This window comes from Arachis hypogaea, chromosome 11, assembly GCF_003086295.3.
Source record: "Arachis hypogaea cultivar Tifrunner chromosome 11, arahy.Tifrunner.gnm2.J5K5, whole genome shotgun sequence".
In the NCBI taxonomy this organism is placed as follows: Eukaryota; Viridiplantae; Streptophyta; class Magnoliopsida; order Fabales; family Fabaceae; genus Arachis; species Arachis hypogaea.
In genome coordinates this window covers 2,737,258-2,788,529 of record NC_092046.1, presented here as the reverse complement: position 1 = coordinate 2,788,529, position 51,272 = coordinate 2,737,258, and the positions used below count along the sequence as shown (strand labels likewise).

General features: G+C 29.8%; 2 protein-coding genes, 1 long non-coding RNA gene and 1 pseudogene across 4 annotated transcripts; 3 read left to right on the top strand and 1 right to left on the bottom strand.

Annotated features, from left to right (window-relative positions):
• Positions 1–2,517: 2,517 nt before the first annotated feature.
• On the top strand, positions 2,518–6,005 carry LOC112723733 (isoleucine N-monooxygenase 2-like; annotated as a pseudogene).
• A 6,505-nt stretch (positions 6,006–12,510) lies between these two features.
• On the top strand, positions 12,511–27,402 carry LOC112719876 (uncharacterized). 2 transcript variants are annotated; one of them, XR_011867162.1, is made up of 4 exons: positions 12,511–13,001; positions 13,310–14,254; positions 16,397–16,603; positions 27,006–27,402. It is a non-coding gene; the product is annotated as an uncharacterized lncRNA (long non-coding RNA). The 2 variants fall into 2 exon arrangements; XR_011867161.1 differs by lacking the exon at positions 27,006–27,402 and having other exon boundaries at positions 12,516–13,001; positions 16,397–21,492.
• Positions 27,403–37,484: 10,082 nt separating this feature from the next.
• LOC112723967 (isoleucine N-monooxygenase 2-like) lies at positions 37,485–40,554 on the top strand. Its single transcript, XM_025775299.1, has 2 exons — positions 37,485–38,420; positions 39,919–40,554. The coding sequence occupies exons 1-2, from the start codon at positions 37,485–37,487 to the stop codon at positions 40,552–40,554; spliced, it is 1,572 nt and encodes a 523-aa protein (XP_025631084.1).
• A 4,442-nt stretch (positions 40,555–44,996) lies between these two features.
• Positions 44,997–50,905, bottom strand: LOC112723966 (phenylalanine N-monooxygenase CYP79D16). The gene is made up of 2 exons (XM_025775298.1): positions 50,852–50,905; positions 44,997–45,647 (listed from the first exon to the last, which is right to left on the bottom strand). The coding sequence occupies exons 1-2, from the start codon at positions 50,903–50,905 to the stop codon at positions 44,997–44,999; spliced, it is 705 nt and encodes a 234-aa protein (XP_025631083.1).
• Between the last annotated feature and the right edge of the window lie 367 nt (positions 50,906–51,272).

The following is a 51,272-nucleotide window of genomic DNA, read 5'->3' as shown; positions in this document are numbered from 1 at the left end:
TTTCTCTCCTCTTTCCTCTCCTCTCCTTATATCCTCTCTCTCTCTTTCTTTCTCTTCTCTTCTTCTCTCTTTCTCCCTCTTCTCTTCTCTCTCCTTCTCTCTCTCTTATTTGGAGAAAAGAGGGGAGAGAGAGAAGAGGATATAGAGTGAGAGAAGGTTGAGAGAGAAAGAGAAAAGAGAGAAAGGAAGGGAAGGAAAGAAAGAGGAGAAAGAGAGGGAGAAATAAGGGAAGGGGGAGAGAGAAATAGGAGAGAGAAAGAGAGAAAAGAAAAAAAGGAGAGAGAGAGAGAGAGAGAAAGAGGAAGAGAGAGAGAGAGAGAAAAGAGGAAGAGAGAGAAACAAAATGGGAGAGAGAGAGAGAGAGAAGGGGGAAGGGAGGGAGAGCAAGGGAGAGGGGAGAAAAAGGAAAGACATGGAGAGAGAGCGAGAGAAAAAAGAGAGAGAGAGGAGGGTAAGAAAGAGGAAGAAAGAGGGGGAGAGAGAGAGGAGGGAGAGGAGAGAGAGAGAGAAAAAAGGGGAGAGCGAGGAAAAGGAGGGAGAGAGAGAGAGAGAGAGAGAAGAAGAAGAAGAAGAAGAAGAAGAAGAGAGAAGGGACAAGAGAGAGAGAGAGAGGAAGGAATTGGGAAAGAGTGGGAGAGGAGAGAGAGAGAGAGAGAGAGACGAAGAAAGATGGGAGGGAGAGAGAGGGGAGGGAGAGGAGAGAGAGAGAAAGAAAGGGAATAGAGAGGGAGAGAGATGAGAGGGAGAAAGAGGAGGAGAGAGAGAGGAAGAGAGACGGGAAGGGAGAGGGAGAGTGAGAGAGGGAAAGGAGAGAGAGAAGAGAGAGAGAGAGATAGGAAGAGAGAGAGAGAGGAGAGAGAAGAGAGAGAGGATGGAGAGAGAGGGGGAAAGAGAGAGAGAAGGGAGAGAGGGGGAAAAAGAGGAGAGAGAGGAAGCGAGACGGGAAGGGAAAGGGAGAGAGAGAGGCAAAGGAGAGAGAGAGAGAGATGGGAGGGAGAGAGAGAGAAGAGGGAGAGGAGAGAGAGAGGAGAGGAAAAAAGAGGAGAGAGGAGAGAGGAGAGAGAGGATGGAGAGAGAGAGAGAGGAGAGAGAGGAGGGAGACAATGAGGAGAGAGATAGAGAGGAGGGAGAGAAGAGAGAGAGAGGAGAGGAAAAAGAGGAGAGAGAGAGGGAGAGAGAGAGAGAGAGATGAGAGAGAGAGGATGGAGAGAGAGAGAGAGAGGAGAGAGAGGAGGGAGACAAAGAGGAGAGAGATAGAGAGGAAGGGGAAAGAGAGAGAGAAGGGAGAGAGGGGGGAGAAAGAGGAGAGAGAAGGGAAAGAGGGGGAGAAAGTGGAGAGAGAGAGGAAGGGGAGAGAGAAAGTGAAAGGAGAGAGAGAGAGAGGAAGGGGGAGAGAGAGAGGGGAGGGTAGGAGAGAGAGAGGGGAAGGGAGAGAAAAGGAGAGAGAGAGGAAGGAAGAGAGGGAGAGAGTGTGGGAAAGGGGGAGAGAGAGAGAGAGAGAGGAAGGGGAGAAAGAGGGGGAGAGAGAGAGGGGAGAGAGAGAGAGAGAAGGGTAGGAGAGAGAGAGAGAGAGGGGAAGGGAGAGAAAAGGGGAGAGAGAGAGAGAGAGAGGAAGGAGAGAGAGAGAGAGAAAGAGAGAGGAAAGGAAGAGAGGAAGAGAGAGGGTGTGAAAACTAGTTTTAGGCATAAACCAGTTTAAACTGGTTTTTTTAATTAAAACCAGTTTTATTTTTATGAACTGGTTTAAACTGGTGCACTGTATTATAAACTGGTTTAAAACCAGTTTCTTATATGACAAAGCAGTTTGGTTCAGTTTCTAAACCATTTAAAATGGTTTAGTGCAGTTTCAGTTCAGTTTATGGAAAAACTGAACCATGCACACCCCTAGGTAGATCGGCGGTGGTAGAAACCCAGCTTAGCCTCAGATCTCTCTCTCTCCTTCTCGCGCCGCCCTCCTCGCGTCGGACTCCGCTTCTCAGCGACGCAGCAGTCACAAAAACAGAAGTTGAAGCTCAAGCAGAAGCAAAAAGCTTCCCCTTTGCCGGCGCCGTCCCCCCTCTCCCCTTCCCATTTTTCTTCCCCTACTCCCTCGCGCCCTTTCCCTTTTCCCTTCTCCCCTGTCTCCTCGTGTGTTTTTTTTATTTTATAATTTTAAATTAATAAGAGTAATTTAGTAATAAAATAAAAAAATTTATTAAAAAAAAGATTTTAATACGGAAAAAACGTTAAGAATGATTTTAAATAAAAAATTACGTTAGAGACGGTTTCGATTCTAACCCGATCAAAACAATACTTATCCCTAATTATAATGAAAATAAAAATTTTGATTAATGTTAAGTAATGTTAACTAATTTAAAAGTTAATTCTTTCTACATTTCATAATTGATATTATGAATGAAAATATTCAAAGAATATGACAAGTCAGCACTCATAGTATCTTATCTCTCCAAACCCACATAAAACAGCTCTATATAATAGTTACATGCACGCAACCAACTCATCAACCAAAAAGACCAAAGTGCATTAGAGAATACACATCATTCAAATTCAACTACTTACTTAGACTGTCTTTAATTATCTCAGCCATGGAATATTCTGCTCCTACCTTCTTGCTCTTACTCTTTTTCATTATACCTCTCTTCATCAATCTCCTCAAACACAACGATTCAACCAAGAAATCAAAGAAGCCTAGGCTCCCACCAGGTCCCAAACCATGGCCTATAGTTGGTAACATCCCTGAAATGCTTGCAAACAAACCCACGTTCAGATGGATACAAAACATCATGAATGATCTCGAAACTGAAATCGCATGCATTCGACTAGGCAACATTCATGTCATCCTAGTGACTAGTCCTTCCATTGCACGTGAATTTTTCATGAAACAAGATGCGATTTTCGCATCACGGCCGTTGAATTGGTCGAGTAAATATGTCTCATCGGGATACTTAACCACAACAATAACACCCTTTGGAGAACAATGGAAGAAAATGAAGAGAGTCATGGTGGAAGAATTGATTTCACCAAAAAGGCATCAATGGCTGCATGACAAAAGGGTGGAAGAAGCCGACAACCTCGTCCGCCATGTGTATAACCAAACCAAACCAAGAATGGTGGTGGCCTAGTGGATTTGAGGATTGTAACGAAACAATATGGTGGAAACTTGATGAGGAGGCTACTCTTCAATAAGAGGTACTTTGGTAATGGTAGAGAAGATGGAGGAGCAGGTGCTGAGGAAGTGGAGTATGTTGAATCACTCTTCATTGCTATAAGGCACATTTATGCATTTTCTGTTTCCGATTATCTTCCATGGTTGTGGTGGCTTGATTTTGAAGGTCATAAAAAAATATTGAAGGAAGCAACTAATACCATAAGGAAGTACCATGATCCCATCATTGAAGAAAGGATTCATCAGTGGAGGAATGGGACAAGGGCACATCAAGAGGATTGGCTTGATGTTCTTATATCTTTGAAAGATGCTAACAGCAATCCATTTTTGACTCTCCAGGAAATCAAAAGTCAAATCATGGTAACATTTTTACTCATTCATTTTTTCATATTAATATTATTATTATTATTATTCGAATAAAAATACTATTGTAATACTAAAATTATTTACTAAAATAAGTCGCTAATATAATATATATATATATAATTTAATTTATTTTTAATACATATTTATATTTTATCTGATATTTTATATTAATAACCGATTTTGATGATTAATTTTAAGCGTAAACTATTTACATAAACCAATTGTATCAAAATATTACATGTATCGTCTAAAACTAAAACTTATATGGTATCACTCAAAGTCTATCTCTACGTAAATTGAATTAGGATAATTCAAATTACAAATTTCAATAATAATTTAAATTAGAATGATTAAATTTATTATGTATTATTGAGAATAAATTAGATAAATTCAATTTGTACATGATTAGACTTATGCATGCATCAAATCCTTGTTCTTAATTCGAGTTATTTAATGCATGCTTAATTCGATTTATATGCTCATTTCAACATCGCCTAATAAATCTAATCATCTTAATTTAAACTATTATTAAAAGTTATAATTCAAATTACCTTTACATAAAAATAAATTTTAAGTGATACACATATCAATTTTAATTTTAAATAATACAAATAATATTTTGATGTAATTAATTTATTTAAATAATTTATTCTAATTTTAATATAGTTGAATTTGGATATATAGTGACCAACGCATGAGGAAAAAGTGGGAAAGTACGAGGAGCCAATGGAATATTTATACAATGTGTACAATGGAAGTTTAGAGAGTATTAGAGATATAATTATTAGTGTTATCTTTTTCCATCAGCTGAAGCTTTTGGGATGAGTGGTATCATGCATGATATTAGAGTGCTAGATCTAAAAGGTCAAGAGTTCGAGCCTTGGTGAACCCCAAAATCAGTTCAATAGCCCATTGTGTCCCATTATACACATTGTACAAATAGTCCATTATCCGGAAAAAATTCCTTAACAAATCTATTAATCATCTAATTTGTCGGAACAATCATTCTTTTTGAAACATATAATTTTAAAACTGCATTTATCCTATTCTGCTAACATAAATTTATATAAATATGTAATATTATCATAACATAACTAAACAAATAAGATGCCAATAAGTTATAACTTAAATGGCATAATCTTCTCATACTCAATAAAGAGGTTGCGGGTTCGAGTCTCCTATCTTTGGTAAAAAAAACAAAAAACAAAAAACAAAAAACAAATAAGATAGATCTTGCTTTTGATACATGAAACATTAATCAGAATTAATAATATTCAAAAATTACAATATAAAATAAGTAAATTCTACTCAATCATTTTTAAATTAAAGAATAAATTATCTTTTGTGACATATTTTTTATTATTAAATAAAATAAAATAAATTAAGTTATCTCATGGTTATATATATTAACTTTAACTTTTAATCTAATTTAACCTTGTTAATCTAATCAATTAATCATGAGATAATTTTTTTGCAAATTATAAAAATAATTAAAAAGTTTTTTTTTAAATATACATTTATTAAACAATTTCAATACAAAATAAAGTAGAAGTCCGAAACCAATTAAAAGTTATGAATATTGTTGACTAAAATATTGTTATAAGATTTATTTTTTTGGTTGATAAAGATGAATATGAACATTTGTGTCTCTTGGCAGGAAATTGCAGTTGGAGCAATAGATAATCCATATAATAATGTTGAATGGGTACTTTCTGAAATGATAAATCAACCAGAGATGCTTCAAAAGGCTACTCAAGAATTGGACAGTGTGGTAGGAAAAGAGAGGTTAGTGCAAGAATCAGATATTCCAAAACTCAACTATGTGAAGGCATGTTTAAGAGAAGGTTTTCGCCTTCACCCAATTGCAGACTTCAATGTTCCTCATGTCTCAATGGAAGATACAATTGTTGCTAATTACTTTATCCCAAAGGGTAGTCATATTCTTATTAGGAGGCAAGGTATTGGCCAAAATCCAAGAGTTTGGGAAGAACCATTGAAATTTAAACCTGAAAGACATTTGAAGAACGATGCATGTCGTGTGACTTTGGCTGAACCAAATTTGGAGTTGTTCACATTCGGCATTGGAAGACGAAGCTGCCCTGCAATCACACTTGGGTCTACAATGACTATTATGCTCTTTGCAAGGTTGGTTCATGGATTCACTTGGATTGCACCTCTCAATGAACCAACCATTGATCTCTCTGAATATGAAAGGGACACCACAAAAGCTAAGCCACTAGTTGCACTGGGAAAGCCAAGATTACCCGTGAAAGTTTATCATCAGATAATGAATTGAAAGAAATTAAATATGTTTGAATGATTTGTTTGTGCTTCGTATATGTTAAGTTGGCTCACATATGTATCATCATTAATGGGGGTGTTATCTTCACTTTAAGTAGAATTATTCCAATTAATGATTATAAGATATGAGTCATTTAATAAAGTAAGTAAACCAATTATTAGTCAAAATAAACTTTTCGGATGTACTAATAAAATATTTTAATCCAATTCCATTATATTGTTGTGTCTATTTTTATAATGGATGAGTTTAGGTATAATTCCAGGTTTATGATGGCATGTGCCTCAGCAAACATAGTCAAAGAAACAATTATATGGGAAAGCAAATCTTTAGTGAATCTAATTATGTACATAGATAGCATTTAAATGTATGTGCGGTTCAGTTCAATGCATCAGACATTTTCTTTATGGAAAAATATAGGAGAACAATAATTTTAGTGAACAATATGAACAATGGGGTTACAAATGTAAATTACTTATAAATTTAATTAATGATATAATTAATTTAATTATACTAATAACTATTTTTCAAAATTTAAAAGGATAAGTCAAAATGGATTTAATTATACTAATAACTAATTAATTATACCAACTTGGGAACTAGCACACGTTTTTTATCCTCACCATATCCCCTATCTCTTGGTTCCCAGCCCACCCACGCAGCCCTCCCTCCCTATTCCAACGTCCGGCAGCCCTTCAAGTGGAGAAAATTTTTTTTCACTACACCCGTCAACCCGTGCACCGTGCAGCCCGGCGTAGGTCACCGTGATCACGCCCTGTGTAGCCCCTGCAGCCCAAGGTCTCCACCTATCACAACCATTTTAATGGAGCATAATTCCGTTGAACCAAGTTGTCTCATGCCAGTTTCTTTTACTGGTGATTCGTTCGAAGGAGAAAGTGAACAGTTGGACAAGATAAACAATATATCTTATTTCTTTTAGACGTATGTTTATTTTCATATAAATTAGATAGTTATTAAAAGCTCAACATTCTTAATCAATTATGATATTTTGTTATAAACGGAACAATTTGGATGGTGTTCTTGTTCATTCATGTGGTTATTAGTTAAAGTGTAATATATAAGTGGATGATCCGGTGAAAAGATTAGTTTGAATTTTTTCTACCTAAAAAGAGAAAACAATTACATTTTTAGAATGGTGGAATGTTATAATTCAATGTATTAGTTAGTTGTTACTACTTACTAGTTACAGATTGGGTTCTTGCTAAGTTTTTATAACTAGTTTCAATGAACCGTGTGAAAAGTTCTAAAGAAGATGAAGTTAGAAATTTATTTACTGGATATGATGAAGTGTTACAATACCTCTTTAATAGGTCATCCTGACATGTTTTGAATATATGTATAGTGTTAAATATGAAGATTTTGCACATGGTTACGACTAAAATTGTTACAATCCCCATCTGTATGCTATCAAACCATGCATGCACTAACAAGTTTGGATAAATATGAAAAAAAATTATAGGAGCTAATAACGAGACTGTTTACATGGTAGTAGAAGACTCTATTTTAGTTTGTGTAGTGATACTTGATATGTGGTGGATTTATGCATTCTGTATATAAATAGGGAATAGTTAACACAATACTAACTCATTAGGTGCCACTTTAAATTAATTCATGCATATTAATAAATTTTAATATCATATTTTTGGACATAGTATTAATAAATTCTATTTAGTTGATATTTTATTATAGCATCTACTTACGTTGTGTATGTTTGATTGTAGGTCATAGAATGTACGGAAATTACTGAGTTGGAATGTAATGACACGGAACTTGTTGATGAGGTTCGGATTCTATTTTATTGTTGTTTTTTCGTTAACCGCATGTTTGAATAGACCATTTATCGTCGTGTGGCTGAAATGATGTCTATTTTGAACTGATTTGCAGTTACCAGACCATAGTTGCCTTGCTGACGATGAAATACCAACAGTTGGGATGCGGTTTGAGCATTTGAAGTTGGCCCAGAATTTTTATGCGACCTATGCAAAAAAAGTTAGTTTCATAAGTAAGATAAGGGCCACAAATTTTGACAGGATGACAAAGCAACCGATCAACCAACTTGCAAACACCTGAGAAAAAATTTTAAACATGGGTTAATGAATAAAATGAGAATTTCAATGTAGTGAGAGTACATAGGCAGTAAGAGTACAAAGGAATAACACCCACAGTCGTGTGCAGTAAGAGTATATAGGCAGTTTTAAAAAAATTCAAGTTACAAAAGGTCCTTGCAAGCGTAGCTGCTTTAAAAAATTGAAATTCTAAGTATCTAAATCACCAAAACAAGTCCTAATATAATTAGATTTCGCAACATTTTTTCAATCCATCATTTCTTACAAAATTGAACACCTGTTATTTATAGAAATTAACGGTCCATTGTATGAACCAGAAACAGACAAAGAAAACAACACTAAAATTTCAAGCCAAACTCCAACAAATTTCAAACATCTTTGCCTTAATCCAAGGAAACATGAACCATTTGATATTATTATTCATGCTATAATTTAAAAAAAAACAAACATTTCAAAATCAACAACATAACACCCGGCAGTCAATTGAGTAAGAGTACATAACCAGTTAAAAAAAATTAAATGTTAAACAAGATCCTTGTAAGCATAGCAATTAAAAATTGAAGTTCTAATTAGGTAAGTCACCAAAACAAGTCCTAATATTGATTGGGATGGTTATCAAAAATGCTGATCAACATATAAATATAGTATTTGTACAGTTAGATTCAACGCTAAAAGTACTTTTACTTATATCCATTCCAATCAAATGGATCAAAATGCAAGTGGACATTTGAGGATGAATTAAAATACACTTTTAGCTAATACTAGAAAAAAGTAAATTTATCCCAAATTATACTTACAATTTTTATGTTAAATAAACCAACAGGATTCCAATTCAAGCCAATCTCTTCTTTATCAAATATTCATAATCAGAGTATTTAACAATTTCTAAATTTTGACAGCCTCTTAGGTGAGGTTTTGGAATGATAAAAAAAAATGTTAAACATCATCAACCAAGTTACAAACACCTGGGAAAAAATTTCAACCATATGTTAATGAATAAATTGACCATCCTATCTAGATTCATTAAACAACTCACAAAGCAACATATTCATAGCACGTGCCTCAGACGAATTGCTAACTTACTAATAACCGGAGGCAAAACAAAGACAAATACAGTAACTCGTTAAAATACAAGACGTGAAAACCCGGATGCTCATAAACATGTACGTATCATTATTTCTTCCCACTGCATTACATTCACAAACAAAAGGATAAGTCTAACAGACCCAGGAATCTCCAAAAGCAACAAAACCCTTCTAAGCAGCCAGAACATAAAAGTTACGGTAAACATCTAAACATTCAATATACGGTTATCGGTTCTCTGACCTTCAATCTTGGAAGAGAAACACACTCCACGGCTTCTCTTGTTGCATCCGGTAATGACTCCAACAAAGGCGAACATGCAAAGGCTACAACCCAGGGAGACTGCATTTAAAGGCCAACGCTGGGGTTTCTGGGTGACTTCTACTCGAGGGGGCCAGGGATTCTCCTTTGCTGCTTGTGGTCTTCGCAATGGAGGCGCTGGCGGATGCTCGGTACGGCGATTGGCAGGATGAACTACGGGTAGCAGCAAAAAAGGAGCGGCTAACGGAGAAGGTCCTCCTTCGTTAATGTCGTTCGAAATAGCGGGAAGGCTAACGTTTCCTTTCCTGAAGGGTGTTCGAAAGTTAGGAAAGGGGAAAGGTTTTGACTGTTTAGTCAAAGAAAGGGGGAGTGGATGTGATGATTACAACGGTATTAGTTAAGATAATTAAAATTAGAATTTAAGAAATGGAGTGTTTATCAGTATACCTATGTTATTAATCTAATTGGATTAACTATTAAGGTCCGTTGTTCATATTGTTTCCAAAATCATTGTCCCCCTAGCATCTCCCTCTCTTTATTGCACAAGATAATTTCTCGCTTCAGATTTATTGAAACACACGAAGAAAAAGAGTAGTACCACACTCATTAGTGGCAGTTACCTACTACTCCATTTATCCCATCAATTACTTTGGTGTATGCATTTATCAACTTTGTCACTAAACTTTCAATCAAGTTAAAGAACCATAATATATCTTGAATTAAATTTAATAGGAGGGGCCCTCCCTTGTTTTTTATCGCCTCGAATCAAACCTAATAATGCAATGGGAATCATGTTGAATTGACCTTGTTCTGTTTCAATTATTGTGGCATCTAATTTATGTATTTTTGTGTGATGGATGATGTAGATGTCATCGGAGGGTCCAAATCACAACGAGTTTGATTTTGAGTTCCTGGGGAACACCACAGGGGAACCTTACTCTGTTAAAACAAATGTGTATGTGAATGGAGTGGGAAATAGAGAACAAAGGCTAAACCTTTGGTTTGACCCTACTAAAGACTTTCATTCTTACTCTTTCTTTTGGAACCAACGTCAAGTTATGTAAGCACCCATTACGCTATCTTCTCTTAATTAATTAAAAGTAAACGGGTATTTTAATACATAATATTAAATATTAATGAATGAAAGTAAGAAGTTTTTTTTTATTAATTAATTAATTAGTAATCATGAAAGACAAATGGGAATCTGCTTCCATGGAGTGATGGGTCTGAAAAGTTGTAAAAAAAAATGCGAAAAATTATAGAAGGCAGGTTTATGATGTGTCGGTGTTTCCCTAATTGAGATATAGAAGGCAGGTTTATGATGGCATGTGCCTCAGCAAACATAGGCAAAGAAACAATTATATGGGAAAGCAAATCTTTAGTGAATCGAATTCTGAATCCCATCGGTACAAGGCTGGAGAAGAGTCCTTTTCCACCTCTACACTTAGTTTTAGTTTAATTTGTTTCTTGAAAAATAGGAGCAGAGGGTGTTATTGGTTTCTAATAATTACCACTTGCTTTGTAGCTACATCACATAAAGTATATCAATAAATTAGTGTTTCAGTAATTTTTATTGTTGATTTTAATTATATATATTTTTAATTATATATATTTTTATAATTAAGATCAATGATTAAAAATTACTGAAACATCAGTATATCGATATATTTAAAATTTTTTTTAAAGTATATTAAACTATTTTTTTATAAGGAGTTCGAGTGCTTCGTACTTGAATAATATTGTTTTTTTCCAAATAAATTCTAAAATATCTATATCGATTCGCAAGTAGTTTTATTTATGTTAAGTTAATTGTTAAAAATTGTTAAATGATAATTTAGTTAAATTTATTAAATTATTTAATTAACGATCCTCAAATATCAATTTTACATCAACAATTGCATGAGTTTTTCCTTTCAAATAATAATAATAATAATAACAATAATATTAATACAATGCATGCAATCGTTTGAATAATATTGATGACATGTTTCTTTCTTGCTTTGCACCTTAAAATTTTCATATTTAAAGTCTCCTTAACCATATCTTGTGTCTACGCCTCTATGGGGTCCACTTGGCAAAAATACCCAAATTATTGGCTTCCTACTCTGTCCTTTTAGAGGAAGAAGAAAAAAAAATTGTTATACAAAGTTTTCTCTTATTATTTATTTTTTGGGATTGAAAGAGATGTGAAACCTAAATAAATTGAATTATTGTACAACAATAAAAGAACATTTCTCAAGATGTATGGGAATGTCACGGGGCAATCATTCATGAGATAAGGGTTGATATAACATGTAGTCATGTACAATAAATACAATAGAACTTTGTCTAAAAATGTGCCTCTGTGCCTCTGTTCCTTTCTGGCCAATTTTTTAAATTTAAGATCCTTTTAATGGAAAATATCCTTCTTTGCATTATTTTATTCAAGTGGGAATCTTTACTATTGCCGACCGACGTAGCCTACAATTAGATTTTGCTAATTTAATCATTATAGCTGATTACTTGATTACATGTTACTTTTTTTTCGTCATCAATTTTCAAATTGGACCCATATAGCAGACAATATATACATGCTGCTTTCATCGATGATTCTAGAGTCTGCAGCCACGTGATATGGAACCTCATTTCCCATCAGTCATCACTATTCACTATACAAGTTGGACTAATAATCCAGAAGAGCGATGGATTATAGTTATCTTTGCATTAAACTTGCGAATAAATTTAGTTTCTTGATAAAATGAAATAAAAAAAAAATATTATGATCTTTTAAAAATTTATTTTTGACACTTTTTATAAGTGAAAAATAATTTATATATTTAATTCAACCTTTTCAAAAATGATAATCCATTTCCATACTCTTGGAATGGAATTGAAACCTTAAACTTGTGAGTGTAAAATTAAAATGTTAGGTAAATATTGAGGATTATTTATCATTTTTTTCTCAATTTTTTTATACGTCTCTTTAAAATAAAATACTTTAGTATTCATAAATAATTGGTAGAAAAGAATGAGTGATGATTTTAAATTTAATAAATATGAGTTAATTGTTTTTTTTCCTTACTTGTAAAATTTTGTTAGTAACTTGACCTAAAATACCTATATTAAGGAATTATAGAAAGATGTGTTAAATAAAAAAAATGACTTGATATATAACTCAAGTCTTAGGCTTGATTTGGTATTTAAAAAAAGAGTTACAAAACAAACCAAAAAAAAAAAAAAAGTCTGAAACACATTAACCCACGTCTCTCTCCGTTTGTTTAGTTGACTGTTGACTCCAAATTTTTATAAGAAGGGAGGGTTTACTGCACTCTACCACAGAGTTTACTCTCTTCATCTTCTTAGTCTTTGACTCTTGCTTCTTTCACACTCTTAGCAACCAAATATTAATGAATATACAAAAATTAATGAATTAGTGAATTCTTAGAATTTTTTTATATATATGTTCCAATAATTCCTCCATTTAATTCCACATATGCCCCTAATCTGATGCATATAAAATATAAATATCCCCCTCTCCGTGCCTAACTCCACCAAAATACCAAACACATAGCTAATAAGCTTTGCTATCCCAAAGAACATAGGGAAGCTTTGCTATAAAAAAAACACAGCTAAGAAAAGATGGTGTCTGTGAGTGAGATCCAAATAATATTACTGAATACTCCATGTCTTTGCTCTCACATCTCATCAACCTCAACCTCTCCGAATCCGGTACCCAGAAGATCATTGCTGAATACATATGGTTCGCTTTTTCATACATCTTACTCTCATATTTTAATTTATTGTTTGAAACAGGGGGCTCTGTTTTTTCCTCTTGAAAACAGGGGACTCTGGTTTTATGAAATCTTTGACCAAAAGTTTCTACCCAAAAAGATAAAAATAAAAATCAGAACCTCCTTTTTGGGATGAATTCATATCTTTTCTTATTCTTTTGAAATGTCTTCTTCTTACACATAAAAAGCAGAGATATTTTTGTAAACTTTCCCTTTTGGTTATTTTTGCTCTGTTCTTGGTATAAATATTTAATGCTTTTGATGTGGTGGAAAACAGGATTGGTGGATCTGGTTTGGACATCATACAAGCATAGCTTCTTGTTGGCCGTGTTGATGAAGAAGTTTCCCATGAATAATGCTCCTCAAAGCTATTGTTATTATGAGTAGTACTACTAGTGTTCTTGTTCTTCATATAATAGTTCTTCCTTTCCATGGTGATGCTGATGATGATGATGATGCTTTAGTTTCTCTTTTATGCCCTTTGTCTTGTCCTTTTCAGTCCAAAACCTGCTAGAGAGAGAGAGAAACAATAAATTATTTTAAGAAGAAAAAAGATAATGTAACAAGAAATTAAAGAGATTACCTTTTTAATAGGGCTTCAAATTAAAGGCAGAGATAACTAAAACTAATAATGAAAAAAAATGGGTAGCTAGCTTGAGTTTGATGATGATGTGTGATAAGGGGAAGAAAGAAAGAAAGAAAGAAAGAGAAGGTGATGAAGAGAATTGAAGAAGATCTGATCTAAGCTGGAGCATGCAGGTGTACTTCATGAACTAATACTGTATTTGGATATTGATGCTTGGAAAATGAAATAATGGAGCAAGGAACTAACTATCTCTGTGAAAAGTAGTTTTTCCCTTTTGTCTAATCTTGGAAACAAGCAGTGGCAGAGAGCACCTCTATACTATTACATTCCAGTGCTCATCCTTTCTAACACTATTTCTTTTATAAAAAATGCTCTATTTGATACCAAAATTAATTACATATATATTTTATTTAGTTTATTTTTTATGTGTATTTTATATTTTAATATAAATTTTATACTTCAGAAGTTAATTTTATTGTACAACTAGTATAGTTATTTTCTTATTTAATATAAATATTTAATGCTTTTGATGTGGTGGAAAACAGGATTGGTGGATCTGGTCCAGTGAGTAATCCTTCAAAACTTCCAAAATGGAACTATGATGGTTCGAGCACAGGATATTGAAGTCATCCTATAGTATGATCCATTACCCTTCTTTTTTTTTTTAAATTTAAATTTATTTAATTTTAGATTTTAGATTATCTTTGTTTGTTAGCTTGTGATGTGTTTGCAAGTCAGAATTTTGGAAGAATAAAAACTAAAAAATATATATATCTACTTTAGGAAACATTTCAAGTACATCTCTGCATCAAAAAGTACCGGTGCATCAGTTGTTTTAATCGTTGATTTCAATTAATATATATTATATATATTTTTTATAATTCAGATCAACAGTTAAAATAACTGAAGCACCGATACTTTCGGTGTACTTGAAATGTTCCTATACTTTAAAGAATTCAACATAAAATTGTACTTGTCATCAAGCTACGGAAAAGACTTGTGATAATACGATAATCATATTTGTCCTGTGTGGACATGTGTCAATCAATACTTGTATCCTTATAGGAAAATTATCACGTGTCACTTGAAAAAGTGGAATATGATATTCATGGTACCAAAAGTTAGTCAAGTTGTTAGTCACTATAATTATTTAGATTTTAATAAATAAAACTTTAAAAGGAGATTGACTTGACTTAGAACATATTTAATAATTGAAAATATTTGGGAGTAATAGTTTGAAAAGAAAGAGTCATATTTTTTAAATATATTTTATTTTATATTTTTAATTATTACTAAAATAAATGAATAATTTTAGATATAATAAAAATATAATTATAGATATTATATATATAAATTATAAATATTAAGAAAATGATATAACTTTACGTATTGTCTTCGTAGTATTACTCCATTGGTTATAAATATAAATTATTAAGTTTATTGGTTGATCAATGGATCTATGATTCTTTTATCACAAATTATTAAGTTTATTGGTGAATGAATTTTTAGTAAGGATTATAAAGCTATATGCTCTTTGTTTAAATTTCTTGCTTCTTTACTTCATTTTGAGTGAAGATTCTAAAGTTGTATTCTAAATTCATTTTTCTTTGTTATCTTCTACATAAATCTCTATATATGTTGCATAGCTGGCACATTATTTATATGTCAAGACTAAGAAATCACCCTCATTATTAAAGATATAAACATAAATATATGTTGGCTATTTGTAAATTTTAGGTATATATCCCTTTAGTTGTATAAATACAAAGAGTTTAAAGATGAAAAAAATTCTATTAGATGGACCAACAAGAATACAAAAGCTAGGATGAAGCACAAGACAAACCAATAACAATAGTAACAATTCATATATAAATTTTAAAATATAATTGTCAAAAAAATAAAATTTGATAGCCTAAATTAAAATCATTGAATTAGACTTACAAAATTAATTTTTATATTCATTTTAAATATAAATTTTCAATATAAATTGTTCATATGTTTGGTTTTAAAAAAAAATTCTTCCGCCCAATTGTCCATTTCTTCAAATTTTATTTATACGATTTTCAAAACCACCTCAATCAAATGTAGTTTCATATGAATATGTCAATTTAATAATTCATTAACTAAGGGACAATGGTATCTTTAAGTTACAAAGGATATATTTCTCATTAATATTAATAACAGCATATATATATATATCATCGATGATATTCTATCTAATAACTCAATATTATTTTAATTATTCATTTTATTTATAATTAAAAATATTTCAATTTTACCACTCAAAATAATACATACATAATAAATAGTAAACAAATTAATACAAATTTTATATTCATCGAACGATGGGCTCACCCAATTTTTCCTTTCCTAAAAAAAATTAATTTAACTGTATTTTATATAATTCAATTCTTATATTTTGTTTTTTGAAATATAGTATATTTTTTATATGTTTATAAAAAATTACTCTATTGCAAGTTCATTTGACCGTGGTCTTTCTCTTCAATTAGCATGATTTTTTATTTAAAAATATTAGAAGATTATCAAAATTTATTATTTTTTATTATTAGATAATCATTAATATTTAAAAGTATAGAATAAAATATATTGTTATATTATTAGACTAAAGAAATTAAATTGATAGCTAAATAATTAACAAAAATAATAAATTTTGATAATCTCTTAATATTTCTCTTTTTTATTCATTGATTGCTGAAAATTATTTTCTTCAATTATTTGAAAAAAAAATATAGCTAACAAGGGTTAACAAATTTTCAGCTCGGCTGAACATGAAAAATGACTTCACTAAAAGCTAAAAGATACACCTTCACAGACCAAGCTTTCATTACATATGGAGAGAGGAGACAATGTATGAATTTAAATACTTGCCAACAACTTATTGTGTTGAGTGGGGTTTGTTTTTTGTGTTGAACAAGCCCACAAGCCATCTTCAAGGACCCATTCAGGAGGGGAGAGAATATTCTTGTAAGTCTCTTTCTTTCCATTTCTAAATAATGCTGGTTTCAATTTAATTTACGAGCAAGTTTTTTTTCCAATTATTGGGTCAACTATTCATTAACCTTGTTGACTATGTTCTTTTTAATATTTCAAGTAAAATTACTGAATAAATCTTTTGTAAACTATTTTATTTTTCAGTATAGAAACACTTAGTTAATTGGTAAAAATGTTATGAACAACCACTTAGGGTGTGTTTGGTAACCACGTTTGAAGGAAAAAAGCACGTTAGAGCTTCTTAAAAGCTTCACTTTTTTGTTTGGCTAATATTTTTCTCTACAAACGCAGAAGTGATTTTGTTCATAAAATCACGTTTACAAGAAGCAATAATTTCTAGCTTCTCCGTTGCACTAACGTGCTTTTAGCCAATACCTTCAATATTTATTTTTCTTTTACCAACTTTATCCTTTATACATATTATTGCATTATTTATAAAATTCTTATTATTCCTTTCTATATGAACTCTTTTTTTATTATTTATTATTTATATTTTTTATTAATTTTTTTTATTTGATATTATATATTTTTATAGTTATAATTTTTGTATATTATATTTATTATCTTTTTATAATAGGATTTATTGATTCTATTAGGTAAAATAAATTAAATAAAAAAATTAATCATAAATAATAATAATAATAATAATAGTTAAAAATTATAATCTATTAAAAAAGAGTACTAAGAGTATTAAAAATATACTATATAAAAAACATATAAGAAAAAAGTATAAAAAAAATTAAACATGTATAAAAAAATAATATTATAATTTAATATCATGTCTTTTTAAGTAATTATCTATCTAAAAGTGATTTTAACTAATATTATCCAAACAATATTTATTTTATCAAAATCAATTTTGGTAAAGAGTTGCCAAACATAAATCATGTTGACACAAACTTACTTCTATCCAAAATCAATTCTATAAAATTACTTTTATTCAAATTCTAGTTTGACCAACCACAATCCAAACACACACTTAGTAGTGGACCGACCACTTTGGTGACTAGTTTCTACACTAGTTGAAAGGAAGATTGTGCAAGGCTTCTCTAAGTTTTAAGAGATAAATAATTTTTTTATCACTGATCCCATCATCATTATTAGTGGATAAGACACACGTACACATGATGAAGAAAAAGAATGTTGCAATATCAAATAGAATTTTAGGATGAGTCATTATAATCCGGACTTTTTGATGCATACAAAAAATTAGTCGGTATATATTTGTATAATTTTTTAAGTTTAACATAGTTTTAATTTTGTTTTGTTTTTTGTTTTTTGTAAATTTAACATTGCTCAATATAGAGATAATAATGAGCGTACCTAGAATGAAAGTCGAAGAGAACGAGATTTTAGATGAGTGAGACTGCTAGAGAAAAACATTGCCTGTAGTAATGACAATGATTTTAGTTGAGAATGGTTTTCTGATAAGTTGTTATTGGACACATCCAGAATCTTGAGTTATCGTAGACTTGTGAAGCTCTCTGGTATGAAACCGTTCAATTTATTCCCACCAAGATATAATCCATACAGATCCGTTAAATTTTTGAATGAAGGAGATATTGTCTCCGTCAAATTCATGTTGGTCAAATTTACGGTTCTGATGTTGTTCTTGTCTTTACATGTGATGAAATTCCAAGCTTTTGACAGAGATTGTTTCCTTGTCATGATTGTGCCAACAGAAATGGATAATAAAACACTTGGAGCAACTTGAAGCAAAGTGATGACTCTGTGATCATAAGGCCTAGGATATATATTATCACGGCTTGTGATCACAGAGTCACCACTTTGCTTAAAGGCTCAAGTATTTCATTATCCATTCTGTTGGCGCAATCATGGAGAGAAAACAATCTCTATCAAACTTGGAATTTTATCACCTATAATGACAAAGGCAACATCAGAACCGTGAATTTGACGAACATGAATTTGACGGAGACAATATCTCCTTCATTCAAGAGTTTAACAGATCTGTATAGATTGTATCTTGGTGGGAATAAATTGAATGGTTCTATACCAGAGAGCTTGACAAGTCTATGATAACTCAAGATTCTGGATATGTCCAATAACAATCTATCGAAAAATCTTCCACCATTCTCAATTAGAAATTTAGAATCATTGTCATTACTACAACTAATGTTTTTCTCTAGCAATCTCACTCACTTAAAACCTTGCTCTCTTCGCCTTTCATTCTAAGTACGTTCATTATTATTTCTATATTGAGCAATATTAAACTTATGGAAAACAAAAAACAAAACAAAATTAAGACTAAGTTAAACTTAAAATTTATACAAATATATACCGGCTAATTTTTGGTATGCAACAAGAAGTACAGATTGTAATGACTCGTCTCAAAATCCTACTCGATATTGCAACATTCTTCTTCTTCATAATCATGTGTGCATGTGTCTTGTCCAATAATAAGGAAGTCAAAGAAGGAAAACGCTACTACGAACAGTGAAGGAAAAAGCCTCTTCCTCAGTCACAGCAGCATGAAGTTCCACTAGCTGAAGGTGGCAATCCGTTAAATCTCCGCAACCCCCCTTATCGTAGTAAGTGTACCGGAGGACCGTGCAAGTTTTTAAACGTGGGGAGGTTATTCGACGGCATTTTTTAGGTGAAAAATTCTAATTCCAAAAACTTTCACATTTCATTTTTTCTATTATTACTATATCTTTTAGAATTTTAAGTTGCATTTTTTTTCCTGTTTGTATATATTTTAGAGTTTTAATTGTATTTTTTTTAGTTTATTACATTTTTTTTCGTATATACATATATATAATAAGCTTAGTCAAAATAATGAAATTTTTAAAAAAATTTATTTATAGGGCATCCCAATTGATTTGAGTTGAAAATTTTTCATTAAACTTGCTTGAACAATAATTATGGAACATAGTTTAGAGCTAGAACACACTACCTTGTGAGTTTTTGAGCTTTAATGAGTGGTTGTATCATATTAACCACTATTTTTTTTCCTTATGTCTTATTCTCTTTCTATGATTGTGATCTTTATTTTGTTTGATTCTTTATATCCATTATTCTGTGTATGAATGCATTTATATGATTGAGGCTTTTGTTCAAGTTAGTTCACTTATCTAAATAGCCTTACCTTTTCATCTACCATTGTTAACCAATTTTGAGCCTATTAAATCCCTTTTGTTCTTAATCTTAGCACATCATTAACCCTATGTGAAAAACAATAAATATCCTTAATTTGGATCTTTGATTAACTTAAGCTAGTGAGAGTATGTATCATCTAAATATGAGAAAATAGAAAATTGGGAACATTGGTTGATAGAAGTGTGTTTTTAATTCTTGTTGAAAATTTTAGAAATTAAGTACATATTTATGCATTAAATGTTTAAACCATATGCATTGATATTTTTATATGTATATGTAAATGAAAAAAAAAAGAAAAAAAAAGAGAATAAAAAGGGGACAAAGGCCCCAAAAAAAGCAATAATAATAATGCATATGGGATGTGAATTGAAAAAAATGCATGAGTGTGTGAAAAGTGAAATGATGGGCAGTTAGGTTGTATTAGAATTGTATAGGCTCTCATATGTTAGGTGAAAACTTAAGTTAATCAAAGATTTAAATTTTAGCTCACTTAGCCATATGCATCTTTACCTTTATCCTAGTTCCATTACAACCTTTGGAAAAGTCCTCATGATACTTGTATGCATACATTGAATATTTGTTGATTGTTAGATGAAAAACAAATTTTGGAAAGCAAGATTAGAAGAGTATTGAGTGAATCAACCCTATACACTTGAGCGAATAGAGCGTATACACATTCGGTGAGGGGTTCGATTGCTCAACTCTATGTTTCCAGCTGTGATTATCTCTTATCTTGCAAGTTTATAAATTCTTTTCTATGACTTAATTCGATTGTGAATTTGACTTGGTTATTAATGCTTTTGGCCCTCCTTGTTTATATATTCTCTTGGAAATTGATTTATTTTGACCGAGTAGATATATATAGATTTGGTAGATAGATAGAAATAGATAGAATACATATAGATAGTTTTTTTTCAATAAAAATATCTTTTGATCTTGTCTTTCTTGATGTTTAGCATGAGGACATGCTATTGTTTAATTGTGGAGAGGTTAATAAATCACTATTTTATAGTAAATTTTGAATTGAAATGAGTGGATTTTATCAACTTATCTTATATTTATTCATTGAAATAACATAGTTTTGTGAATTTCTCTTAATTGTGTTTAATGGTTAAAAACATACTTTTTAGGCCCTTAAATTGCTAAATTTATTTCGCTTTTATTCTATTCGATGCTTTGATGTATTTGTTGAGTGATTTTAGACTTAGAAGGTAAGGATGGCTTAAAAAAGTGAAAAGAAGAAAGCATGCAAAAGCGAGGAATCATGAACAATTTGAGTTTGGAAGTCTTGACAATCTCGCATACGCGGCATCCCCTGAATTTTGACAGTCTCACGTACGCATGCACCTGTCGCGTACACGAGATACGAAGATCGTGCCTCATTAAAGAAACACGTGAGGGGAGATTTCTAGAGCATTTGGAGTTCAATCCAACCTATTTCTGATGCTATTGAAGTGGAGGATGGAGGGGGATCAACCGACACTACCATATTCACAATTTTACACTTTCTTCTTAGGTTTAGTGGGACAGCTTCTCTCTCTAAAATTCCTTAGGTTTTTCTTAATTTTCTTGTTGGTTTTAGGTTTTAGTCTTGTTTAATTGTAGTAGTTTTTATCTTTTTTTTTGTTCCTGTATTATAATTCTCTTAGAATTTAGTGGTATTTACTTTACTTTCTTTTGTTAGTTTATGAGACTTGTGAACTTTTCATTTCTTTTAATGAATTTGATGTTTTATATTTTATTTATGATTTTTTGAGTTGTTACTATTGATATTTTGTCTTGATTAGTTATAGTTTTTATTAATTCTTATATTTTATGATATTTGTCTTTATTGCACTCTAGGTGTTTGGTGAAGTGTTTCTTTTAGTTATGGAGTAAAATTTTACATTTCTGCTTTGGGTTGGTAACTTGGGTAGTCTCGAGTTACTAATATCCAAGTTGATTAATAATTTGAAGGTTTTAATTAATATTGTTTCCATTAACGCTAATCTTTCACTAATTCAGTGAGTAAGTTGATTAGGACTTATAGATTAGGATCAATTAAATCCATTTGACTTTCCTCCGATTTTGGGAATGACGAAGTAGAATTGCTCCTTGTAATTATCATGTTGTGGTTAATAACAATGATAGTGATTCTTAACCATCAATCTTTACCAAGATCTTTCTTAGTTAATTTTCTTAATTGTCTTAGTTCAATTCTTTTTTATATTTAGTTATTGTTTGTTTTTTTAATTTCTTATTATTTACATTTTTTGTTTATTGTAATCAAAACTCCCAATCTCTCATACCCAATAATTGAGCACTCGATTACAATTTTTAGGGAGAACGACCGGGATTCTACTCTCAGTTATTGATTTAACTTTTGTGACATTTTCTAAACTTTGATTTTGAGTTGGTTGCCGGTTTGGACTATACTTACGATGCAATTCTTTTATGAAAATTCGAAACTGACATTTAGCTCCCATCAGCCAATATCAGAACCATGAATTTGACAAACATGAATTTGACGGGGACAATATCTCCTTTATTTAAGAGTTTAACGGGTTTGTATGGATTGTATCTTGGTGGAAATAAATTGAACGGTTCCATACCAGAGACGGTGACAAGTCTACGACAACTCAAGATTCTAGATGTGTCCAATAACAATCTATCGAAAAACCTTCCACCATTCTCAACTAAAACCATTGTCATCAGCGTAGGCAATGCTTTTCTCAGCAGTCTCACTCACCCAAAATCTCGCTCTTTTCTACTTCCATTCTAGGTACATTTATTATTATCTCTACATTGAGAAATGTTAAACTAATGGGAAATAAAAAACAAAACAAAATTAAATCTATATTTAACTTCAAAATTTATAGAAATATACACCGACTAATTTTTGGTATGCAACAAGAAGCACAGATCGCAATGACTCATCCTAAAATCCTACTCGGTATTGCAACATTCTTCATCATCATCATCATGTGTGTATGTGTCTTGTCCAATAATAATGATAATGGGATTAGTGATGAAGAAGCTGACTCCAGCAGCTAATTTCCATTATGTAGAAAAGATCGAACTCGGGTCAAGGGGGCTCAATGGAAAATTCCTTTTAGGTCTTAATAAATCCCTTGTCACGTTCGTCTGCCTCGATCCTTTTCGGGTTTCTCCCTCCTCCATAGTTTGTACTTATATCCCTCAGTTTGCTTCCAGGGTTTAGAAAGTTTGAGGCTCCTTGACTTACGCTACAACACCAATTTTCCACCCTGGACATTCCCCACAGACTTGAATAGCTACTCACGCCTTACAATCCTCGGACTCTCGGCTACAAACTTCATGGGCTCCTTGCTGGACACATTTGATTCCTTCCCCGTATTGATCCTTCTTTATCTCTCTGAAAACAACCTCACTAGGGTGTTGTCTGAGTCTTTTTCAAAACTATCCAGACTAAGTAGATTGGATTTCAGCGACCAGAAGGATAATAATAAGTTGTCGGATACGATTCAAGTTCTTTGATCTATACCACGATTGTATGAAGTGAATCTTGAGGGGAACTCCTTCGAAGGTTCTATCTTAGACTTATCCAATTGCACACATTGGCAATATCTATTACTTACAAATAATCAGTTAACAGGTGTAGTTCTACCTTAAGGGTCCTCTTCCTTCATTTAATAAGACTCGGATTCCAAAGGTAAATCTCACTGCTAATGTATTCTGTTTAGACCACTTTGCTTCAAATTGCTCAGGCATTTCATTATCCATTTTTGTTAGGGCAATCGTGGCGAGAAAATCGTCTCCATCAATATTGAAAATTTCATCACCTGTGATGACAAGGGCAACATCAGAACCGTGAATTTGACAAACATGAATTTGATGGGGATAATATCACCTTCATTTGATAGTTAAGCGGATCTGTATGGATTGTATCTTGGTGCAAGTCTAGACAACTCAAGATTCTGGATGTGTCCAATAACAACCTATCAAAAAACCTTCTACCAATCTCAACTAAAACCATTGTCATTACCACATGCACTACCTTTATCCATCAATCTCACTCATCCAAAACCTCGCCCTCTTCTACTTCCATTCTAGGTACGCTCATTATTATTTTTACATTAAGCAATGTTAAACTTACGGGAAATAAAAAACAAAACAAACAAATATACACCAACTAATTTTTTGTATGAAACAAGAAGCACAGGTCGCAATAGCTCATCCCAAAATCCTACTCCAGCAGCTAATCTCCATTATGTAGAAAAGATCGAACTCGGGTCAAGGGGGCTCAATGGAGCACACCATTAGGTCTCAAACAAATCCCTCGTCACACTCCTCTACCTCGATCCATTTCGGGCCTCTCCCTTCTCCAAATTCTATACTTGTATCCCTTACGATTGCTTCCAGGATTTAGAAAGTTTGGAGCTCCTTGACTTGCGCTACAACATCAACTTTCCACCCTGGACATTCTTCCCAACTTGAATAGCTACTTTTGCCTTGCAATTCTCGGACTCTCGGCTCAAACTTCATGGTCTCCTTGCCGGACACATTTGATTCCTTCCCCATATTGATGCTTCTTTATCTCTCTGAAAACAATTTTATTAGGGTGTTGTTCGAGTCTTTTTCAAAACTACCCAAGCTAAGTAGATTGGATCTCAGCGACGTGAAGGATAATAATAAGTTGTCGGGTACGATTTCAACATGCTACTATTGTATGAAGTGAATCTTGAGAGGAACTCTTTCGAGGGTTCTATCCCAGACTTATCCAATTGCACACCCTTGCAATATCTATTGCTTGTAAACAATCGATTAATAGGTGTAGTTCCACCTTATTGGTTGCAGGATCCTCTTCCTTCGTTTAATAAGACTCAGACTTCAAAGGAAATCTCACTACTAATGCATTCTGTTCAGACAATCCTAGACCTTGTGATCACAGAGTCACCACTTTGCTTCAAGTTGCTCAGACATTTCATTATTCATTTCCGTTGGCGCAATCATGGCGAGGAAACAATCACTAACAAACTTGGAATTTCATCACCTGTGATGATAAAGGCAACATTAGAACCGTAAATTTGACAAATATGAATTTGATAGGGACAATATCTTTTTTAACGGATCTGTATGAATTGTATCTTGGTGGAAAGAAATTGAATTGTTCCATACCAAATAGATTGACAAGTCTACGACAACTCAAATTCTGGATGTGTCCAATACTAACCTATCAAAAAATCTCCCACCATTCTCAATTGAAACCGTTGTCATTACCACACCACAGGCATTGCTTCTATTCGGTAGTCTCACTCACCCAAAATCTCATCTCTCTTCTACTTCCATTTTAGGTACGTTCATTATTATCTTTATATTAAGCAATGTTAAACTTACGAGAAACAAAAAATAAAATAAAATTAAGACTATGTTAGAATGCATATCGTTTGGAGAGCTAAACTAATTGTATTATATAGTATAAATTTAAAGTATATATATATATATATATTGTTTCGAGATATATTAGATAATATGTAAATTAATATTAAACTTAGAGGTTATGTAAAAAATATTGTACAATACATTTATTTAATTTGGTAATTTATATATGATTTAATAATATTATTATTCAAAAAAAAATACAGAAAAATATACTGTTTTAATATAGATAATAATCAATCGTGACTTTATAATTCTATTGAATAATAATATAAATTAAATTTAATTGATTAAGAAGTTTAAAATTTTGTTTAGCAGCATATTAAAATTAATTTAAATTTTATAACAGTTGATGATAAATAAAAATTTAAAATAAAAAAATTAATTCCAAAATTTAATAATTATAAAAAATAAAATTATACATAATTAGACTATAAGTAATAAAAATATTCAATTAAAATTTATTCACCTGATTTCATATAATTATTTTTTTTTATTTTTTAAATAGTTATTTTTGTTTTTTAATATCTTTTTTTTAGTTTATATTTAAATACTATGGTACGATAATGAAACTATTAGATAAAATACAAGTATGAATATTAATAATGTTTTGATAATTAAAAATGACATTCAATTTTTTAATTTTATTTTTCATGAATCATGACAACATGTATTTTCAACAATATTATTACAACTAAATAATATTAAAAAAAATTAAATTATTGAAAAAAGAAGTGATATATAAGTGACAAAGACACTATATAACTTATGAATATAATTATACGAAAAAAATAGAAAAATTAATGAATACAATTACACAATCACCTAATACATATGTTTAGCAAGTTAAAAAAAGAAAACTATGGTCATCAACCAAATTCTAGTTGTGCAAAAATTAGTAAGAATGGAGAGAGAGAAAGAAAAAGAGGTATGGAATTATGTTAGAGGAAATAAAGAAAATGTGTAAAGTAAATGTTGATTTATATAGTAAATATCATTAATATTTTGATAATTAAAAATGATATTCAATTTTCTAATTTTATTTTTCATAAATCATGACAACATGTATTTTCAATAATATTATTACAACTAAATGATATTAAAAAAATATAAATTGTTAAAAGAAAAAAGAAGTGATATATAGATGACAAATATACTATATAACTACTCATGAATATAATTAATTACACAAAGAAATAGAAAAATTAATGAATACAATCATACAATCACCTAATACATACGTTTAGTAAATTAAAAAAAAAAAATTATAGTCATCAACCAAATTCCAGTTATACAAAAAATTAGCAAGAATGGAGAGGGAGAAGGAGAAAGAGAAAGAGGTATGAGATTATGTGAGAAGAGATAAAGAAAATGTATGAAGTGAATATTGATTTATATAATAAATATAAGAATGAGTAATGAGTATGAAAGAAAAAGAGAATGAATTAGATTTTAATTAAATTTATACCTATTAAAAAGAATTAACATTAATATTAAAAGCAATAGTATAACCTACGTAGAAATAAAGGATAAAAGAATATAAAAAATTAAGGTTAAAAAAGAATTATATAACATTATATAAAGATAGGTTATTACAAAAAGATAAAAATGTAATAAGAATCCTATTACATAATACAAAGACAGAAGATTGAAGTCAAGTTATATGAATTAGCCATTTAAATTGACGTGACATTATGGTAAAAAGCTAAAAAACTAATAATAATGCATCTAGAGATTACCTTTAACTATATTTTATTACTAATATATGAAAAAGAGAGAGAGTTAGTTTTGAGTTATGACTTTTTTTTTCAATCTAAATTTTTATTTTGTAATTATTCCTCACTTTAATGTATACATGCAGGTATATCAATGGTTGGTGTTGGCGTTAATCTTTGTTGCAATTGTTTATTATCACAAGAGGCGCATTTTAGTTTAGTACAAAGAATAATATTGAGTAAAAAAACATCTCTTGATCAACAAGTTGAGGAGCTAATAAGAAATTATGGTACCAGTGAAATACACTTACGTAAAAGTAAAACAAATGACAAATTCATAAAAAATTAGGACAAGAAGGATATAATATTATATACAAAGCAAGTTTAAACGATGGTCGTCAAGTGAAAGTGAAGGTATTTAAGGAGTCAAAAGAAAGTGTAAAAGAAATTGTAAACGAGATTGTTATTATCAGTAGAATATCTCATGTGAACATTGTTTTATTTTTGAAATTTTGCTATAAAATGAATGAACGGGTTCTTATTTATGAATTCATGTTTAATGGATTTTTGGATAGATATAAATATAAAGAGCAATCTTCCTATCTCATATCTAATTTAGATTGGAATATATACTATATCAGATTGTAATTAGTGTTGCTTAAAGAATAGACTACTTACATCGGGATGCAATACAAGAATTTTACATCTTGATATCAAACCCTAAAATATGTTTTTTGATAAAAATTTTTATAAAAAAATTACAGATTTTGAATTAGCTAAAATATACAAAAAGGATGAAAGTATTGTGTCTATATTTGGCATAAGAGAGATTCCGGTTTATATTACACCAATGTTTAGTCGAATGTATGGTAGAGTTTTTCACAAGTCAGATATGTATAGTTATGGAATGCTAATTCTTGAAATGATTGAAGAAAAAAATAATTATGATTTTGGAGAATCTCATAGTAATGAATTATACTTTTCTGAATTGAATTTATAAGAATTTTGAGGAAGGTAATATTCATTTAAGGAGTTTGACTTCTGGAGAAGAAGAAAAAGATATAATAATAAAGATTTTATTGGTAGGTTTATAGTGTATCCAAATAAATCCATCAAATAAATTATCAATGTATAAAGTGGTGAAAATTATTAGATCAGAAGGACAACTTCAATTAATATCATCCTTTGAAACATGTCATATCTTCTCCTATAATACTTCTCTTACAGTATTTAGATGTATTTCATAGTTGTTTATATGAGACAAATTCAAAAGGTTAGGTTCACCTAAGCACACAGAAAATATGTGTTTACAGTTTAATACTAAAAAATTCTTCCCTTAGTTTTAATTTTGTTGTTCGGATTTAATTTGAATTTAATTGAATATAAATTTTTAGATTTAACTTAGTTTGAAATTAGAACTTTTAAATTAGAATTAGCTTTAGTTAATAAATTTTGAATATATTATTCTAATTCTTGAAATTGGTATTTGGATAATAATTTTTTTGGTCTGTTATACTTAAAATTGAAAAATTACGTACATTTAATTTGATTGAACTGTTCTAATTTTTCTTGTTTAAATTCATGCAGGTCAAGTGTTGAGTGATATGCCTCTCTAACACTTTAAATTTTGAATTGCATATGTAATTGTGTATCATATTTGCATAACTCTAATGTCTAAAGTAACAATTCAGCTAAAAGATTATTGATTCTATTCAAAGATAATCATAAATCTTAAAATAAATAAATAAATAAGTAATTTTTAATCGAAATTGGGAGAAGAGTGAACCTTAATAATACTCTGCACACATATGCCTACTTCGCTAATCACTAATCACCGTATAATTTTTGTTTTTAAGTCAAATGAGATGAAATTAAGCATTTTTGAAAAGTTTTACCCAATTCTCTAGTTCATCTTCTTCAGATATTTCTTCGATTTTTTCTGCTTCGATTATGTTTGTTAAATATTATGTAAATTCTAAGACTCATTACAACAATATAAATTATTTTTGAGGGTTATATGTGTACAAAAAAATTAAAATTTGTCAAAAAAATAAATTTTGATACTAGTTTAACTATAAAAATAGTTAATAAAAGTTTTGTCAAAAATAGTATTCTTAATATATAAGTAATTGTGAAAAAAGTTTAAATCTTATTTTGATAAATATTGGCGGTCAAAAATAATTTGTTAAAAAAATTTGAGAATATATTTTTTATAATACTTATTAACTGTCAAAAATACTATTTATTTTGACACTTATTGACCATAAAAAATTTTCAACAAAGAATGAGATGAGATCTTGAAATCGAAGAATAAACTGAGATTTTGAAGATAAAGAATGAGTAATATGATCCCAAACTAAGAGCAATGTGATGCCAAAATTGACAGAGTCCAAAGAAGAAGAGGAACAGTGGAGTAAATTGAAAATAAATGAGTGTCAAAATTGAGGAGTAATTTTCTACGGTCAAATTATTCATCAAGAAAACATAAAAAATTTGATATTTGTGATATTTGTCAAAAATATATATTAATTTTTACACTTAATTATAAATATTAAAAAAGACAATGTTAAAATAACTCTCTTTTCTTGTAGTGACTCTAGGACGTTTCATGAGTTTCTTGTGTTAAGGTTTAGTATGTTATACTTAGTAACTAGCATCTTATATCATTTGTATTTATTGAATCTAATGTGCATTCAGCTTTATCTTTTCATTATTGTAATGTATTGTTTAAGAAAGCAAATTTTCATAGGTCACTTTTTTTTGTAAATCATTTTGAGAAATAATATATCTGTTATTAATCATATTTCTTAGATCACAGAAATGCTAATTGTTGATTTGTTTTTTATTATGATATGTTATTGGTATTATAAATTTATGATTATTAGTGATTGCATGGTATCGCAAGTTGAGAATGGATTCTCAAATTAATTTGTTTGTTGTGTTGCTTAAATAATTCTATGTTAAACTATTAATGGTATAAGAGCTAAGTTGATCATTTAGGGTCAATTAGCGAATTTATAAGAATTGATTGATGAACAAAACAGCAAATTAAATTAAAGTTTAGATTAAGTAGGTACTTAATTTATATGGTATTTATAAATCGGTAATATTAAAAAAATAAAAAATAGTCATATTTTATTTTATTTAATATTTATTAATCGATAATATTAAAAAAACAAAAGAAACGATTAGAACTTATTTTATTTAAAATTCATTAATTATATGTATTCCGACAAATTCTCTTATCCTTCAAGGCCAGGCATCAACTTTGTTATTCAATTCATGTCAGAATTTGATTTAGATTATAATCAGTAATAATTGTAATAATCAATATGTTGGAATAAATAATTTTTTATTAGTCCAGATGATCCATATTGAATCACCAAAAATATATTATAATGCGCAAGCGTATTTTTATTCATAAAAGTAAAAAATTGATGGAAGAATTTGGATCTTGTAGTTCTTTCGATCTTCCTCAACCAAAGCCTTCTGTATTTCTAAACGGCTGAATTGCAACTCTTCTGATGGAGAAAGAGCACAAAGGCGGCTTTGGTATGTTGGGGACTGAAACCTGAAGGCACTATTTATATTTGAGCATGTCACCCATTAAACTCTAAAACCTAAATAAAATAGTATCTAAAATCCAAAAGATAATATATCTAAAATCTAAAAGATAATTATCTAAAGAACAAAAAATAATATCCAGTTTTATTCTCATTTAATTCCAAATCAAAAGTAATAATGATTTATTCAATTTAACATTTAAAACAATAAATGAGATCACCATTATATAAATCATTTAATTTAAAATAGCATAATTTGTAATTACAATTAATATATGTATTGCTCACAAACAAATTAAAAAGTTAAAATAATTTCCTAACACAATAAAGCAAATTAACCAATCAATTTTTGGTAGTCAAATTCAGTCAATTATTTTTAAAAATATATTTTTTTATATATTTTTTTATTTTTTCTTTTTTTTTCTCCAACAACTATTCTTAACACCAACTCAACTTCACTCCAACTACCACCAACCTATCCTTCTAAACTTTAATCCGAAATCTTAAATTTTTAAAATAGAGTGAGGATTAAAAAGATAATTGTGATGACAATAAAAATATTGACTAATATATATTAACTAATTTAAAAGTTAATTCTTTATACATTTTCTAATTGATGTTATGAATGAAAATATTCAAAAAAACATGAAAACTCAACACTAATAGTAGTATCTTATCTCCAAACCAAAGCTGCATATATAAGGAAATATTGAAAACTCAACTAAGGAATTGGAGTATGTTGAATCACTCTTCATTGTGTTTTTTGCCTTTTCTATTTCTGATTATCTTCCATGGTTGTGGTAGCTCGATTTTGATGGTCATAAGGAAATATTGAAGAAAGGATTCATCAATGGAGGAATGGGATAAGGACACATCAAGAGGATTGGCTTCATGTTCTTATCTCTTTGAAATATGCTAACAACAATCCATTTTTTACTCTCCAGGAAATCAAAAGTCAAATTATCAATTTAAATTTTCATATTATTATTATTATTTAAAGGTTTAATTATTCTGTTGGTCCTATAGTTTCGTGAAATTTTCAATTAGGTCTCTATACTTTTTTTCTTTTTAATGGGTCCCTGCACCAATTTTTTTTTTCAATTAAGTCCCTCTTAGTAGTAATTGACTTAATTTTATAGGGACCCAACTAAAAAAAAAAGAATTGGTACAAGGACCTAAATAAAAGGAAAAAAAAGTGTAGGGACCCAATTAAAAAAAAATTTGGTGCAAAAACTCAATTAAAAGAAAAAAAAATATAGGGACCTAATTGAAAATTTTGCGAAACTATAGGACCAGTAGAGTAATTAAACCTTATTTAAATTCTATCCAACTAACCATTTCTAAAATAAAAAATAAGTTATCTTTTATAATATGTTTAATCATCATTAGATGAAATATATTGATTTATCATGGTTAATATTAATTTTTAATTTAATTTAAATTATGATAACCTAACTAATTAATTAATCAAAGTATAACTTTTTTTAATTTATAAGAATCATTAAAAAAATTCTATTTTATAATAATGATGAAGAGTAAGTACATAAGACTAAAATTTGCTATTCCTTGTGATTAAGTTCCGAAGATATTAATATAATACAATAGTCAGTCAAAAGTTGAGTTTGGTTATTTTGCAACCAAAACAAAATCTGTTATAATATTTTATATTTTTCGTTTTTTTCCTAATTTCCTGAACTTAGTAAATGCATTTTATTTACCCAGTATTTTCAAGTGTAAAACAGCTTGAAGCTTCATCAACAATATAACCCTCTATTTTGTGCTTGTTTGCGTATGCATCTGTTTGGAGATTGAATTTATTAAGTTGGTGTCTCCATGCACCTTATAAAGTTTGTGAATGAGGAGAAAAATATGACAGGGTTGTCTAATATCATTTTTTGCACATCAAATTATTATAAGAGTTTGTCATTGGCCAATGAGTTGCTGTATGCACAAGACGGGGTTCAAACTCCCGACACTTACTTAAGCGGACGAGTGAGCTGACCACTCGACCAACCCAAGTTGGTTAGCAATCGTTGAAACATTTAATTAGTTCTAATTGTGTCTTGATTTCTGCCACTCTCCCTCATGAAATACTAGAGATGACAAGTAAATTCATTAGAAGATCTATGATTTATGAGATGCTTTTTTCATCATATTTTAGTTTGTGTTTCTGTTTCCTGGTTGAAAATTTTGCAAACAATTGCTCAATTGGATTTTGTAATATATGCAAGTTTTACACAAATTTATTTTGTTACATGTTCTTCTCTGTTTTTTCTTTTATGCAGAGAATCATGGCACTTGCAGATGAAGCTATACATAGAGCTGCTGAAAATATGGCACTGGATATTGGTGCATTTTGTGTGGTGAGAAGCTTTTCCATAGTTATTATGCATGCATTTTATAGGTTGGTGATATCGTTCAACTTTTAGCAATTATTATTTCAGATATTACTAAAAATATTGGATATGTATTTTTGCATTTTTTAACAACATTAAATATTATTATTTTTAAATATAATTTGAAACATTTTTTTTCTTAAATTAAGAGATAATAGGGTCTTATTTAAATAATATTGCAGGTACTCCAATGTGAATATCTAAGATTTAATAATGATGCATCCTGACACTTGATTTTGTAATAATTTCATTTAACTTGTTTTTAACCTTAAAGTCATTTAGTTTAGAATATTTGCTGTTGACACTATGTATTACTTAATTTCATATTTTTATCACTATGGATACTAATAAGAGCAGGACTATTTTTTTAAATCTTGTATGATGTAATTTTGTGTCAAGAAGTATCTTTATTATGACATTTTATTTTATTTTTTATAATTAGTCACTTTTTTACTATAGTCATTTTAAATTAGACATACAAAAAATGTGATAAAATAATCTGAATTAGTCATAAAAATAATATGATTAAAAAATCCACCAATATTAATCATGAAAAAAAATTCGACTATCCCAAATTAGCCACAGTAAATTGTGGCAAAATAATTATTTTTGGTTTGCTTAATATCATTTAGCTATAGTCACAAACATGAACAATAATGTATAAACCATAGTTATTTAAAGGTTTTCACGGTTTATAAATCTGTAACTAATAACTCCAAAACCATACCAAGATAAAAATGTGACACCCTTAATGTCCACAATTCTTCTTTCATGACTAATATATGTTATTCATGATTTTAATAAAATTTTAGCCACGGTTTTAACCGTGACAAATCACCTTACATAATATACTGCTACAACAACGTCTCCCCTCAAACTTAGATGTAAATTAAGACACACTTTAAGTTTGTTTCAAAATTTATGGAATAAATGTAGTGATGAGAGTTTTATAAATATATCAGCAATTTGATCTATGATTGAAATATTAACAACAAGGAGCTCCTTCTAACTATTTACTTTGTCCCTAAAAAATAATATAAAATTCCAATTACTTGCATCTATTATATAAGATTGAATTTGCTACCAACACAAGTACTTTGGTTGTTCGAATATATTATTGGAGAGAGTGTTTATGGTATTTTTAACTCATGAGAAACTGTGAATCGATATCAGATCAGTTTGAGCTTCTACTAGAGCCCAGTGCTTAGTCTTTATATTAGAGAGAGTACCAACTAATTTTATAAATATTTATCTACTAATTATTAATGCTAAACTACTTATCATTACTTTAATATGCCCCTCAAACTTAAGTGTTAATTTGAGTTTGAAACTTATTGAAAAATAACATAATAAGAGAATAGAAACTGAAAGAAATTGATGGAAATAGGAAAGATGAAACTATTGAGGCGCAGATAGAATTGAAGGAAGAAAAATGCATATGTAACTACTAGAAGAGTGGCAAACTGAAAAAGAGATGGCATTTCAAAATGCAGAAAAGGACGCGTGTGGTGCGGTGACTCAAAATGCAGAGGAAGAAGAAGACGCGTGTGGCGCGGTAACGCAGAAAAAGACGCATACAGCGCAATGACGCAGAGGAAGACGCGTGTGGCGCGATGACGTAGAGAAGGACGCGTATGGCGCGGTGACAACACGGGAAACTCGAGGAGGCTGAACGAACTACTGAAAATTGAATCTGGAAAGGTGATGGAGATGGTGGATGTAGCTGAACTTTGACCGGCGCGTGGAGGCACGTCTGGTGGCAGATGGAGACGAGTTAGAGAGAGATTATGAGGAGAAGAAAAAATGGAGAGAATGTAGCCACAACGGCGATGGAATTGTCGGTGGTGAACAGAGAAGTAGGAGAGAGATATGACTTCGTGGTTTTTGTTCGGTCAGAGGAAGAAGAAAAAAAGAAAGGAGGGGTCATCCTACGGCGGAGGTTAGTTGCTTGGTGAAGCTCAATGATGAAGGTGATTTTTGTGAGAGAGGGGAGCAACTACTGCTTTGATGGAATAAATATAAGTTTAATGAGAAAGCATTCACACGGTGGTTTCTCACAGAAAAAATAATATTCTATCCTCTTTAAGAAAGATATTATAACTCTGATATCATGTTAAATCTAAGAAAAGAGAATAGATAGAGGAATTGATATTATATATTTTATCGTTGTTTGCTACAAGAGCTAAATTATATACATAGAGATATTACCAACTAATTTCATAAATATTCATCTACTAACTACTAATTCTCAATTATTTATCATTAGTTTAATAACTTGCTCACTTTATTTTGTTTCCCACACTTCCAAAAAACTATGTTGTTGCTTCCCAAATAAATACAATTAGAAATCGAATTTTATTTCGATATTATTTTGTATGTACTTTCTAAATTATTATTTAAATATTATAAAATATATATCAACTACAGAATTTATTTGCTAGATACGAAAATTGTTTAGCACATAAAAAAATATATTTTTGTTTAATTTTATCAAATTTTTGAATCTTTTAAAAATTTATTTATTATTTTATTTTTTAAAATTATTTTTGTCTATGTTATACAATTTTGAATATTATTTTAGTAGTTTATAAAAAGATTATTCTTCTACTATTATAAAATAAGAAAATATTAATTAATATATACTACTCTAATTGATTACTCGGTTTGTTTAGGTACTATTAAATTTATCTGATTGAATAAAAATAAAAATTGTAATTAAATTTTTGAAAGAAGTATATATTACACATAAAGTCCTTATCTTTTTAATTTTTTCTTCATTATGAAAAAGAAATTCACTTTTCATACCATCTTCGTTATGAGATGATCCCTACTCTTTATACAATGGTACGGTATACTGTGTTTCCAATAAAGGAACATTTTTCCAATAGCATTCCTGTTTCTAGAAATTTTTCTGGTTTCATAGAATAATGTCCAAATATATTTACAATTTTCAATGGCACTTTTTCTTGCTTAACAGGTTATGATAAATTAAAATTAATTGCATTTGAGTATACATTTTAATATTAATTAGAAGTTCAATTCATATCTGTCATTTTGACGTAGGGAGTGCCTACCTAATTTTATCAAATTAGATGCATTTGAGTATACATTTCCCACACACTAATAACTAGCGCCACACCATATTAATGGCTTTTAGCTTTAGGGGACACATGTTTTTCACATTAAAAAGTTCCTGTATAGATAGAAATTAGTTTTTTCAAAGAGAAATGTCAGAACATAATTAAAATTTATTATTTTTAGTTATTATTTTTAGTTATTAATTTAATAATATATTTTAATTTATATTTTTAAATATTAATAATTAATTAATAATAAAAAATAATAAATTCTGATAATCTTATAATATTTTTCTTTTTCAAATATTCTTATATAATATTGACTTGAAGTTTTATTTATTTCCATTTTGTATACTGAATTTTACCAAATCACTATACTAATTAATGTTGAATAACATAAATACATCCATATATTTGGTAACAAAGAAATTTGATAAGCCAATGCTAAATACAACAATATAACGAATTTGAACATCATCTATATCGAATTTTATCAAATCAAATATCAATAACCATCTAATTGATAAAAAGAAATCCTTGTTTTTATTGATTTCTAAGTATATAATAAGATATAACAAATGATTTTGAACTAATAAAAATTTTCTAAACATTTAATAGTTGATTTTTTTAACATTACACAAATATAAAGTAATTCAATAGTAACACACTAACACTTTTAATTTAATTATATTAGATATATAATTATTTATTTGTATCTTCTTATCCATTTAAGTTTTGAAAAAAATTATTTCATAATAGGTATCAAAACTTTTATCATCGATTCGGTCGATATTATCCTTTAAAAAAACAATAATAATAACATAAGATAAATAAAAAAATAAAATTAAGCCTCTACAAAATATTCACATGGATCTAAAGTAGATTCTTGCATGAAGAAATGTATTATAAAGATATTATTCATATATATCTTTTTATTAATTTAAACTTAAAAAAAAAAGTAACTTCACAACAAATTACAACGACTTATTTGATCTAATTTATGATGCACAGATACTGATATAAATACGGAATACGACACAATATGGAACATGCTGATATATAAATTTTAAAATTTTATAAGATACGGAGATATATATATATATATATATAATATAAAGTATTTTTAAATAAATTGTAATAATATTTTGATATTTTATTGATATTAAAATATAAATTAGTTTTATAATTATTTTAAATATTTTATTTTAATTATATAAAATATTTAAAATATTTTTTATTTTAATAAATAATAATATATATTATTTTTAAATTTATTTTAAAAATACATGTTAAGAATAATGTTGGATACACTGATATATATATGATGGTATTTAATTAAGTGTGTTCAAACATATCCAAAAAATAATTTTTTATTTTTCATTAAGATATAATTGGACCTAATAAACATACGTGTCGAATGAATATCATATCCGAAATATATTTAACACGGAGATACTACAACTTAACAAAATGTCCGTACTTCATATACACCTAACTGTGTAGTATATATATAAGCACCTACCTCAACCCAGCCAAATTATACTTGAAATGCACCCACGTATATAGTACTTTGAGTGTTTAGCCCAGGCATGGAATTTGGTCCTACCTTGTTGCTCATGCTATTTTGCATTATTATACCTCTCTTCAACAAACTCCTTAAACTCAATGACTCAACAAAGAAATCAAAGAAGCCTAGGCTCCCACCAGGTCCCAAACCATGGCCTATAGTTGGTAACATCCCTCAAATGCTTGCAAACAAACCCACTCTTAGATGGATACAAAACATCATGAATGATCTCAACACCGAAATCGCATGCATCCGTCTAGGCAATGTCCATGTTATCCCAGTGACAAGTCCTTCCATTGCACGCCAAATTTTAATGAAACAAGATGCAATCTTCGCATCAAGACCATTGAGTTGGTCAAGTAAATTTGTCTCATCGGGATACCTAGCCACAACTCTAACACCCTTTGGAGAACAATGGAAGAAAATGAAGAGAGTCATAGTTGAGGAATTGATTTCGCCACAAAGGCATCAATGGCTGCATGACAAAAGGGTGCAAGAAGCCGATAACCTTGTTCTCTATGTGTATAACCAAATCAAGAATGGTAGTGGCCTAGTGGATTTGAGGCATGTAGGGCAACACTATGGTGGAAACTTGATTAGAAGGTTGCTCTTCAATAAGAGGTACTTTGGTAATGGTAGAGAAGATGGGGGTCCTGGTGCTGAGGAATTGGAGTATGTTGAAGCACAGTTCATGGTGGTAAGGCATATTTATGCATTTTCTGTTTCTGATTATCTTCCGTTCTTGTGGGGGTTTGATTTTGAAGGTCATAAGAAAATATTGAAGAAAGCTACTAATACCCTAAGGAAGTACCATGATCCCATCATTGAAGAAAGGATTTGTCAATGGAGGAATGGGACCAGGACACATCAAGAGGATTGGCTTGATGTTCTTATCTCATTGAAAGATGCTAACAACAATCCATTTTTGACTCTCCAGGAAATCAAAAGTCAAATCATGGTAACATTTTTACTAATTCACTTTTTCATATTATTATTATTATTATCAACACTATGCTTTTATTATTTCTTAGAGAAGTTATGTTTAAAGATTCTTCTGTTAAAATAGTTAATTAGTGAAATTTAACAATACATTAAAATCAGGTAGATTTTTTTCGAAAAATAATAAAAGCCTACAACACTATATTATAGGATTAGAAGTGAACGGAGATGAGTTGAGGTAGGCTAAACTCATATTCGACTCAATAAAACTAATTTTAACTCATGATTCATCTCATTAATAATCATGTCTACTTATAAAATTTAGATTCGGTTCACCAAAAATCTACGAATTGGCTCAAATAGCATAAATATAATATATATAATTTTATATAAATAAATTATAACTTATACATAAAAAAATTATCAATTTTATATATTGTCTATCTATCAATATCATATATAAAAGATAACTACAAAATTTTATAGCAAAACATATATGTTGCTCTCTTCTATCATAAATAATAAATAATGTAAGTAGATGTGTTATCCATTCAAATACAATAAAATAAATAAAATATTACAACTAAGATATGATAAATAAAAAGTAAGATTATTATTACACAAATTTAAATTCGATTTATTTAATATACGAGCTTAAAAACTTATTTAATTTTGATTTACAAGTTTATCAAATTAACTTATCGAACTCGAACTTGTTTTGTAAACCGATTTAACTCACTCTCAAGCATATATGTTAAAGAGAGATAGAATGGAGAGGAAAAAATGTTAAGAATGGCCAAAGTGTAGGACTGTCAAATAGGTTAGTTCGGTTTATTTAAGTCTAGATCACTTTAAGTTTGTGGGTTAAATGGGACAGACTCATTTAAACCCACTTTATTTATGGGCATAATTTTTTAACGTGGATTATTTATGATTAGTTCGATGGGTTAAATGAGTTGGTTCGTTTATCTTTTTATTTTATTTTTTTAAAAATATTTTTAAAAAAATTACATTTATGCCGAAAGGCTGAAACAAATAATGTTTTTCCAACTAATGAATCAGATTTTCGGGTCGAATAAAAAAAAGATATTAGATAAAAGTACTAATTTTTTTTTGAAAATGTAAAATAAAATTTAAACGTACTGTCTATTTAACCTATTTATTAATCCGTCATTTTTTCAAGTTAATAATACTTAACTCAAAATTTAAATAGATTTAATTTTAAAAACAAAATTCGCCGTGTAAACAAATAAATGGGTTGGTCATGGGTTTAGCCCATTTTATCGACTATACCAGAGTGATTAGAGAATGAAAGAATGAATTGTTTGATTATATTTTAATTTATTTATATGGTTAGTAATTTTATTCTTAATCTTGCTCCACTCTAAAAAAAACTAGAAAAAAAATACTTGACTATTAATTAATTTCTTTATTTTTTTTCTTATGTAGCTTACATGATTAAAATATATATATTTGCTTGATAAGATGAATATGAAGAATATATGTGTCTTTTGCAGGAAATTGCAGTTGGAACAATGGACAATCCATATAATAATGTTGAATGGGTACTTTCTGAAATAATTAATCAACCAGAGATACTTCAAAAGGCTATTGAAGAATTAGATAAAGTGGTAGGAAAGAAGAGGTTAGTACAAGAATCAGATATTCCAAAGCTCAACTATGTGAAGGCATGTTTGAGAGAAGGTTTTCGTCTTCACCCAATTAATGACTTTAATATTCCTCATGTTTCAATGAAAGACACAATTGTTGCCAATTACTTCATCCCAAAGGGTAGCCATATTCTTATTAGGAGGCAAGGTATTGGCCAAAATCCAAGAGTTTGGAATGAACCATTGAAGTTCAAACCTGAAAGACATTTGAAGAAAGATGGATATGATTTGACTTTGACTGAGTCAAATCTAGAGTTGTTCATATTCGGCACTGGAAGACGAAGTTGTCCTGCAATCACACTTGGGACTACAGTGATTGTTATGCTCTTTGCAAGGTTGGTTCATGGATTCACTTGGATTGCACCTCCCAATGAACCAAGCATTAATCTTTCTGAACTTGAAAAGGATACCACAAAAGTTAAGCCACTAGTTGCACTGGGAAAACCAAGACTACCACTGGAAGTTTATCATCAAATCAATTAAAAGAAATATCTTTGAATGATTTTAGTACTTTGCATCATTTAATTATTGGTGTGTCATCTTTAATTTAGGTAGAACTATACAAACTAATTATGATGAAGTGTGAGTCACTCAATAACATGGGTCAGGCAGACAGACTCAACAAATTTATGATAAGGGGATAAAAATAATACACGTCACTATTAAAAGATATATTAATTTAAAATATAAAAAAAATAAAAATATACATTAATTATTCGAATAACAAAAAAATAAAATAAAATTTACATTAGTCACTAACTTTGTCTTCAAATCTTAAAGATACTTCTTTTTTTGTTTTTATATTTTAAAAATGTTGAATAATTGTTTCATTCTCAACTTGATTATGAGCACTATTATGATTTTCAACATATATTTGTAATCTCTCCTTCTTTTTTCAATTTGAAAAGTCCTCTTTTATAAAAGTATCACCACTCGTATTATCAGGTTTCATAATATTGTAACAAAGACAAAAGACATCATCTTTTAAAATACTATATTCCAACCAATTGCCAAATTCATCAAACCAATTAGCATTAAATCTATGGAGAGAAGTCCCAAAATATATTTGTAGAAAATCATGTTCTTTGTTGGAAATAATACACCATTCCCCCTTGAGAAAATATTTTTCACAGAGAAATAAAATAGACACAATCACAACACAAGAGTTTAACGTGGAAAACCCCAATTACTGGAGAAAAAAAACCACGGCCGTTGTCAAATGACAACCAAAGAATATCACTATGTGAAAATTATTACAACACATAGACTTCTTTCTCTCTAACACCGACACCCCAGTACACCCACACTCTCAAAGCAAATATTTAACTACACCTCACAACACTCTCTAATCAAAGAGTATAGAGGAAAAGAAAAGTCAAATACAAGCTTTAAGTGTTTCCGACTAGTGCAAAAAATATGGAGAACTTAGCCTCATATTTATAGCCTAGGCCACCCACTCCATTTGCTATCCTAAGCAATGTGGGACTAATTCAACCAAATCCTAACAATCTCCACCTTGATTGAAATAGTCACACATCTTCAGCTTCCGTAGTCAACACCGACAATTTTTTGCTGCCATTGTCTATACCGACAATCATAGTTCAGAGAACTATCATACTCCACCATGAAAGTATACTCACTTGGAATTAGACCACTCCAAGCATTTCGTCTTGGTACAGATCGAAACCTTGCTGAAAATTCATGGTGCAACTTCCAAATTGGCTTTTCCTGGAAGTTCTTCAGCCATCGACATAACTCCGCCACACACCTTGCATCTCAACGCCAACCAATGCCCGTGTGCAATTGTGGACCCGATTGCCACAACTTATCCTTATCCATGGCAGTGCGGCAATACCATGAGGATACTTCTTATCTTCTACGCCTTGTGCAAACCTGATTGTATCAACACATCCTTGACTTGTATTTGCCACAAGCCAAAATTGATTCTTCCATCAAATTTCTCTATTTCAAGCTTCACAGCACTTGAATATCCTGACATTATTGCAACCGTATACTGGAATAGTATAACTCAACTGTAGACCGTGCACTAGGAAGGGTCCCTAGGAAAGAGAGGTGGGTCACAATGGACACACTTAAATACCAAGTCTTTCCTTAGCCAGAACCTTTCCAAACTGCACTCTCACAGTATCACACTGCCTTCCAACAACAACAACAATAACCAAAGATCAACATAAAGTCACAGGACAAAATTCTTTTCTGATGTGAAAGGTCAGACTAGGCTGCAACCACAGAGCATATTAAGAATAAATCTCATCGAACCGAAGCTCTGATACCACATGTTGGGAATAATACACCATTTTTCCTTGAGAAAATACCTTTCACAAAGAAATAAAATAGACAAAATCACAACACAAGAATTTAACTTGGAAAACCCCAATTACTGGAGAAAAAAAACCACGGTCGTTGTCAAATGACAACCAAAGAATATCACTATGTGAAAATTATTACAACACAGACTTCTTTCTCTCTAACACCGGCACCCCAGTACACCCACACTCTCAAAGCACACCTCACAACACTCTCTAATCAAAGAGTATAGAGAAAAAGAAAAGTCAGATACAAGCTTTAAGTGTTTTCGACTGGTGCAAAAAATATGGAGAACTTAGCCTCATATTTATAGCCTAAGCCACCCACTCCATTTGCTATCCTAAACAATGTGGGACTAATTCAACCAAATCCTAACAATAAATTTTAAAGTGTCAAGTTAATGGGTCTCTTATCTTATAAACTCCTCACTCTTCCTTGCTTTCTTTAATGTGGGACTAACTTCAACACTCCTCACACTTGCAACACTAACAATCTCCCCCTCAAGTGTGAGCCTCCATATCAAGCATCAACTCCCCCTCTTTCTAGCTCCTCCACTACATGAGTATTCGTCCATCACATCGTCGCAAAACACCGCGGGACACGCCGCCCGAACCACCTTTGCCGGGAAGACTTCCGATGCTTCACCTTGAATACCCCTTAAACCAGACCGATTAAACCATCGGTTTTGATACCACTTGTTGGGGCCACCGTGGAGATTTCGGGGAGGAATCAAGTGAGATAACATAAAATGGGACGACACCACATCCAACTCAAAACCTTAAGATTTATTGTTATGATTTGGTTGAATTAGTCCCACATTGCTTAGGATAGCAAATGGAGTCCATATTTATAGCCTAGGCCACCCACTCCATTTGCTATCCTAAGCAATGTGGGACTAATTCAACCAAATCCTAACAATAAATCTTAAGGTGTCAAGTTAATGGGTCTCTTATCTTATAAACTCCTCACTCTTCCTTGCTTTCTTTAATGTGGGACTAACTTCAACACTCTTCATACTTGCAACACTAACATTCTTTTGGTTGACAAGGACCTTTTTATAAATAAGTTCGTCTAACTTCATCTCTGACATTTAGATTATAATTTAAAATTTTAGGTCATTGTTTAGGATCAGCTACCAGGCTTTCGACATTGAATTCTAAGAACTTCTTTTTATTAGAAGAGACTAATGAAGTGACTTTAGATTCTAGTGGCAACTTTTTTTAAAAATATTTCTCCATTACTATTTCTAAAAATAAAAAAATATATATTCTAAATTAATAAATTGATCAATTCACTTTAAAAATTTATATGCAACATAGTTACATAGAATAGAACAAAAGATAAAAACAAATAATAAGGATCAATAAATTGAGAATAAAATAAAATGTACAAAGTCATGAAAAGAATAAAAAATTATATTAATACTTAATTAAACTATAATTGCTTGATTAAAATTTGTAATTGAAAATATCAAAAAGAGAAACAATGAAATTGGAAGATACATAAAGTCATAGAGAGCTATATAAAAAAATATAAAAAATTTAAAATTTACCTTTTGATAAAGAGAATATGACAATTAAACAAATAATAGAAAAATAAAATTGAAAATATAAAACTAAGAAGAGTGTTTAAGAGAATAAAAATAAAGTGATGGCTGAAATTTAAGAATAAAAGACTAAATTTAACGAGGTTAAAAAAATAAATTTAAAGCTTTAAGCAATTAAGTTTAGTTTATTTATAGTAGAGTCATTTAAAAAACTAAAATAAAGGTATATATATATATATAGAGTGCCCCTTATTCCGTGCCTGATGTCAGGAATAAATAGAGCTTTTATATATATATATAGAAAGAGAGAGAGAGTGCCCATTACTCACGTGTGTAGGTCCGTGCCTGATCTCAGGAATAAATAGAGCTTGCAGAGTTGGTTAGTTAATTATGAGATTAGATAATAATTGTTAGTATTAATCTCAGATTTATTAAGAGTTATTAATTATATAAGACTAAAAATTAATGTAATAATAAGCTAACAAAATCATTTTTCTCATTCACATTTCTATAAAATCAGTCTATTAGATCTCTCTTTCTCTTTCTGAGCTTTGATACCATACCATCACAATATGATAAAAGCAAAAACCCTATTATTCGTCAAATTAATTTACAAATATACAATAAGAGATCGAGTAATATAAATTGATGTCATATTTTTATATCGTTCTAATAATATGTTTAATCGAGTCGCATGCATTATTATGTATATGAATAATAATGAATGAGTAGAGAGATATCTCGATTAATTTATGTACTTGTTTCATAACTTTTATTATTTAATAATGTATTGTGTTGTTCATATCAATTGAGCTTATTGTATTTCCTAAAGACCTTTAGCAAACAGGGAGAACAAAGAAATAAAAACTGAACACTGGAATTTGATTATTCATAGTAGTTACGAATTAGAGACTACATATATAATTCTACTATTTATGTCACTAGACCTATCAACTACTCTAACATTAACTACTCTTACTAGTTTTATTAATTGACTTCTCTTTTTCTAGATTAACATCACTTTAAGTAGCTAGTAGAGATGACATCCTAATCAGATATTTTTCTTTTGATCCAATTTGTGATAAACCTCTGCAGATAACCTTGGTTTTCCCAATGCTACAAGTGGCTTAGCTTTTGAAGTATCACCTACACATTCACAAAGATCAATGATATGTTCATTGGGTGGTGCAGTCCAAGTGAATCCATGCACCAACCTTGCAAATAACATAATAGTCATTGTAGAACCAAGTGTAAGCGCAGGACAACTACGTTTTCCGGTGCTAAATGTGAAAGTCTCTAAATTAGGGTCAATTAAAGTTAAGTTAGATCCATCATTCTTCAAATGTCTTTCAGGTTTGAATTTTAATGGGTCTTTCCAAACTTTTGGATTTTGGCCAATACCCTGTCTCCTAATGAGGATATGACTTCCCTTTGGAATGAAGTAATTAGAAACTATGGTGTCTTCCATGGAGACATGAGGAATGTTGAAGTCAACGATTGGGTGAAGTCGAAAACCTTCTCTTATACATGCCTTTATATAATTGAGTTTTGGAATATTTGATTCTTGCACTAGCCTTTCTTTTCCCACAACATTGTCTAATTCCTCGGTAGCCTTCTGAAGTAGCTTTGGTTGATTTAACATTTCAGCCAGCACCCATTCAATGTTGTTGTATGGATTATCTATTGTTGCCATCATAATCTCCTACAAATATAAATATTCATATTCATAATTATTATTATTATTATTATTAATGAAAATAAAATAATTAGTCACTTTATAAATTATTTTTTTATATTAATAATGTTCACAAGAATTTATGAAATAAATTAATTAATAGAAATTTTTTCTTGTTTATTATATATAGACTAGAACTGAAGTTTGAACTTAGTATTTCTTATATATTAACCAAACTTTTTATCATTAGATAGTTCATCTTTAAATGCTCCTTATTAGGTTAAGAGTGATGTTATATTCTTTATCAATTAAAGAAATCTTAATTTTTTATTGTATTTTATATTAATTATTCAAATTTAAGGTTTAAGATTTAAAAGTTTAAGGTGTTTTACTTAAGGAGTGCATTAAAGATCAAAAGTGCTATTCATATACAAAATCACTCAATAAAATCAGTTATTAATGTATTTGTGTATAAATATATGTGTGATTTTTATTTTTAATGTATATTTATATTCTAACATATATTTTATACTAGTGACTAACTTTAATGACTGATTTTAATATACACATAATATAATCAATTAAAGATATAACTATTTGTATTACCTCTTTCTATTCGTTTAAACTTTTCAAAAAATACAAGAGATCCGCATCTATTAACCAAATTGGATTTAGCATAATTTTTTTTTTGAATTGTTTTCTTAAATATTTTTTAAGCTGTAGTTGTGCACATATTCTATTTACTACGAGTCTACGAATAAATTAGATTTAGAGTCACGGATACTATTAGAACTCGTTAAGAATAAATTCGTCTAAAAATTAATATATTTTAACAAAAAAATTTTAAAAGTATTTTACCATCTAAGAGTGGGTTTGTTTGCAAAGCATTTGAGGGATGTTACCAACTATAGGCCATGGTTTGGGACCTGGTGGAAGCCTATGCTTCTCTGCTTTCTTGTTTGAATCGTTGGGTTTGAGGAGTTTGATGAAGAGGAGTATGATGCCAAACAGCATGAAAAAGAAGTAAAAAATTGGGTGAGAGAGCATCATGGAGGTAAAAGAAGATTCCATGTCTTTGGGAAGTTAGAAGTATTTGGATTAAGACACTCTACTAAAGGTGGAGTAGTATGGTATGATATTGGTTGGGTGCATATTTGCTATTATATATATAGAAAGGAAAATGCTAGGAGAATGATAAGTTTAGTAAAAAAATGGAAAAATAAGTAATGCTGTCTTGAATGTAAGATAAATGCTGAAAAAATATTGATTATGTAACATTTTTTATATTACAAGAGTCACATATATAATTATTTTTATATAAAGTTGATAGTTAAAAATTATTAAATAATAATTTAATTAAATTTATTAAATTATTTAATGATTATTAAAAATCAATTTTACGTAAAAATAATTACACGTAAATTTTTACTTTTTTATGTAGGAATTCAATTTGGGATTTCGACTTTGATTTAGAAATAAAATTAACGGTGATGACTTGTCATATTATTCTTGTCACATGTTTTGTTGGATTCATAATTTCTATTATTTTAGGATAATGTCATTTTTCTTCCCCAAACATTTAGCGAAAAACTTGAAAAACAATATTTTCATCAAATAATTAATAAAGAATGTTAACCCCAAATATTATTATGCCAAATTATTTTTCATCATCACTCTCATTTTTCATTTTTTCAACAAAGCATAATTTTTTCGTAAAAGTTTCTATCACTAGGGATGGTAACGGAGCAGATAGGAGTAGATTTTTGCTTTATCTGATCCTGCTCCATCCTACACTCGCATAGAATTTGTTTCGTTTCTACATACGGGTAGTAAAAAATTGAACCCTAACCCAGCTTGTAAGTATCCATTCTGTCTCTACCCTATCCGTCCCTATAATTATTAAAATCCAATAAATAAAATAAAATTTTAAAATTTATATAACCATCATCATATACATAGTATAAATTAAAATAAAATTTTAAATATGATACAATATTATTAATCATTTTACTAATTGTTTTACATATATGATGAATCCATATTTGACGATAAATTTTAAATTGATTTGAGTGGATTTCATTATATAAACTCACATTTATTCATCCAAATGGCATACTTTTGTGTTCTCTCCTTAAATTGAACTTAATTGTGAAAATATGCTATTTTGTGTTTAATTTAACCAATTTTATTCCACTTTCATTCCATTCAATACCTTGATGCTTTTGATGAGTGATTTCAGGTGTAAGAGATAGGAATGACTTTATAAGAGTGGAGGAGAAGCATGCAATAATAGGGAAAAAATATAAAGAAAACAAAGAAGAAGTACACATTGGAGTGTGTGTACGCACAAGAAGCACAACAGCATGTGTGCCCACGCACGACAATCTGTGCGCACGCACAAGTGAAAGATCAGCAAGTGTGCGTACGCACAAGTCCTAGCACGTGACCTCATTAATGCAAATCGCTGAGGACGATTTCTGGGCCTCCAGAGCCTAGTTTTAGGACTTTCTAAAGCTGATTGAGTGCTATATCAAAGGGTCATCATTCTATGTGAAAGGGGGAGCACTTAGGTTTAGGTTTTTACATGTTTTTATTTAGTTTTTCTAGAGAGAGAAACTCCCCCTTCTCTCTAGAATTAGGGTTCTTAGTTTACTTTCTCTTTAATTTCAACATTTAATTCTTGTTTTAATATAGTTTCATTTATGTTTCTTACTCTCTTGTCTTGATCATCTTCATTTCTTTTGCTAATTTCTCAATTTTGCCACTTTTATATTTATGAACACTCTTGTTACTTTTAATTTCATTTAATGCAATTTTGATGTTTTATGTTTCTTTAATACTTATTTGAGTTGTTATTATTATCATTTATTACAATTGATAGTTATAGAATTTATTTTTATTGCAATTTATGATATTTTTTCTTTTATGCATGCTACGTGTTTGATAAAATATCTTTTTTAGCTTTTGTATAATTTTTCACACTCTTGGTTGAAAAATTGGGTAATTAGGTGAATTTGAGTTGTGGATGTTCATTTCACATTGTATTAGGATTGTTAGTTGATTTAGTTTCCACTAACTCTAAGCCTTTCATTAATAGAGTTGGCTAGGACTTGTGAATTGAGATCAATTATGTCATTTTGACTAATTCTCGATGTTAGGATTGACTAATTGGGATTAGTTTTACACAATTACCATGTTTGTGGTCCATAACTAGGATAGGAATCCTTAATTCCCCAATTCTTGCCGGGAGCTCTTTTTACCATTTAATTTCTATTTTCATTGCTTTTATTTGCTTTCATTTAATTCCTTGCATGCTTGTTTATTGTCTTGCTATTTACATTTCTTGTTTGTTACTATCCCAAAACCCCCAAATCCCTCAAAACCAATAATAGAGCATTTCATTGCAACTTTTAGGGAAGACGATCCGAGAGTTTAAATACTTTCGGTTTATATTTGTTTTGAATTGTGACTTATCTTTTGAATTTAAAATCATTGCCGATTTGGACTATATTTGCAACGGAAGTTAATTTTGTTAAAAATCCAAATTAGCATAATTTTCTTTACCAATATATTACACATATTATATATTAAAATTATATATATTATATATATACCAATATGGGTAGGCGGATATTACCTAAATCCGTCTAATCTGCCCTGTCCAAGAACCCGCCCTACTAAAAATCCACCACAATATGGGGCAGGTAATTACTCGTCCTGAGCGAGTAGAAGTGGGGTGGATACCCGCGGGTGGTGCTGCCATCCCTATCTATCACTATCATATACAGGTGTTTAATTTCAATACAAATCAATCTTAAAAAAAAATTATTCATTCAATAAATTCAAATTGAAAATAGGCTAAAATGGTATAAATTTAGATTAGATTAGATTCTATTTTTGATGAAATGCATGAATTTGATCGATTTTTTCATACGTTCTCAAAACTGAAAATTAATTTGATACAATCTAATTCAAACCGCAAAATGTGATATAACATTATTGTTTTATTATTAAATTTAAATTTTGTATATAACTAGTGTCTTTACCCGTGATAACATTACGAGAATATAAATTTTTTAAAATTATGTCGGTTTTGTCCTAATATTATAGATTATAGAACAAAATTCATAGAATTAAACTACTTTTACAAAAAGTTCATAGGAGATAAAAGTCTCCGTCAGTTAAAAAGATCAGGTCTCCATAAATTAAAAAAATCAAATAATAAGCTTTTTAGTTATTATTTTCATATAAAAGAGTTTAGTTTTTTAATAATAATTAATTTTAGTATTCATTATCTAAAATTTGAAAAAATTTAATATGTATATTTTTATATTTGATTAGGTGTTAAGTCTGTTACATAAATAAAAATAATTAATTTTCATGCTTGTTATTTAAAAATGATCTCTCTCTCTATATATATAAAATTTTATATTAATAGTTATAAAATTAACTTAACATCAATTTTTTTTAAAACAATTGAATCTTGATTCTAATTATTAATCACAATATTAGTATTCCCTTCAAATTATATGTAATGACTATTTGAAGGAAGACAAGTGAAAATATTAAAATTAAATAAACGATAAAAATTTAAAACTAAATGAAAAACTAAAAAAATATACATAATATTTTAATATTTAATTTTAATATTAGTTTAATTTTAATTTTAATATTTTAATTTTAGTTTAATTTTAATTATAATATTTTAGTTTAATTTTAATTTTAATAATTTAAATTTTGATTGTTAAATTTATAATTAATTATTAATAAACGATATAAAAGAGAGATAGAATGAGTAAAAGAATAAGAGAAATAGAAAAAAAAAAAGAGAAAACTCTTTAAATTAAAAAAATAATTTTAATTGTAACTAATTATTAATTTTTATTTATATTAAAAAAAAGTATTGAATTATCGTCAAATAAAAGGTGATCAATTATAGTTTTAGCTGCAGGACCGTTTTAAGCTAGTATTATTAGAACAAGTGTTTTTATTACAATTTAATTTTTTTTAAATAGTATATAAAAATAATATTTATTTATTTTTATTAAATTATTAAATTATACATACATAATTTTTTTATTCAATTTTTAATACTTAACAGTCAATATAAAAATTTTATATTAGATGTTCGTCAGAATGATTGATCAATTCTCAAATTTAAATAAGATTGATTTTTTTTTAAATCGACTCAAAAAAATATTATTTAGAGCTAATTTCTTGGCGTTTCATACCGAAGAAACGGTGTCGAGTACAGGAAGCCTGGAGTGTTGCTGGAGGCTTGGCATTGAGTGCGGAGGACTTGGCGTTGGATGCCGTAGGAGGTTATGGCGCCGGACGCCGCTGCACTGGTGTTGGACGCCACAGTAGGGATGATGCTGGACGTTAGCCCTCCAACAAGGAATGGTGCTTTTGGACTAACTTGGTGATTCTAGCATCTAACTTGGTGCATCTGGCGTTAGATGCCACTTCTCCCACAAGATAATGAAAGTGGGAAGCGGTTTGGCATTGGTGCCAATGTCACGACGTTCAATACCGTAAAACTAGAGAGCATCTAAACTATTATATATCGTTGGAATGTTCTAAAAGTTGGCTTTTTAATGCCGCTGAAACTGCGTCATTTGGACCTCTATAACTCATGCTAGCTATGCTCAT

What these genes read in the sequence shown, in the direction of transcription:
- LOC112723966 (XM_025775298.1), bottom strand. Translation starts at nt 50,905, where the DNA reads ATGCCAAGCCTCCAGCAACACTCCAGGCTTCCTGTACTCGACACCGTT. An exon ending in TACTCGACACCGTTTCTTCG is followed by an intron (nt 45,648 to 50,851) that starts GTATGAAACGCC and finishes TTATATTTGTAG; the next exon opens with GAGATTATGATGGCAACAAT.
- LOC112723967 (XM_025775299.1), top strand. Translation starts at nt 37,485, where the DNA reads ATGGAATTTGGTCCTACCTTGTTGCTCATGCTATTTTGCATTATTATA. An exon ending in AAATCAAAAGTCAAATCATG is followed by an intron (nt 38,421 to 39,918) that starts GTAACATTTTTA and finishes TGTCTTTTGCAG; the next exon opens with GAAATTGCAGTTGGAACAAT.